The 72,089-nt window shown below is 40.6% G+C and overlaps 1 protein-coding gene across 1 annotated transcript; it reads right to left on the bottom strand.

The window, feature by feature from the left end:
* Positions 1–9,961: 9,961 nt before the first annotated feature.
* Positions 9,962–14,753, bottom strand: LOC133793667 (putative recombination initiation defects 3). Its single transcript, XM_062230969.1, has 12 exons — positions 14,609–14,753; positions 13,887–14,049; positions 13,502–13,658; positions 13,241–13,375; positions 12,866–12,918; positions 12,564–12,758; positions 12,231–12,299; positions 12,083–12,132; positions 11,261–11,453; positions 10,950–11,031; positions 10,623–10,731; positions 9,962–10,213 (listed from the first exon to the last, which is right to left on the bottom strand). The coding sequence occupies exons 1-11, from the start codon at positions 14,707–14,709 to the stop codon at positions 10,625–10,627; spliced, it is 1,305 nt and encodes a 434-aa protein (XP_062086953.1). The 5' UTR covers positions 14,710–14,753; the 3' UTR covers positions 9,962–10,213; positions 10,623–10,624.
* Positions 14,754–72,089: the final 57,336 nt, after the last annotated feature.

The raw sequence follows: 72,089 nt of genomic DNA on the forward strand, positions 1-72,089 counted from the left end.
ATCCATAAACAAGGTACTCAGGATGCTTACGAAATAGGTATTAGTACAATTATGACCATGCATAAACACAGAGGCTCAAGCTCTGAACGATATCTTACTCAGTACATAAAGCATGTCTCAATCACATGTTTCTCATGCATCATATGCAATATATCCAGCAATCCAACATGCATCAAGAATAGCCATGCATGTCATACATAATAATCAACCGACATGCATCAATAATAACCACACATGTCATACTCATTAATCAATCAACATGCATCATAATAACCATGCATGTCAACATAATAATCAACCGACATGCATCAATAATAACCATGCATGTGTCATATACACAGGGTGCAGTTTTCTTACCTCAGATTCGAGTTAGTACCAATATAAGAACGATCCTTGAGAACGATCAACCTTTAAGCCCTTAGCGGTCACCTAATCATAACCAAGTATGAAACACCATCAATAACATGATAATCAAAGGTTTCACACCAATATCTAGCCCCCAAGAGATCAATCCAAACTAATCAAAGTAGTAGGGACAGTCCAGAGGCCCATAGCTAAGTTCCCGGGGTCAAAACGAGCAAACGGGGTGAAAACAGGGCAAGGGCTGCGGCCCTAGCACCTTGGGCCGCGGCCCCCAGGGTTCTCTGAGGCAAGGGCCGCGACGCCCTCCATCAAGGGCCGCGGCGCCCAGCAAGCACAAATTCCTGACACCTGCTTCATCGAACTAGGGCCGCGGCGCACAAGAACAGGGCCGCGGCCCCCAACCCTGGGCCATTCCCAAACGTGTTTCAAGCACTCCAAATCCTCCAAAAACATACCCAAACATTCCCCAATCATCAAATCAAAGTTCCCAAGCTTCCCAATACTCCAAAACCCTCAAAACCCAAAGCTCAAACCGACCAAAAACTCAACAATTAACAAAGTCCAATTCTAAGCTTAGAAACTTTAAAAACTTAAAACTTCAAACTTAGATTACCTTCGATTGGGTTGTTTCTCATCAAATCCTTCGGTTAAGAAGCTTCTAATCTTTCCTAGGATCGCTATGCCTCGACCCTCGCTTGATTCCGACTCCCAGAACTCAAGATTTCCTCAAAAAGGCTCAAACGGTAAAACGGACTGTTTTGAGAGAGAACGAGAAGTTTCTAACGTATGTTCTTATCTGTCAAGCTACTTCAAGCTTAAGTAACCTCAAATTAAACCTAGTGCTTGGGTCCCGAAAACACCCCCGGGGACACTATAGTCCAAACTTCCAGAATTTCACCCTGATCTCAAATATTCCCATTCTATCACCAAATAAACATTTCTATTACCCCAAAATTGACCCCGTTATGATAAAACCGCTAACTCATAATCTAAGATCGTCTCATGCCGAATAGCTCGAATATATCTCCATAATAATGAAATATCATTCACATATTACAATATGCACCCAATTTACAAATATGCCCTCAACAGGCCAAATTACCAAAATGCCCTTATAATTATAAATACACCCATATGCATGCATCTATCATCATATAATAATATAATTCACGTAAACATGCATATAATCATTAAATACAATAATAAACCAATTATGGCCCTCCCGGCCTCCTAATCAAGGTCCTAAACCTTATTAGGAAATTTGGGGCATTACATCCACTGTCACTGATGTTCTTGCATCTGCCCAAATAGCTCTTGACCATTGGATTAAAGCTCAGGATAAAACTTCGTTGTCATCGTTGTGTCTGAATAACATCGGTGATGGCTCTGAGACTTGGACTAAACCTGGTGAAAACACAATCAAGATTAATGTGGATGCAGCGCTTTTTGATAGCGAGAACAAGTACGGCTATGGTTTAGTTGCCCGGAATCATTTTGGTAATCTTGTTGCAGCCCGTGCTGGCAATTATGGTGGCCTTTATGCATCTGAAGTCATTGAGGCTATGGGAATTAAGGAGGCCCTCAGCTGGGTCCAGACTAATAATTGGCGATCTGTTGAGATTGAGACGGACAGCCTTGTTTCTGTACAAGCCATCCGAAGCAACCACTCCATGAGATCCACCTTTGGCCTTCTTATCAAGGACTGCCAAATCCTATTATCTACCCTTCCTAATGTCAAGTTATTTTGGATAAGACGATCAGCAAATCGAGTAGCACATCATGTTGCTAGACATTCTCGGTTTTACCCTGGTTGTAGCATTTCTGAGTTTTCCATTACTGCTGAATTCCAACATCTTTTGTATTCAGAATGCTAATTTAATTCAATGAAGTTGATATTTCATCTAAAAAATATATATATATATATCCTACAATTTTTTTAGAAATTTCAAATAATTTACAATATCGAAAATATTGTTCAAATATGGCTCAAACATTCTATGCGCATAAAAAAATTATTTAAACTTTATTTTTAATAAATTATTCAAAATTTTCTAAAAATTTATAAAATACTTTAAATAACTACAACCCTAAAACCAATTGCGCCTAAAGAGCACCCAGCAATAGTCTTATTTTGTTTTTGGTTAGGTTTTTTTCTTTCATGCCAGAAAAGATATTGGACATAAATAATATTAAATATAACTGAGGAGATGGAATGGCATATAGTAAAGACTAAAGAGGACCACATGAAAATATTCATTAGGTCTATAAAATGTAATCACTTCAACTGACGTCCCATCTACATGCTTAGAGGTACCTTAGAGCAATTTTAACGGTTCATATGCATTGTGCACAAAGCAAAAGATATTTATAGAATTATAGTTTTGACTAAAGAAGCCACTAGTCTCGTCTCGTATGTATAAAATAACTAATAAAATAAAAAATACTTTCTTTTTCCTTATCAAGAAACAAAATCTTCATTTTCAAAGGTTAGATATAAGATAATAGACTTTTTACAAGTTTGGAGTTTCATAAAAAGATTTATTTGGCAAGTTTTGAAATTATTTACTCTTTTGACTTTAAAATGTATATAAAACCTAAACGATTCGTCAATATAGAAACCGACAAAAGACTATGCAATAGAGAGAAATCTTCCATAAATACTTAGTAGAGGTGAATTTTTTCTTATGGTAATCTTATATAGATATAATTAATTATGATATTAAATCATTTGTTAATACTATTGAGTGTATTATTACACTCACTAACATCAGTCACCACAACTACTTCTTTTGTTTCTAGGTATTCTATCTATTTTATTGATGGTAAAGTGTTTTTATTGGTAAATAAAATTTGGTGCTGCTCAAAACTCACGACAAAAATTCTTTAGCTATAGATGCAAATTCGGTCTCATCTCATGATAAGAACACAGTCCAAATTTCAGCACAATATCATAATTTTTAAATAGCACTGTCATCAAACCACAGTTTGTTGGGGGATCAGATTATCATATTAGATCTTATTTTAAATTATATTGTAATACAATTTGGTTTGTACATAATTCTCAAGGTTGGGAGTTATATCAAACTTATCATGTTAATCTCTCACCAAAGTGATGTCACGTTTAGCTGACCCTAAATGCTTCATTTGCGAATAATATTCCGTAACAAACTGAAAACTATATTCCCTTTATAATTTGTTTTTTAAAAAAAAAAAAATTATAAAGAGGTTATTATGGGATGTTGATGTCTAATCCAGAAGATTAGTCGAATATATAATCAACATAATTATGACTTAATTCTCCTAACGTACGTAGTCCTTTTGTCTTGTTGATATAATCAATATTATTTCCCTTTTGTGACCACTTTCTTTAAGCATTGGATGCCCAAGCTCAAAAAGTGGTATTTGGGGCACCCTTGTTCGGGGGCATCCCTCCTCCTCAATCCTTGTCCTATCTCAAAGTAAAAGTTCCATTAATTGCGTAACACTCTAGAAAGTAACGAAATATATATTGTACTAGAGGGCTATGAAATAATATACAAGTATATATAATAGTTACTTTATTATACATACAAGACATATATTCATTATGAGTTGGCCAACATAGAAAATAGTGGAGTCATATACTCGTATGTCGTAGAATAACACAGATCATATCAGATCACTTTATTTATTGATTAAGAGAAAAAGACATTGAAATGGGATCCAACGATTGCATCGTATATTGACAAAAAAATAGTCATCATTGTAGTTCTGATTTTGTGCTAGGAATTTTAGTTGTTATATAAATATATTATATGGAAATGCTTAGGAAAAATAAAAAATGAGGCAGTTTAATGAGTTCTTAATTAAAATTACCTCTTAAATATTTTTAGTTTAATTTTATTTATTTTTATCACAGACAATTTCAAAAATACCCTTAACCACATGGTTCTATTCTAAAAACAATATCTATAGATTATAAAAGTATAATAGATATGATTGAAATAGTGGATATTATACTAGAACTTAAAAATTGTAGATAAAAAAGAAATGACTTACCAAAAAATGGCTACTGGATCTAATTTCTACAAATGTTTATCGTAGTAGTAACTGGAGTTCCTAGATAAAATCCATCTAAGGGTGTTTAGTAGTGGAGTTGGGCTTGACCGGAGTAGAGTTAAGTGAAATTTTTTATTATGAAAATATTAAACTCAAATTTATAAAAAAATTCAATATTATTTTTAAATAAAATTAAAAAGTGAGATATGCTTGAAAATACAAATTTCCAAATCATAAAAAATAAATTTACAAAACATAAATTGCATTATTTCAAAGTCATTATTAAACCACATATCAAACACTCTTAAAAATTTAATGTTTTATTAATTTAGAGTATTGTTATTTGACATCTTATGATGTCTAACACTACATGGTTCCTCACGAATGGTTAGTAATATTTAATATTAATTATTAAATTAAATTATGTGAATCTTAATATTAAATTGCTCCAATATCCATCCATATACCAGTTTTATGTGGTGTTAGACCGCACTGATACTCCTTAGACCATGTCCAATAGGAGATATAAAAATTGTGCTAAATTTAGCATAAAAAGTCCATAAATGTCATATATATATATGGGGCTTCTCATAGGGCTTTCAGTGTTTCTCGACCCGTAAACAGTTTTTGGCGCGACTTTTTTTTATGACCGTGTATATTGTAGCTATTTAGAGCATCAGTGCGATTTTCAGAAAATTCCAAATAGTTTACAGTACCGAAAACTTGGTTCAAATATGTTGTTTCCACGCTCATAAAAAAAATTAGTCACGCGTGCAACAACATGTTTGAACCAAGTTTTCGGTACTGTAAACTATTCATAATTTTCTGAAACTTTGCAGGATGCTCTAAATAGCTACAATATATACGGTCATAAAAAAAATTCGCGCCGAAAACTGTTCACGGGTCGAGAAACACTACCGTAGGACTCTTTTTGAAGCCCCTACATGAGAAATTTCCTATATATATAATATAACTTTTACTATTGTACTCCAATACACATAGATGTAAAAATAATATAAAAAAATCTCTATTTGATAATAATAAATAAGATACCAAAAATAATAAGTAACAATAAAATAAAAAAGTAAATAAAAATAAACATTTAATACCAACAATAAATAAGTTATTAAAAAATATAATAAAACAATAAGTAATAGCAAAAACGGAAATAAAAAATAAATATTTATTGTTATATTTTAATTCAAATTTAAATCAATTTTTAATACACTATTGAAATATGTTATATTTTAACCATACATCCTAAAATTTGCATCTCAATTGGAAATGCTGTTAGCTTTTCTCATTAGTTTATTACGAGTGTTTTCTTGTGAATAAATATTTTACCACTTAATAGATCACCGTTCTTTTGAAAGTCTGATTGGGCGTGCACTTCAAGGGTTAACTTTTACTTGATCCCTCAGAAAATAATAAAGATAACGGGGAGAAAGATAATTAGATAAAGGGATAAATATATGCTAGATTCTTATTGATGGCATATGTCATAATGGCCAAATAATCTTGTTTAAATAATTGAAGATACAACTCGCTCAAAAACCCTTTAATAATAAGACAAGAGAATTAAACACAAGGAATTGTTCAGTAAGCAACATTATGCCAAACTAATGATTGGTTGTTTAGAGTATATTTCCGAAAAGAACCTTCATTATATTATATGCTTTGATTGAGCTAGTATTTGTAAGCACTAAGCAGTCTCTTTAAAAAATCAGATAAATAACTTTAATAATAATAATGTACCTTTAAAGTGAGAAAGGGCAAAAGCAAAAAAGACCATTACGCCAATAGCGTGAAAATAAATAAACAAATAATTAAAAAGTCCATTATAGTCTGCATTTCTATTCCTTGCTTTGGTTTCTAGATAAACAATTATGAATTTTTATAAGATAAAATGCCTTTTATAGGTCCATCTGATTAATTGGTGGTTAGGTGCCACGTATTGAATAAACCAAAGAGGACTGCCGACAGAAATACAAGAAAGAAACCCATAAACCCTCAGCCTGGAAAATAAAATAAATAACTATTTTAACTATTGTGACATATTTAGCTTCAATCCAAATCAAAACTCGAAGCCAACAAGGGCAATTCAAAGTCCAATCATTACTATAATTTTTTGATATTTTTTTCTCCCTTTTAAAAAATATGTTTCCAATTTTATTTCACTGATCTTATGTACTATTTATATGAAAGAAAATCTCCCTTCTGCCAGTGCCATCCACTCATTCACTATTTCATGGGTATCTTGCTTGAGAAATGAAATGGTCTTTAAAAGAGACGTCAAACTCAATGTAGGAAGCCAGAACGTCCTGCTACAGTGCTACCCATTAATTTAACCTAACAAAGGCTCAATAGAAATTTGAAATCATCAAATAAAAAATTATTGTAGACGTTAATATACAATTTCGAAAGATAGAATAGAACCATAAAATTGTGAAAATGGTGCTTTTTAGGGGATTAGAAATAAGATGGTACTAACAGCAGGGGTGGACTGAATGTGGAACGAGTGGGGTCAACTGACCCAAGTGAATTTTTATAAATTACATGTATGTCAATATTTTTGTAATATTTTAAGTATTTTAATAATTAAATGTATTGACCCCACTAAAATATTTACATTTTCTTTTTTAAGATTTTATAGTTCTGTTTGTTTATTTCAAACTTTACTACATGTACTTTGCTTTTAATTCATGAGAATATTATTCATATGTATTTTTGTTAATGGATATATTTTTTTTGACCCCAGTAAAAATATATTCTAAGTCCGCCCCTGACTAACAGTCTGATGTGGTTGAACAAAATACCAAGGAAGTATTTGGAAACAAGTGTGCAATTACTAAAATATATAATTATTAGAGTAGTAATTACACTAAAAGGATATTTGTGGTAAAAATCAACAAGTAATTTTTTTTGCGGCATAAATTATTTCTGTTAATAGTTTGTTGCAACTGTTAGTATTTTTCTATTAAGAGTGATGTGACACATTTTATTGGTTCTAGGTAATTGATGTAGTATTTATATAAGTTAATTAAACATTTTAAAAAAATATGATTTATTATAAAATAGAATAAATTATTTTATTAATATAAAAAAATCAAACTTATTTTTAAGAAAAAAATAAATAAATAGAACTTAGACATTAAAATAATTTAATTTATTTCTATATGATTATTAAATAAGTTTTTTTTTAATATTTGTTGACGTGATTTTTCACTAAAAGTAAATTAAGAAAATAACAAGGTTAAATTAGTATTTGATGATAAACCGATCTAAAAAATACTGGTCTTTTTACGTAGATCAGTAGTTAAAATTCACCTAGTCCACGATATATTATTACTGTTTTTGTCTCTATTTTGACAGAGTTTCGATATTACAGAAAAACATCTTTTTTTTTTGTCAAATATTCTCAGTATTTATAGAGAAATTCCTTGGACAGGTTTGGGTAACCGCGTGAGTCAATCACGAATTTGCATATTTATTACATTTAATATGAAATATTCTCATTTATACTAAGATATGATCTGATCATGAAATAGATAGTCTCCTAATATCTGGGATATTAAATATCATAGGCTGGCCATAAACGACCGTATAAAGTATCCGGGTCTTCGGGGATCCACTGACACGCCATATCTCCAAGTTGCCACAAGCTGGATATACCATTGAGCTCGTACTATGGAGGTCATGCCTTATAAATATTATAAGCTCACGCTTATCAATTTATGTATCCCTAGTTCGTACAACCATCATGAAAACCGTGCTGTCTTTGTGGAGAATACATGAACTCATTAGCTATTTCTTCCATGCATTTATTTGCCTGTTGTACACAATCTAAGTGAAAGACTTGTGCTAAAATTAGAATACACAATATTTTGATAAAGTAATTTAATTTATTTTAGTTTCTATGTTAATTGTTTAGTTTATAATAAATCACATTTTTTTAAGTTTTTAATAATTTAACTTATACAAATGCCACATCAATTACCTAGAGCCAATAAAAATGTGTCACATCACCTCTTAACATAAAAATACTAACTGCTGCAACAAATTATTGACATTAACAGAAGTGATTTATGCCATGAAAAAAAATTACTTCAGGATTTAAATGCAAAAATTGAAACTATTTTGCCGCAAATATGTCTATTTTAAAATACAAATTGTATTTGGATATAAAGTGGTAATTACACAAAAAAAAAATTATATAATAAATACTATTTAAAATTGATAGCAATTAGTAATTACACAGTAATTAAGACTCTAAATTACCTCCAATTATATAATTCATGTGTAATTACATAATCAAACAAGTATGTCAAATTAAGTAATTATTTCGAATTATGTCAAGTTCTAATTACAGGGTGACCTTAGATTTATAGTAAACACTACCTTTATATTGTATTAAATTCTTAAGTCGCATTGGAAAGAATTTAGTATTACCTTTATACATATTAATTATATAGTTCTTACGGGTGTACCTCGTACCATTTCTCTTAATTTTATTTACGAAAACAACGTTTGAGATAGTACAATACATTGCGAGTTCTAAATTGTTCGTTGCTAAACAATATTTAATTTTAATTAAAATAATTCTTTGATCAGACTTCTGATCTCAACAAATGAAAAATGCTGTTTAAAACTTTTATGAAATGTCCCCTCAAGAAAAAAGAAAAAAACCATTTACGTGATGATAAGTTCATCTGGGCTTCAAAGATGGGCCCATTTGATAAGAAAAGAAACACCGTGGCCCATAACTGATTTTTTTTTTTGAGCTTGGTGCAAAATGAACCTTCTATTTTCAGTTTTGTAATAAAATTACGTATTACTAAATATATCTATTTTATTATTATATATATTAGTTTTTTCTAATTAATTTTTACTTTTAAATTGTTTAAATTTTTTTATTTTTTATAAATTATTAAATGATATAACATATCACAAAATATGAAATAATATATCAATAAAACTTACAAAATTATATCTTACCATTAAAATATATATACCATAATACAAAATATATCCTATAATAAAATTGAAATTAAATATCATAAAAAAATAATATAACATGACATAAAAAACATATACATTAATTGGAAAATAATATACCAACAACCCATAAAAAAATTTAAATAAATCAATATAATTTTAAAATAAAAACTAATTAAACAAAATTTATATACATATAACACTGTATTAAATTCATTCGCTCCTAAATAAATAAATAAAATTATAGAAAAAGAAAATTTAAATAATCAACAATGTAAAATGATCATTTTTTTATAATTTAAAAATAATGACATTAGCTTTTTGAGACTATTTGTTTTGAGTTATTTAGTATAATTTCTCTATTTTTTTTTTCTTTTGAACGGCCTAGATTAATGATAGATGCAGAAAAGACTCCTTATTTTTTTTTTCTTGGCTCCCATCATTTCAGTCTTTATTTGGGGGATAGTGGGATGTGGAGCCAATGCTTTTCTTCCTGAGAAAGTTTACCGTGAGATGTGGGGAACATTTTTCAAAATATCTGGACAGAGCAATAGAATTAGGCAACTTAAAACATATCAACATGCATATTATTTAAGGTGGCCACCTTCGGTCACATCTTTGCTTGTACCAATAATGAGCAGTGTTACATGACAGAATTATCTCAATTTCTTTCTCTATTCGTTTAAATCACGAAAAAAAAGTAATAAAATGGAAGAGCTATATCACTTGTGTATGGCAATGAAACGTACCAAAAGGATCCGCTTTTCATTTGCACTGGATGTGAAGAGTCCAGCTCACTTGATGACCCGACTCATACCTACATGCATAGAAAAATGGTTAAATCTGTAAATGAAAATAGAGAAAGTACCAATGAATTGACTCTTAAATTATGTGTTCATGTCTGCAACATGGTAGGAACTACCTATCTTATTATAAAAAGTTCTCTATCCTAAACTATGAGATCCCACCACAAACTAATTAGCATCGACAATATAAACAAAGAAGCTTTATATCCAAATTCTCTTTCCTAACTTTGTTTCTGTTTCCTTTTATTTTTTATATGCATTTGTTTTCTTGCTATATAACTTCCATGTATTTCAAATATGCACATAATAATTCTAACTTGCTAAACATACAACCCTAAACTGAAAGAATCATTTCTGTTGGACAACTTATTAAGTTCTGTAGCAATTCGTCCAGAAGGAAATAAGAAGTCTTTAGTTTACCTTCAATTTATAAGTATTGTATTACAGCATTGTCTCTTTCGCCTCCTTGCTTTCCTTAGAATTCTTTTTGTTTCTTCCTTCACTTCGTCAATCAAACAGCTCCCTAAATCTTTTTTCAAGAAAATGTCAAAACTCTTCTAAGACACAAATATATATTTCTTGTTTTCATATCTGAATACTAACTACCAATGGCAACTTAAACTTCTTCCGATGAATTCCTTGTAAATGTAAGCCTTAATACAATATACAAACTATAAGACAAGAAGAAGACTAGTAATGATCCAATTGAGTACTAGAAAAACTGAAAATTCTTCTTTCGCCAAATACCTGATTCATTCTCTTTAAACAAGCAGGAAAAACCTCTATCAATCTCCTCATCTGATTCAATGATAATTCTGCATTGTCTTTCCTGTAATTGGAATAGACTTGAATTTAGTTTGGTTCAACAAGCAAAAATTTCCATGCATGCAATCCACAAGATACTCTATATTCAAGAATATTAACACAGATGAATACAGCAAACTACACACAGAACTGAACTTGATGCCAGACACACATCTAAACGCGAAAGCCATTCAGTTAATCTAACCAATGAGGGGCATGAACCAAAAAGGAGAGAGAAAAACTTAAAACTTCACCTTATGAATGGAAGAAGCTCCTATTTGTTTGTGCACCTTGTTGGCTGTGGTATTTGTGAAGGTGACTTTTTCGGATTTTACTGATTTCCATCCCCCTGTTTCTATCTTGGGAACTGCTACAATTGTTTGTGCAGAAACCTTAGGAGACGCAGCTGAGCCAAAATCAGTATAATTATTTTTAATCTCTTGAAGCCTGAAAGGGATGAGAGAGCATGAACATAGGTGAGAGGTAGGACATGTCTAAGTTATAGAAAGATGCGAAAATTAGCCAGAAAAGGTCTTGGTTTGGTCAAAAGAAGAAATTTAATTATTTATCCAACAATGAAAATATTATTATTACAAACTTCCCAAATCGGTATTTTGCTGTCCCTCAAATCAATTCAGAGATTAAAGTAAGACTTATATATTGACACTATGATGTCATGATCATACTTAAGGCGAAAGGAGCAAACATAAGAATTCAAGATGCGTTACGTATATGGCCTAGAAAATTAAAATGTGAAGCTCTTTGCACAGGATGGCCAGAGCAAACATAAAAGTTCAAGAAGTGTTACGTATATGGCCTGGAAAGATTAAAATGTGAAGCTCTTTGCACAGGATGGCCACATTTGTATTTTACAGGCTATGTATCACATTACTTTCCTGTTCCTATGTCATCAATGTACATAACACAGAATAGAAAGTAAACAGCAGGTCGTAAAAGATAAGCTTCGAGGAAATCGCCTTATTAATTTTTTCCACCCTCTTATACACCTTGTTATGGGGTTTGAGATTTAAATGAAGTAGGATGCAAAATAATAATCGACGAAAGAAAAATCTTACTTCATAATCTGCTGTAACATTTCTCGTCGAGCGGCACTTCTGGTAGTAACCTGCTAATTTCCAGGAGTTAAAAAGGCTTCCAAGAACAAACCTATCCCGAGTGAATGATTGGAATGAAGTGAGTCAAAACAAAATTTAAGCATAACACCTTATTTGGTGGAGGAATCGGCGCCACTTGGTCTTTCCGGTCAGGTAACACCACGCTGCTAGTCGTTGCCTACAACCCAAATGAAGGGAAAACGAAATCCAACAAGATGAGAAAGACGTAGAATACAGGAAATTCCATTCGATCAATCGGAAAATTTTAAGGGATTCATGTCAGATGGAGCAGAGGGTAAATAATAATAACAGTAGCTCTAGCTGTTTTGCAACCAATTTATAAAATATATTCATATATGCCATATATCAAGAAGACAAATTTGTCGTCCAAAAATTGGAAAGTTTTAATGTTCCAGGACCATAACGTGGGATGTTATGCTACCTGCATTTCCTTGGCGAAAGAATTACGAAACTCATTTTGTGATTTTTGTATAGAAGCTTCTATCTTCTGTGGTAAGGTTGAAAGCACCGAGAAAATCTCTTGAAACTTGTCTTGATATGTATGCTTGTTGACTTGATCGGACGTAGATTTGAAGCCCAGGTCTAGGCTAGCTTTGATATCTTCTTGTCCCTTGATCTAATTTACCATACCTCCTTAATGTAAGAAGTCTACATTCATGAACGCTTGAAACAAGTGGACTTAAAACGTAGAAAGGAAGTATGGCAATTATTTTGCGGGGTTACCATTAACTGCAGCAAGTTATCCTGAACCACCAATTTCTGCCGAATTCCTTCAGCTGAATTTAAATGAAGAAATAAAAATAAAGTATTTGAGCTTATAAACTGCGACAATTTTTTTAAACCGACTGCAAAATGAAATAGTTATTAAATCAGAGTCAAGCCATATCTAATGTAACATGTGTGTGTGTGTAATGAAAAATCGTTTGAAAACAAAATTCAAGCTAGTTCCCTAGTTATTTCCCTTGAAATTTCGTGGCTTTCAGATAACAAGGTTGCAAATGTCTTATGCAGATTGTACACTATTTCAAACACAGTTTTCCCACCCACTCCACCTTAAGCTCCTACCGGTTTTAACAGTTCAGGAAATGATATACTCACTCTCTAGTAAAACTTCCTTTGTCCCTTTGTTAGCTTGCATAACGTCGGTTTGAACAGAATCCAGTATCATTCCAAACCGATTTAGTGAAGTTTCCATCATTCCAATCCGGTGTTCAAGCTCTTCACTAATCTGCACTGCTCGTAAAAGAAAACATCACTTTTTCGTTGATGGTCATACTCATGGATGAAGGACAAAGATTTGATTGACACAGCCTATTATTTTAGATAGACTTGTAGCGCAACTGTCAATTTCACACTTACATCTATGGTCAGAAAGAGAAGAAGAAGTCCATTTACGCGGTAAGCTGGTTGAAGATATTGGCATCTGACTCTCTTCACGAGTATGACTGGTTGGTGGCAAGCAAACTTTCTTTACAGGGTTTTCCCGTTCTTGAGAACTGAATCTATGTGAAGACAACTAAAACCAATAGAAGAGTACAAAGATAAATACAGTACAGCAATTTATTCACACATCAGTAAAACATTATAAACTATTAAACAAATACTTTATGCAGTTTCAAGGTAGTCATAAACAAAAATGAAAGAGAAGGCAATTAAAATATTCATAGAGCTGAAAACTTCTCTCTCTTTTATTTCATTCCATTTTATACACTACAATCAGAAGAACACTGAGAAGAAAATTAACCTGATCGTTTGTCAGAACATCGTCGAGTGAGCTCTGAGAGATCTGAGAAAGCACGCCGTGTTGAGAGTGGGAGGAAAGCCCTCGAGAAAATGATTGCTGTGACGGTTGCGATCGTAGCTGTGATGTTTGGGGTCCATGTGATTGTGTTACAGTATTGGACCTCCTTCATGAAATCAAAATTAACACGAGATAGGTAAAGAAGAATAGCAACAACAAGAGAAAGAAAATTCACTTTTCAAGGTCCAAACAATCAATAGTCAGAATAAAAACCGGAAAACTCATATCTAAGCCATCATTTTCTCCTAATAATGAAGATGCACAAGTCAGTGCCATTTTCTGCACTTGAAAAAATTTAAACGAAGTAATAGTGAACTCATACAAGCCAAATAGTACACGCTCAAAGCAGTTAGAAATTTCACTAGTAAAAAAAATGTAGCGTCACTCCAATTTTGATTTTCTCTACACTTTCCTTCCATTATCTCGGAACCAACATAGCAAGTTCTCACAGAAACCTTGAAAATCGTTCAAAATCGAGTCTATTACGAATTTCGAACTACAAAGAGAGAGGAGCATCAAGCAATAGTTATTTAAAAAGAAAAATACATAAATAACTTCCTTAAACGAAAAAAGACTTTCCCGCTTTTTATCGGGAACTAAAGGAAGCATGACGCAGTTGGGAAAAAGAAATGAGAACTATAAAATTGAAGAAAACAGAAGTGAACCTTGCTTGAGGAGAAGAAAGGGCCGAAATGGAGCTGAGATCGGAAGCATTGTTGATCTTCAATTTCATTGAGCGATTCAGTGAATGAGCTTGATCGGACATGATAAGCCTACGAGTAAAGGACGCTGTAGCCTGTATGTGATATATAGGCGGGAAACCAGGGGTTGAGAAACAAATAGTTATTAAAATTAAAAAATAAAAAATCGACTTCAAGAGGAAAGAAAGAAGGGAAATTTTAAGAAATAAAATGCAATTAATTATTAAAGGAGAGAGAAATACAGTAAGGGAAAAATAATTACGAAAATAACTCTTTTTTTAACAAAAATATTTTTTCATGTATGTAACGACAAATTATCTTAAACTTAAAAAAAAAAAAAAAAAAAAACCTAGAAAAATATATAAGCTGACATTATTCAATTCAACGATAGTATTCAATGAAAATGACAAAGAAGCCAGAAAAACGACACCGATAACAACAAACGGTAACAGTACTAAAAACGCCAATGAAACAAATAAACGACACTAATCTTAGAAACGACAGCAATAATAAAAGACGACAACAATCATCAAAATCGACAGCAATATTTAAAACGACAAAAATAATCGAAAACGACAAACAACATATATAACGACAGGAACCTTAAAACGACAAATTATTGTGGAAAACGACAAAGATCATTTAAAACGATAGCAGCTTAAAAACGACAGCGGTCATCGAAAACGACCGAAACTTGAAAAACGACAACGATCATCGAAAACGAGATGAAACCACCACAATAATCCTACAGCGGCCAATATAATGCTTCCCCCCCCCCCCCTTTTTTTTTTTTTATATTTTCTATCATTGAACTTAAACAATTTTCATTAAAAAAATAATACTTAACAGACATTTTTTTTAATTCACCTTTTCAAACATTCACGAATAAAAAATCTCAAAGATCATTTTGAAGGGAAAAAAAATCAAAACCAAAATCTTCACACCACACGCACAAGTCTATGTTGATCAAAATTTAAATGATCTAAAATGATATATATTTTTTCTTTAATATTATTTTATTTTCTACTACTACTTCTACTACAAGTATAAATTTTTTTTTAATGACATTGGTTACTATTTAAGAGAGAATTGCCAAGGAGTCATACGGAGGTGGCGTATCGATAATGATATAATTTAATATCGAGTTTCACATATTTGAATTTAATAAGTATTATGGGATATAGGAAGTATCATCTCGTGTATGTTGTATACCTTAAATTGTCAAATAACAACACCTTATTTAAAAACATTGTGAGAAGATAATACAACACATCAAAAATTATGTCAAATCAATTACATAAAGAAATATTTTCAATAGTCAGAATTTTTGCTATGTTTATTGAAAATTATTAGTAGAATAATTTTGTTATTATGGCTCTATGAACATCTTCATTTTCCTACCAAATTAAATATATGACAATTTGAGGAATATTATTAGTATATACTAATGGATAATAGAAAAGTGAAAATTAAATCAAATAGTTTAATAATGAAAACTTGGATGTTCAATGTTTGTTTCTTTCGAACGCGACGACATTATGATATTGTCAATAGCCTTCTGTAATGTACACGAAAAACATATAAATAGCTGTATAATATATATCTTTATATTCCCAATAATACAAACAATTGAAAAAAGCCACTGTATAATAAAATACAATAGCTCCATATTCTCATAGTTTACAACTGAACAAATTTAAATTAAAATCAATATATAGGTGTTTTGGAAATATAAAATAAAACCCAAACATAGTGTATGATCTAGTCTATAATTTATTGACCAAAAGCATAAATGTATGTGCTAAATACCTAGTGTAAGGAAACTATCTGCGGAATGATTTTTTTTTTTAAATAAGTAAATAAAATATATTCTTAGGTTGTTCGTCTATATATATACTAGATACAAATAATGTGCAATATGCACGTTTGTTTAGTTTTATTTATAGAATTTATTAATTATTTTTATTAAATTTATATTAATGTCATATAAATTTTTAAATAAATATCATATTTTAATTAAATAATTTATTTATTTTTATTTAAATTTATGTTTGTTATAGTTTTTAAATTTGGGAGTGACAACAAGAGATTATTTATTATATATTTAATGTAATATTAAATATTATACGTAGATTTTAAATTTAAATTTTGTTGATGCGGTTCTTCGCCAACAGATAATTAATAGAATAAGAGAATGAGATTAGTGCTAAGTAATGAACCGTAACAGATGAATAATCTTAAAATAAAATGGTGATACAAATACTTTTTTAGGTGGTTCAAAGGTTAAAATCCTTCTACTCCACCAGCCAATATTATTGCTATATTTCTGGTATTCTCTGCAGGGTATTTCTTTACACAATAGAATTCAACCCTTTGCAACTCCCAGGGTCTCCATATTTATAGGAGAAGACTCCTGGGGGTTGGCAAGGAGGGTCATCCTGTAACGCCCCAAACTCCAGGGACCGTTACGGTGTGCCTTGTAAACAGTGCTAAAATCGCTAATCGAGTCATTTGGCCAAAACGTGTAACTAAGTATGATTAGCAGTTTAGGGTTTAAACATTTTGGTTAAGATGTAACGTTTCACTAGAACGTTTAATATATACATTGGGATCCCGAAAATAAAGTCTCAGAGTTTATTACAGAAAATATTACAACATGCCGTTCTAAGCGGCAAAACAGGGTTTAACCCTAGTTCTACTTTAAACCTCGGCCGTGGCGGACGAGCAGCTGCATATGTACACATCATCACCTAAGCTCTCCAACTCAAGGATGGTCCAGCTTCCTCTTGCCTTTACCTGCACCACGTAGGACCCGTGAGCCAAAGCCCAGCAAGAAAACACAATAAAGCGTGACATAGTCTCAACAACGATAATGATAACCATTCGGGACTATCAGTCCAAGCAAATAGGTGACAATAGCCAAAAGTCACAATAATGAGCATTGCTCCTTCTAGCCATGTGACGATAGGGTCACCAGGGCTTAACTGACAAGTGATCCTTTCATAAGTTTGATTAGGACAGGTGCATGGTGAATGGTCACCAACATAACCTTCCTCCCGACCCTAGAGTCGTGCTATGGACAGCGTCCCTTGGCCATGTGACAAACAGTCACCGGGGTCATATACCTTGGCCATAAACATCTGGTCATAGACTAGGCAAGCGCTTATAGTTCTCATTGACCTTCCGGTCGGTCCAGCATTAATACCCCGTATGAGTCATTCAATGCCGACCTCGATTAGATCTAATCTTTAATCGGCCCGGCGTTCACAACGCACTGCCACTTCTGACCCTTGGGTCGGTAAAACACGACCAGTGCTCAGCCCATGGTGAACTTAACTAATGAGTCATAGCTTCACAGACGGATCTGACACCATTGTCGATTCTGACTAATAAGTCAGCGCCATACACAGGTAAGCCATGCCACCAACATATACCACATGTCCAATATCCAATAACAAGTATTCAGCATGCTTACTCAACAGATATTAGTACAATTAGGACTATGCATTAACATAGAGGTTCAAGCTCTGAACGATATCACACCCAGTATACAAAACATGTCCTAATCACATGTTTCTTATGCATCATATGCAATATATCCAACAATCCAACATGCACCAATAACAGCCATGCATGTCACGTTTAATAGTCAACCAACACGCATCAAGAATAGCCATGCATGTCATACATAATAATCAACCGACATGCATCAATAATAACCACGCATGTCATACTCAGTAATCAACCAACATGCATCATAATAGCCATGCATGTCACATATACACAGGGTGCAGTTTTCTTACCTCAGATCCGAGCTAGAACCAATATAAGAACGACCCTTGAGAACGATCAACCTTTAAGCCCTTAGCGGTCACCTTCGATTGGGTTGTTTCTCGTCAAATCCTTCGGTTAAGAAGCTTCTAATCTTTCCTAGGATTGCTATGCCTCGACCCTCGCTTGATTTCGACTCCTAGAACTCAAGATTTCCTCAAAAATGCTCGAACGGTAAAACGGACTGTTTTGAGAGAGAACGAGAAGTTTCTAACGTACGTTCTTATCTGTCAAGCTACTTCAAGCTTAAGTAACCTCAAATAAAACCTAGTGCTCGGGGTCCCGAAAACACCCCCGGGGATACTATAGTCAAAACTTCCAGAATTTCATCCTGATCTCAAATATTCTCAATCTATCACCAAATAAACATTCCTATTACCCCAAATTTGACCCCGTTATGACAAAACCGCTAATCCATTATATATGACCGTCTCATGTCGAATAGCTCGAATATATCTCCATAATAATAAAATCTCATTCACAAATTACATTATGCACCCAATTTACAAATATGCCCTCAACATGCCAAATTACCAAAATGCCCTCATAACTATAAATACTCCCATATGCATGCATTTAACACCATATAATAATATAATTCACATGAACATGCATATGATTATTAAATAACATAATAGATCAATTATGGCCCTCCCGGCCTCCTAATCAAAGTCCTAAACCTTATTAGGAAATTTGGGCATTACAACTATCCCCCCCTTATAGAAATTTCGTCCTCGAAATTTACTCAACAACTCGGAACCGGAGTTCCACTCACTGGATAAAGATTTCCCTTAAGTCATTTCCTGACTTCAGTATTTCGATAGCCTTACCTTAACCCAAGGTACATTCTACTCAATAGAATCTCATTACTTACGTCACAATCTAAACAGGCTATTCCTTACCGGAATACTTAACCTAACCTTCAGATCCTCACAACTTAACTTATAGGTTCCTTCGGCCCACACCCACTGCATGGAAGCACATAACTCATTGTATACAACTGTCAGTGCTAAGAGCAAAAACGGATTCAGAGTCACCTTATTCAGACCCAACTGCTGAAACAAACTAGGGCTTAACTTGTCTTAATTCCTCACCCCTTTTTCCATGGTGATACTTTAGAGAAGATACATTCTCCTATTTGGAATTCCACATTCTTACTTCCCAGTTCAATAATACTGTTCTGTCTATTCTAAAACATGAGCAACCGAAATTTAAGCTCCAGCAATCTCATAAATCCCCTGAACCACCTCAGGATCCAGACATACTTATATACATCTCCTCACTTATCTTATAAGATGTTCCTCCAATACTAATTGGATAACCCTCTCTCTCTGATTCACCATCGGTCTGAGAGTAATAACTACACCGAGTTCCATTTATTTTCTCATCGCCCTCTAACCCTTCCAAAACTTGGAAGCCACAATAAAGTCATCATCTGATAAGATGAACCTTGAGTTCACGAAAACTCTCTATCCTTCTCACAAGGAGACTCAAACATTGATCAGCCGTACTATTTGCTTATCCCTGCTAATATAACAAACTCACTTGGACTACCAGTCCACAATGACTTGATACCCATTCCATACCGATCCATCAACTTGGGAATCCCACCGCGATGCTCCCTTATTCCCACTATGAAACACCCAAAGGCTGTAATGGCCTTGCTGTTTCCTGATATACTGCCTCAATCTGTTAACAGGTTAAGAGCTTTACACATGTCTTAATGTATCCCTCTTCATCTCAGGCCATCACTATAAAATTTCCATATCAGGTAACCCTTTCACGATGCCTGAATGAAACGAATAAAAGAATAACATGAGATTCATCTACAATCTCTCAGTTAATCTCAATGTCCATCGGACCCCAGATCCGATCTCTAAACCACCATAAGCTCATGTCTGTCACTAGACAACCTTTAGCTAGTCCAGCTAAAGCTTTCCATTCAACCATGTCCATCTGTGGCTCACTTAACCATCTTTCCTTTTATCTTTCTCGAGATAATAATCTCAACCAATAAACTGGCCACCTGACCTACCAGAAACTCTACTCCAGTTCTGAACAGATTCTTTAATCAACATGTTGCCTAGGAAATCACTTTTCTCTATCACTAGGATGTCATAACAATCCTCAAACTAATCCTGGTCTATAAAGACCCAGCACTTTCCTCCCCAAGGCACCTAAAATATCTTTACTATCCATGGACACTCCTGTCCCCAAGGCACTCTTCACTCCTGGCAATTCTCCGCAGAGAAAACACCACTATACCATCGTCCGAGACGATCACAAATCTCGTTTCAAACAAATCCTTGAATGCTCTATTCACCCGATTCACAAACACTTAGCATCAAACCACCTCAAGACATGCTCAGCACTCGCGGTGCTCTAGTCTGATACCAGCACAATCTTTTACATAAATTTCTTTCTCTGATCTCTAACTAGTCTTAACCAGATCCAAGATCCACCTTAAATGATTCCATCTTACTCAGCAACTAATTCTCTAATTCTTATAACCCCACTGAACCATTCGAAACAGTGTTTACATCTGATTCCATCTCTGGTACTAAACCAATCACCATTCCAATCTTCTTTTAATAAAAAGAAGGCCCACACTATAAGGTCACATTTAAAAAAAACCCACAGACTAATCCAGTCTGTCCTGATCTCACTAATACAATCTAGGTGGTATTCACCACACTGGCTAAGAGTTCCATGCACCTCCCTGCACAAACTCCAGCCCTCACATCCGGTACCATAAACATATCAAATCCATGCACAATACCAATTGTCACAAGACTTTCCGCTCACAAGCTCAAGAATTACTACACTTTCCTCGCCATTCAAGACTGCTCTCTAGTTACTAAACCAATCCAAACCCTGGATCAACTATAGTCAGTCATAACCAATTCATGGAGCCAACGATGAGTCATTGCCTTAACTCAACTTATCTCTTAGGTTGCCTCTACCGTATTACTTTCCCATCACAACGTAACCATGTGATCCACATATATACCATCAATATACCTTTCTCTATATATATATATACCAACAAAAGAATAACATGGCGCCAAAGCCAAACAACAATACTCAAAACTCAGAACTAGAAGACTGACTTGTCATCCCCGAGGAACTAGTCTCGGTCTCAGACTCTGATTGCCCTGGAATAAACACTCGAGTTGGAATCGAGCTGTTTATCCCCTTTTGCTCATTCTTCTTCCGCATTGGGCAATTCTTCTTTCGATGTCCAAACATCCTGCATGAGAAACATGCCCTTGCTCGACATACTCCAAGGTGATGCCTCTTGCACCGAGTGCATATCGGATATGTCTTCCGACCTTCCCTATTACGTGATCCAATAAGTGGAGATACCACTATCTGAGCTCCATGCTCTCCAGCACTCTGCTGCCCAACTACTATACTCTCAACAGCAAGAGCCTTCTCTACCACCTAAGCATAGGTAGAGACTTCATACACTGGGGCAACTCTAATGCCCTGAGCTATTCCAGGATTCAACCCCTGAATAAACCTTTCCTTCCGAGCCACATCTGTGGGTACCATGTCTAAGGCAAACTTGGCCAACTCATCAAATTTAGTAACATACTCGATCACTGACGCATTACCCTGAGCAAGACTCAGAAACTCATTCACCTTGGCAGTCTTAGCTGCATCACAATAATACTTCTCATTAAACAGCTGCCTAAATTCTTTCCAGTCCATCACAGCTGTGTCTCGTGTCTGGGATACTACCTCCCACCATGTCCGGGCATCATCCCGCAATACACATGTAGCACAGATCACTCTATCGTGACCCATCAGTCCCATACTATCAAGAATGGAGCTGATCATGCCCATCCATTGCTCAGCCCTGAATGGATCTAGGCCTCCCTCAAAGATTGGAGGATAAAACTTCAGGAATCTTCCACAAAGAAATTCCCATCTGTTCTCAACCCTAGGCTGAGCAGAAACTGATGCCACCCCTGGCATAGGAAAGGAAGAGGTACCACCCAACAGACTCCGTTGTTGCTTCAGATACCTAATCTCTTCTTCTTGCCTCTGCAATCTTAATTGCAAGTCTGTAAGCGTCTGCTGAACATTCAAAGAGGCAGACGAAGAACTGATACCCTGGCTGTAACTCCCAGCCCCTGTATAACTATCACCAGGCCTCATAATCTGCCTTGAATATAAACCTGCTGATTCAATTTGCAGTCAATAACTTGACCCATTAGTCACAATACCCATATAAAGGGCTTTTCCCACGGGATAAACCTTACCACACCACAATCATAAACCACTTGCAGTGTTGCAAACATGCCCATGACATTCATACATACTCATAATCCCTGCTCTTCCAATACTCAAACCATGCTTCTAATCCCGGCATGCAATAACACAATTATATATATTCATGGAGCAGGCAATCATATGATCACAGTCATATATATATATATATATTCACGGAGCATATAATCACATAGTCAAGAGCCAGGCTCTATCGGAATCTCATGCTCCCTAATACAATGTGCAGGTAAACCATTCACATTTTATTTAAAGCAGTTATACACATAGCTGCAGAAATAGTTACCATTCCTTGAGTGAAGCTATCTTCAGTGATGAGTGTACATGCCCAGCTTGTCTTCAGGAACCATAAACCTTGGCTCGCTCTGATACCAAGTTGTAACGCCCCAAACTCCAGGGACCGTTACGGTGTGCCTTGTAAACAGTGCTAAACTCGCTAATCGAGTCATTTGGCCAAAACGTGTAACTAAGTATGATTAGCGGTTTAGGGTTTAAACATTTTGGTTAAGATGTAACGTTTCACTAGAATGTTTAATATATACATTGGGATCCCGAAAATAAAGTCTCAGAGTTTATTACAGAAAATATTACAACAGGCCGTTCTAAGCGACAAAACAGGATTTAACCCTAGTTCCACTTTAAACCTCGGCCGTGGCGGACGAGCAGCTGCATATGTACACATCATCACCTAAGCTCTCCAACTCAAGGATGGTCCAGCTTCCTCTTACCTTTACCTGCACCACGTAGCACCCGTCAGCCAAAGCCCAGCAAGAAAACACAATAAAGCGTGACATAGTCTCAACAACGATAATGATAGCCATTCGGGACTATCAGTCCAAGCAAATAGGTGACAATAGCCAAAAGTCACAATAATGAGCATTGCTCCTTCTAGCCATGTGACGATAGGGTCACCAGGGCTTAACTGACAAGTGATCCTTTCATAAGTTTGATTAGGACAGGTGCATGGTGAATGGTCACCAACATAACCTTCCTCCCGACCCTAGAGTCGTGCTATGGACAGCGTCCCTTGGCCATGTGACAAACAGTCACCAGGGTCATATACCTTGGCCATAAACATCTGGTCATAGACTAGGCAAGCGCTTATAGTTCTCATTGACCTTCCGGTCGGTCCAGCATTAATACCCCATATGAGTCATTCAATGTCGACCTCGATTAGATCTAATCTTTAATCGGCCCGGCGTTCACAACGCACTGCCACTTTTGACCCTTGGATCGGTAAAACACGACCAGTGCTCAGCCCGTGGTGAACTTAACTAATGAGTCATAGCTTCACAAACGGATCTGACACCATTGTCGATTCTGACTAATAAGTCAGCGCCATACACAGGTAAGCCATGCCACCAACATATACCACATGTCCAATATCCAATAACAAGTATTCAGCATGCTTACTCAACAGATATTAGTACAATTAGGACTATGCATTAACACAGAGGTTCAAGCTCTGAACGATATCACACCCAGTATACAAAACATGTCCTAATCACATGTTTCTTATGCATCATATGCAATATATCCAACAATCCAACATGCACCAATAACAGCCATGCATGTCACGTTTAATAGTCAACCAACACGCATCAAGAATAGCCATGCATGTCATACATAATAATCAACCGACATGCATCAATAATAACCACGCATGTCATACTCAGTAATCAACCAACATGCATCATAATAGCCATGCATGTCACATATACACAGGGTGCAGTTTTCTTACCTTAGATTCGAGCTAGAACCAATATAAGAATGACCCTTGAGAACGATCAACCTTTAAGCCCTTAGCGGTCACCTTCGATTGGGTTGTTTCTCGTCAAATCCTTCAGTTAAGAAGCTTCTAATCTTTCCTAGGATCGCTATGCCTTGACTGTAATGCCTCGGATTCCCTATTATGGTTAATGACTGGATTAGTAGGCCGGGAGGGCCATAACTGTTTAATTATGCCATTAAATGTGTTTATGTATGTTTGTGAGAATTATATTATAATATAATGTTAAATGTATGCATGTGAGTCCACATTTGTTTACAGGGGTATTATGGTAATTTGGCCCGTTGAGGGTATAATTGTATACTTGTATGTGTGTTAATAATATATTGTGAGACCACATTATAATGTGGATTGGTTCGAGAATTTCGACATGAGATGATCGGTAAACGTGATTATCGGTTTGGTCATAACAGGTTTGAGCTCGGGGCTCGGGGTGAGTCTCAGGGTGATATTAAAGGCTATCGCGTTACCGGGGATTTTAGGGTAACGGGTTATGAAATATTGGTGTTTGAGGATATTGAGATTAACGGGAATTGGGAAGCGTTAATTATAATTAACGGGTTAAGCTAGAAGTACCAATTTTACCCCTAGAGTAGTTTGAATGGCTTTAGATGTCACAAGGGCATTTTGGTCTTTTTAGGGGAGGATATATATAATGTTAAGTGGCTTAGAAGGCTGTAGAGTAAGCAGGGCAAAAACAGAGGCATTATCTTCTCCCTTCCCGTACAACCTCTTTCATTGTCTTCTTTGGTGTTTTGAGCTCTAGTTGCGGATTCAACCAAGAGGAACTTCAAGGCTGAGTTAGTAGACTAAGTTCTGCTTGTGTGGGAGGTTCAAAACAGGTTTTAAGGTAAGCTTTGATCATTGAACTCAAGCTATGCTCTGTTTTCGTTTGGGATTTTAACTCATGGATTTTGATGTGGGGAGTGAGGATTAAAGGGAGTTTTTATGTTGTTTTGATTGGGGTTTGTTGTAGGTAAGTTAAGGGTGTTGTTTGGGGATTCAATTATGTGTTTGGAAGAGGTTTAGAGAGAGTTTGAAGGTCTAGTTTGAGAGGAAAGAGCTCAGGGAGAAAAGCTGGTTCGTGTGGCCGACTTAGCCATTCTGGGCTGAGCGCCGCGGCCCTTGGCGCCTAGCAGATGGGGAGCTTCCCTGTCAGGGGGGCGCGCCGCGGCGCAGCAGGGAGGGCCGCGGCCCTTGAGGCCAAATTTGCTAGAAAGTGGTTTTTAGCTTGGGGATTCAAACCATAGGCCTCGGGGTTGGACCTAGTACCCGGTTGGGTAGTATTTGATGTCTCGGGGGCTGGGATTTGGTTTGGGAACCCTTGGTTATCATTTTTATTGATGAATCCTATATTTTGGTTATGACCAGGTGACCGTCGAGGAATTTAAAGGTTGATCGTTCTCAGGGGTTGTTCATATAATTATTCTCACTCGAACCAGAGGTAAGAAAACAGTGTATGCATACAGTTGCACCCTGTATAGATATATGGCATGCATGGGTTGATATTTGAGGCATGCTGGTTGATATATGTGGACATGGATTGCATATTAAAAATGCTATTGAACGCTGATTATCTGCTTAAGACACTGACTAGTCAGGGACCGACTCTAAAGTCGTGAATTATGCATTGAATGGCTCTATAGCATTAATGCCAGACCGACCCTAGAGTCGAAGAACTTACAAGCGCTTGCCTGGTCTACGACTAGATGATTATAGCCAAGGTATATGACCCCGGTGACTGTCTGTCACAAGGCTAAGGGACGTTGTCCATAGTTTCGACTCTAGAGTCGTGAGGAAGGTTATGTTGGTGACTAATCACCTTGCACCTGTCCTAAACAAACTTATAAATGAAACACTTATCGATTAAGCCCTGGTGACCATATCGTCACATGGCTAGAGGGAGCGATGCTCATTATTGTGACTTTTGGCTATTGTCACCTATTTGTTGGACTGATAGTCCTGAGGGAATAACTATGATTATTGTTGATATTATATCATGATATATTGTGTTTTCTTGCTGGGCCTCGGCTCATGGGTGCTTTGTGGTGCAGGTAAAGGAAAGGAAAAGCTTGGCCAGCCTTGAGTGGAGAGCTTGGGCGATGTAATGTACATACAGGGCCGCTTGACCGCCACGGTCAAGGAGTTCTCAGAGGGACTAGGGGTTTACCCTATTTTTGCCGCTTAGGCCGGCGGAGATTGTATATATGGAACTGTAGCAACTCTTTTGTAACTTGAACTACTTGTAAACATTTTAAAATGCTCATGAGCAGTTTATTTACTTAATGAAAAGTGCCCTTTCCTTTTTATTGGTTTTTTACCTTAACCTGTTAATGACACTTAGATCACGTTTTTAGCCAAATGACTCGGGTAGCGGGTCAAATTTCTGGTTCACCGTTCTCCGTAACTGTTCTGGGGTAGCCAGGGCGTTACATTGACCCTCACTTGATTTCGACTCCTAGAACTCAAGATTTCCTCAAAAATGCTCGAACGGTAAAACGGAATGTTTTGAGAGAGAACGAGAAGTTTCTAACGTACGTTCTTATCTGTCAAGCTACTTCAAGCTTAAGTAACCTCAAATAAAACCTAGTGCTCGGGGTCCCGAAAACACCCCCGGGGATACTATAGTCAAAACTTCTAGAATTCCATCCTGATCTCAAATATTCCCAATCTATCACCAAATAAACATTCCTATTACCCCAAATTTGACCCCGTTATGACAAAACCGCTAATCCATTATATATGACCGTCTCATGTCGAATAGCTCGAATATATCTCCATAATAATAAAATCTCATTCACAAATTACATTATGCACCCAATTTACAAATATGCCCTCAACAAGCCAAATTACCAAAATGCCCTCATAACTATAAATACTCCCATATGCATGCATTTAACACCATATAATAATATAATTCACATGAACATGCATATGATTATTAAATAGCATAATAGATCAAGTATGGCCCTCCCGGCCTCCTAATCAAAGTCCTAAACCTTATTAGGAAATTTGGGCATTACACATCCCGTGACCCTCTTACCCATCATGTCACTTCTGTGACATTCATGATTAATTCCTAAAACATGACAAATGAAGTGTGGTCTAATCAATAGGTAAGGGGAATAATGGGCCGCACGGCCCAACCCAGTCGTGGGTGCCTGAACACGCACGTTTATGTTGCGTGTCCGAGAATTCAGGGATATATCAGACACGTGATGTCTGATATATGCACGTTTACATTGCATGGTTGACTTTATAAAGGGTCACAACTTCCAACTCAAGCTCGTACCTCGAGTTGGATGTCTTCTTTACCTGCGGTGTCCAAACCTCTGACCCGGCTCCTTAGTACCCTCAGTAAGCCTTTAGTTACCTCGAGCTAAAGAGGTGGGAGCTAGCGATAGCAGCTCCGGGTACGTGGCATCCACGTGGCTGATATAATTATGTCATACCTCAGCTCGCTAATAGCCCGTGGAGAATAAGGGCGTACATTTCCCCCCCAAGCCCCTGCTCCTGGCATATGACGTCACTCGGGGCCACAGTGGGGGCTTTTAGGCTTCCTTGTGGACTCTTCACATTCCGCTCATTACGTAGGCGTCGAGTACGTGGAGCATCGTGGTTGGTGACGGTACGTCTTCCGAGAACCGCATTAAATGGCCTAGTCTATACTCGGCCGTCATTTCGCCTTTCGAGTAGTGATCCTCGTATCCTACATCAAGGCAATCCAACGACCCTCCTCACTTGGCCTCTTACGTATATAAAAAGGGTGGCCACCTTACGCATGGGCCACCTGTTCATTTGGAAATTTTCTTATTTTCTTCTTTCTTCTCAGTCTCAAAAAACCTTTCCTTTCTTCCGGTTACTGTTCCCAGTGTTCCAGAAGTTCAGGCGCGAGATCTCCTTTGAGGCTTTGGCACCAGCAATTTCAGCAGGACTCCAGCCCAGACGACCCTTTCAGCCTCCTCACAATAAAACATTCTGTAAGTTCTCCACTTATGCATGCTTTAAATTTCCTTTACACTGTTGCTTAGGTAAATTGTTTCTGTAGCCCCATGCAATATTCTGCTGGTTTTTGTGGGTATAATAGGCGTAGGTTTTTATTCTAGGGCATCGACCGTAGAAAAAACCATTCAGGAGTACGACTCAAAGGGTACACTTTCTGGGGAAATTTTCAGGGTAGAATTTTTGTATGCTTGTTTGAAAGAACCAGCTTTTAGGGTGCAAAAATCGGGTAGCTTAGGGGACACGCTTCACAGGCGGTTTTGCACTGTTTGCCTACTGAAACTTTCCTTCCAAGGCAAACTTTTTTATTCTGACCCTCCTGACACACGGATTCTGAGTAATCAGGGACCCGTTGGGAGCACAGGCGCGTGTTCATAGAACCGTGTGGTCTCACTCTCCATGGGCTGAGATTACCTCAGTCCGTGTAAAGGAAACACTTTGCATCAGATTCTTTCTTATGCTTGGGTCACCTTTTCTAAATTTTCTTCTTTTGTTCGTTAGGCGACCAGATGGGACCAAAGAAGAACGCCCCTAAGAAGACTGCTGGCAGCTCGTCTTCTTAGCAAGCCAAGGGAAAATAGGTGGTCACGGACCCTCCAATCCCCGTTTTTGGTCTAGCCGTGGAGCAGGAGCTCGAGGTGGGGCCCGACGCTTTCTTCGAGGCCGAGAGGATCGTCTTGAAGATCACCAACCAAGGGAACGTGAATAAGATATTCCTTTCCCACAATATTGAGATTGGGAGGGGCGTCCTAAACGCCCAACCTCCCCTAGAAGGCGAGCGGAGCTGCGCGCCGCTCGATGAGGAATACGCGGCCTGGAGCGACGAGCACTTTAAGGCTGGGGCCTTCCTTCCGCTAGACCAGTACTTCGCGGATTTTCTTAATTATGTGAAGCTAGCTCCTTTCCAGCTCCCCCCTAACTCATATCGTTTGTTAGTGGGGTTGAGATACTTATTCCTGAAGCAGGAATGGGAGGTGCCCACGCCGGCAGACATCCTTTACTTTTTCTGCCTCAAGGCCAGCCCGGAGCAGAGTGGGCGAGGCGACGGGTTCTACTATCTGACCCGTTTTCCAAACACAGATGCGGTCATCGAGCTGCCCAGCCACCCCAACGACTTTAAAGACCAGTTCTTCATGTCCAAGGGGTTTCACAATTGCGAACATCACTATTTCAACCGCCCTCGTAAGTACCCTTTACTCTTAGCTCGTAAGTTGATTATTGATTAGCTTCCTTTATTAGTTCCTGACTTAGAAATAATCATGCAGCCATTTTCACGAAGACGGCCAAGTCTGTGACCCTTGGGGGTCAATACGAGACATTGGCGGGGCTGCCCCCCAGCGAAAAGAACTATCGCCAGCTCATGTCCGACAAGACGATGCTGGCGTGCAAGCTAACCTCCCCAGACCAGACTTTGGCCTTGAGGAGACCACGGGGCCTCCCTCCAGCTCGCGAGATGGCGCCCATCCCCGAGGAGGACGAGGTGCCCCTCGTGCGGTGGAAGCGGGCGCTGGAGGTCGCCCAAGAAACGGACGTGGAGAGGGCCCGGTCCGGAGTAGCAGCCGGTCCCTCCGGGCAAGGTAATCCTTATATGTTTAGGGACTTAGATAAGGCCACTGCAGACCTTTGGTTAGCTAGATTCAATCCTAACCAGCCCGTTCATCGCCATCGAAGTGACCCAGACCGCGACGTAACCTTGCTCCAATGCGTTGACCAGCTCGTGCTGGGACATGACATGAGTTGCCCTAGGGGTACTGTAGTCGTAGATAATACCCTAGCCTTTAGGTCGGTCTTTTTTTAGGAGTACGGGACCAAACTTCGGTCGTGGCCCTCCCTTCGAGAGGGTATAGTAGCTCCGGGTCTTAGGCAGTATGTAGAAGAGTCTAGTCCCGAGCCGAATTCGGACCCAGAGCCTCTTCCAGCCCGCGAAGTCGTTATCTTAGATTCCCCCGCTGCAGCTCTGGGGCCGGTGGTCGTGACCATAGATTCCTCCTCTAGCTCGGAGGGTAGGATCCCTTTCAATATATACTTGAGATCTGTTTTCCCTTTTACTTTTGTTGTTTTGCATAAATATTTTTACTTGTATATTAATACTTTGTCTTTGCTTTATCAGAGGAGATGTCTCTGCCCGAGAGCAGCGATCTGCAAGCTATGTTCCCTAGAGGCAACCCTTCCTCTGGGGTCTCCGGGCCTATGGTGAAAAAGCTTCGGCTGGCGAAGAAGGCCATCAGGAGTACCTCTAAGTCCCCTGCGAAGGGGAAAAATGAGGCTCCGGCAGCTCAGGAGAAAGTGCCTCCACCCCCTCCTGCAATGAAGATGCCTCCGCCTCCCCCGTGAGCTCCCGCCCCTATTCAGGAAACGAAGGTGCCCCCCGGGACCTTGTCAATCACAACCCCCGAGGTGCGCGTCCCGGTGAACCCCCAGGCTCTGGAGAAGATCCCCGATGTCTTTCGGGGGACAGTCTACGAGACGGCGAGCTACACCGTGGACCATTACTACAATGCCGCCGAGAGGGACCTACAAGCGATCGAGACAAGGAGCCCGGAGAACGTGATGGAGTCTTCGCTGGGGATGGCTCTCACGGTAAGTTGGCCTTGCCATTGGTATTCCTTGCTCGTATGCATCACATGTTCGTGTTTTTTTTTCTTCTCTAAGGCAGTTGCCTTACTATCTTTTGGTCTCTCAGGGTGCCTTGGCTCTCCACCGAAGCATATCCCGCTCTAGGGCTCGGCTCGAGGATATGAGGGGCGAGCACTAGACTGCTTTGGCCGCCCTTAAGATTTCCCAAAAGCAGGAACAGGATGCCAAGGATGCCCTGGCAACTGTGCAGGCTGAGCTGGACACATCCCGACCTAAGCTGCAGGAGGCCGAGGCTACCAAGGTCGCCCTAGCCACTGCGAGGATTGAGCTCGAGGAGGCCAGGGCCTCTCAAGTCACACTGGACACTGCGAAAATCGAGGCCGAGGAGGCCAAGTCCACTCTGGTGACGGAGAGGGCAGCCTCCAGCTCCTCCATGGGGGCTATGCTGTACCACTGCTGGGTCTTCAACCCAGATGGTGACTTATCCTTTCTGGGGGCGGACGCATGGACAGCTTCCTGGAGAAGTTCAAAGCTCACCTTCAGCAAGAGGCGCCCTCCGAGACCGGGGAGACTTCCACAGCCGCCGAGCAGGAGGGCGAGGTGGTGACCTCATCGGAGCAGCCTGGCGGGGCCTAGGACTTCTCTTTTATTTTTACCCTTCGAACATTTTTTTTTGTAACTTTGTATGAGGTTTTCTAACCTCGAGACAATTGGTTTTATCAACTTTTTGTTTTTAATTGATTTACCTCTTTTTACCTCTATGCATTTTGGTAATAGTCTTAGTTTTTGTTGGTGCTGTGACTGATATTTTATGCTTTTCTAGGAAAAAACATGTTAATCAATTTTGAACCAACTTCTAAGACAAGTCCTGGTTGCCTCCTGGACATTAATTTAAGAACTTAGTTCGCGTTAATTTTTTATTATATCTCGTGCTTTTCAAGAAAAACACCGATCAATCCATTTGAATTAACTTCTAAGTTTTTAGGACCTAGTTACGTCCAGGACGTTAATTTGAAAACTTAGTTCGCGTTAATTCTTGATTAATATCTTGTGCTTTTTAAGAAAAACATTGATCAATCAATTTGAACTGACTTCTAAGTTTTAGGACCTGGTTACGTCCATGACGTTAATTTGAAAACTTAGTTCGCGTTAATTCTTGATTAATATCTTGTGCTTTTTAATAAAAACACCGATCAATCAATTTGAACTAACTTCTAAGTTTTAGGACCTGGTTACATCCAGGACGTTAATTTGAAAACTTAGTTCGCGTTAATTTTTATCAATATCTCGTGCTTTTTAAGAAAAACACCGATCAATCAATTTGAATTAACTTTTAAGTTTTAGGACCTGGTTATATCCAGGATACGACTTAGTTCGTGTTAATCCTTTATCAATATCTCGTGCTTTTTAAGAAAAACATCGATCAATCGATTTGAATCAACTTCTAAGTCTTTAGGGCGACCTGGTTATATCCAGGATACGACTTAGTTCGTGTTAACCCTCTATCAATATCTCGTTCTTTTTAAGAAAAACATCGATCAATCAATTTGAATCAACTTCTAAGTCTTTAGGGCGACCTGGTTGTATCCAGGCACCATATGCCCCCCAAGTAATTAGGAAAGGGTCTTTCGTGGTTACTTGAGATTACATTCGCAAATATACACAATAATGAAAAAAGATTTAATTCTCATTGCTTAATAAACAAAAAATGGCCTTTCTGAGTAAGCCTTACAAAGGTATCATTGATAATATTTCTTCAAATGGATGGCGTTCCAAGTTCGTGGGACTGCTTCCCCATTAAGTCGAGCTAACTTGTAGGTTCCTTCCTTTATGACCTCGATTACTTGGTACGAACCTTCCCAGTTCGGTCCCAATACTCCATCTTTGGGATCTTTACTGGCTAAAAAGACCCTCCTGAGGACCAGATCGCCAATGCTAAAGGCACGCTTTTTGACCTTTAAGTTGAAATAACGAGTGATTTTTTGCTGATAATGCGCGAGCTGGAGTTGTGAATCTTCTCGTCTTTCATCAATCAGGTCGAGGGATGCGCAAAGCAGTTCATGATTGCGGTCCTGGTCATACGCCTGGACTCTATGCGAGGCTACCTTTACCTCGACAGGAAGGACTGCCTCACTCCCAAAAGCTAGGGAGAAAGGAGTATGACCCATAGGAGTTCGATGCGAGGTCCGGTATGCCCACAGTACCTGGGGGAGCTATTCTGGCCAAACTCCCTTGGCTTCGTCCAGTCTCTTCTTAAGGCTCGCCTTTAGTGTCTTATTGACGGCCTCGACCTGCCCATTTTCCTGGGGATAGACCACGGAGGATAAGCTTTTCACAATGCCGTACCTTTCACAAAATTCGGTGAAGAGGTCGCTGTCGAACTGCGTCCCATTGTCTGATACGATTTTCTTTGGAAGCTCAAACCAGCAGATAATGCTTTTGACCACGAAGTCGAGGACTCTCTTGGAAGTGATTGTTGCCAAGGGTTCTGCCTCAGCCCACTTGGTGAAGTAGTCGATAGCCACCACCGCATAACGTACCCCTCCCTTTCCAGTAGGGAGGGCACCAACCAAGTCGATTCCCCAGACCGCGAATGGCCATGAGGACGAGGTCATCTTCAGCTCGACTGGTGGAGCTCGGGCAACTGTGGAAAATCGCTGGCACTTTTCACATTTCTTGACGTACAAGATCAAGTCCTTCGACAGCGTGGGCCAGAAATATCCTTGCCTCAAGACCTTCAAGGGCAAGCTTTTGCCCCCCAGTGTGATCTCCGCAAAAACCCTCATGCACTTCTTGTAAAATGGTCTTTGCGTCGCCTGGCAGAACACATCGTAGGAGGGGTAGAGAGTGCCCACGCCAGTACAATAGACCATCCACCACCGTATACCTTGGAGCCTGGTAAAGTACCCGCCTTGCGTCATTACGCTCTTCAGGTAACTTTCCTTCAGTGAGATAATCGAGGATGGGGGTCATCCAGGTCGGTCTGGCATCGATCATCTCGACCTCCGCCCCGACTTCTTCTATGCTTGGTTTCTCCAAGAACTCTATCGGTACTAACCCCAAAGTCTCCGTCTCCTCTGAGGTCGCGAGCTTGGCGAGGGCGTCTGCGTTAGCGTTCTATTCCCGAGGTATCTGCTCGATTGAGCCCCGTTCAAATGAAGACAACTCGACTTTCACCTTGGCCAGGTAAGCAGCCGTCTTGGTTCCCCGTGCTTGGTATTCACCTAGCACCTGGTTTACCACGAGCTGGGAATCGCTGAAACACTGAACGGAGTTGGCCTTCAGCTCCCGGGCCACCCTTAGCTCGGCCAGTAAAGCTTCGTATTCAGCCTCATTGATGGAAGCCTTGAATCCGAATCTCAACGCCGAGTGGAATCTATGTGCTTCTGGGGATATCAAAATGATTCCAGCCCCGAAGCCGTTCTCGTTAGATGAGCCATCTACGAAGACCTTCCATGATGCCTGGACTGAGGTGGCTTGGGGCAAATCTTCCACAGGATCTTCTCGGAATCCTGTGCATTCCGCCACAAAATCAGCCAAGGCCTGGCTTTTTATTGCAGTTCGCAGAGTGTACAAAATCTCGAACTGGCTGAGCTCAATATCCCACTTCAACAAACGTCCCGATGCTTCAGGTTTTTGCAAAACCTGCCTTAAAGGTTGATCGGTTATGACATGTATTGAGTGGGATTGGAAATACGGCCTGAGCTTTTGGGAGGCCGTGATGAGACAGAATGCCATCTTTTGCATCAACGGATATCGGGACTCAGCTCCGAGAAGCCTCTTGCTGATGTAATAGACTGGTTTTTGAACCCGATCTTCTTCTCGGACCAACACGGCACTAGCTGCATCTTTTGTGACATCTAGGTAAAGGAAAAGAGGCTCTCCTGCCGTTGGTTTGGACAATACGGGCGGCTCGGCTAGATGTGCTTTCAGGTCGAGGATGGCACATTCGCACTCCTCTGTCCATTCGAACTTCTTATTCCCCCGGAGCAGGTTGTAGAATGGCAGGCACTTGTCGGTGGATTTAGAAATAAACCGATTGAGGGCCGCCACCCTTCCTGTTAGGCCTTGAACGTCCTTTCGCGACTGAGGTGAGGGCAGCTCGAGCAACGATCTGATCTTATCGGGGTCAGCCTCGATTCCTCTGGTGTTGACAATGAAACCCAGGAATTTTCCAGATGCGACCCCGAAAGTGCACTTCTGCGGGTTAAGCCTCATGTCGTATTCTCTTAGTATCTTGAAGCGTTCCTCCAGGTCGGAAAACATGGTTATCGGCAGTTTTCGACTTGACCAGCATGTCGTCAACGTACACTTCCATGTTCTTCCCAATCTGGTTGGCAAACATCCTGTTCACCAATCTCTGGTATGTAGCACCGGCGTTCTTCAGCCCAAACGACATGACCTTGTAACAATAGACGTTAGTTGGGGGGTCATGAAGCTAGTGTGCTCCTGGTCTGCTGGATTCATGGCGATCTGATTATAGCCAGAGTACGCATCCATAAAGGACATGAGCTCGTGCCCCGCCGTGGCGTCTACCAATTGGTCGATCCTTGGCAAGGGAAAACAGTCTTTGGGGCAAGCTTTGTTCAGATCGGAGAAGTCGATGCAGGTCCGCCATTTCTCGTTGGGCTTAGGGACCAGCACAGGATTGGCGACCCAGAACAGGAACTTAGCTTCGCGGATAAAGCCGTACTTTTTGAGTCGGGCTACTTCCTCTTCTAGGGCTTCAGCTCGAGTTGTTCCCAAGCGCTTCTGTTTCTGGGACTTCGCAGGCACGCTCTTATCCAAATGGAGGGTGTGCATGATGACGCTTGGACTGATTCCCACCATGTCCTCATGTGACCATGCGAACACATCCAGGTTCTCCTGCAGGAACTTGATCAGCTCCGCCTTCCTCTTGCCACAGAGGTTTTTCCCGAGTTTAACCATCTGTGAGGGATTCTGTGGATCGATTTTTACCTCCTCGAGCTCTTCGATAGCTTGGAGCTCGGACTTATCCTCGCCTACTCTTGGGTCTATATCATCACTTAGGACGATATTTTCCCCTTCGGTGCTTTGAGGTTTTTCAATCTCAGGATTAGGCAAAGGTTCCTGAGATTCCTCATTTCCATCCTGGACGGTCATTGTTAACTGCCCGGGTTTTAATTTTCCCTTCATGGAAATGCAGTAGCATTCCCTGGCAGCGAGTTGATCACCACGGACCGTGCATATCCCCGTGGAAGAGGGGAATTTCAGCGTGAGGTGGTGGATGGAGGTAACGGCTTCAAAAGCTATAAGTGTGGGTCGACCCAAAATGGCATTGTACGCGGCGGGACAATCGATGACCACAAACGCGAGAAGTTTCGAGACTGTCCAAGGTCCCTCTCCCAAGGTGATCACCAGCTCGATCATTCCTATTGCCGCCGATCCTTCTCCAGAGAATCCATAAAGCATCATGGAGGTTGCCTTCAGCTCGGTGACAGATAAACCCATCTTCTCCAGCGTGGACCGGAATAGTAGGTTTACCGAGCTTCCATTATCTACCAGCACTCTCCTAACCCTCCGATTAGCGAGCTGCACTACTACGACCAAGGGGTCGTTATGAGGGAACTGGACGTGGCAGGCATCTTCTTCAATAAAAATGATTGGTTGCCTTTCCAACCGTTGCTGCTTTGGAAAATGCTGCTTGGGGACGAACACCACTCCATTATGAGCCTTAAGTTCGTTGACGTACCTCTTTTGGGCACCTCTGCTCGTGCCATCAAAATGAGGACCTCCCAAGATTGTGGATATCTCTCCTCCTATCACTGGAGGAGGGACGTCCTGATCTATCTGAGACCCGGGCTGACTGACCGGGACTTTCGGAGCTGGACGGCTTGCGGGAATCCTGTTCCGCGCATACTGAGCCAAGGTCCGGCTCTGATGAGAGTCTCAATCTCATCCTTCAAGTGTCTACAGTCATCGATATTGTGGCCAATGTCGTTGTGGAACCGAAAAAACTTGGAAGGGTCTCGCTTACCCTTCTGGTGCTTTAACGACTGCGGCTTCTTCCAGGGGAGGCGGGCAGAATTTGTTAGGAAGATGTTCTCCCTAGAGTGGGTGAGCTCTGTATAAGTCGCGTAGACCGGCTTAAATTTTTCTACGGACTTATTATTTTTTGGGCCGTGCTGGTTGCCCTCGCTGCTCCCCTTTCTCTTGCCTCCACCAAATTGGTTATTCTGTGTAACAGTCTGGGTTGCTGTCACGACCTCCGTTCCCACTCCAGCGGGCTGCTCAGGGGCCTGGCTGATTCCTGCAGCTGAGGCTTGCGCCTCATCCAGGTTGATCCACCCCTGGGCCCTATTTAGGAATTCATTTACGGTGCTGACTCCCTTCCTTTGTATCTCATTCCAGAGTCCCCCTCCGACGAGGATTCCAGTCCTCAAAGCCATGAGCTTAGAGCTGTCATCTGCGTCTCTGGCCCGAGCAGCGATGTTCGCGAATCTGCTCAAGTAAGCCTTCAGAGGCTCGTCGAGTTGTTGCCTTACGTTGGCCAGGGTGTCGGCCTTGACGCGGGCAGCCTGGGAAGCTCGGAATGCTATCTTGAAGTCCATAGAGAAAGTTTTCCACGAGCTGATTGACTGTTTCTTACTCTGTTTGAACCACTGTCTGGCCGGCCCAGTCAATGTGGAGGGAAATATTAAACACCTTAGCTCGGGTCCAATGTTGTGGGCCATCATTAGGGTGTTGAACATACCCAGGTGATCTGACGGATCTCCATCTTCGTTGAATTTGGACAAGTGCGGCATACGGAAACAGGCCGGATATGCCGTTGCTGCTATGCTGGGGGCAAAGAGCTCGAGTTCGTCCCCAGAATCATATTCGTCATTTTCTTTTTCTGACAGGAGCTTCCTCATCAGCTCCTCCATCTGAGCCAGGCGCTCAAGGGTTTTGTCCTGATTTCCTTGGTTGTTCCGGGGCTGTTCAACAGCTCCGGATCCATCGTACACATTTGGTAGGTTATTATCCCTCCTCTCTTGAGATAGGTTATATGGGATGTTCCTGCTATCGCGTACCTCGGACAGGTCTTCCCTCTGGCGAGCACGGCTGCCGTTGCCCACTGGGTCTCCCCTCTGAGAGTTAAGACGATCTCGGAGGTCGCCCCTCGGGGTGGCTCGAGGACTTTGCGCCGAGCTCAGGCGTTGGTGTAGGTCTCCGCCAGAAAGGTCACTTCGACGGCTTTCGTTCCAATAGCTCCCATTTGAGAAGCTTGGAGCCCACCTCTGGGGATGAGGATTTGGGACTTCTCTGGGCGCCCTGCTACGGTGGGAAGGCCCTGCGGAAGGTGGATTCCTTCTACTGCTCCCATGAGCTGGAATATCTCGGACTGGTTGAGGAGGAGATGGATATCTTATTGGTGAAGGAGGATGCCTGACCGGGGATGCAATCCTGGTCTTGTCAGGGCAGATTAGGTTAGGTCGGGGCCGCTCGGCTATGCCAACCTCCGGGTCCTGCACTCGGCAGTCTGAGCGGGGTGCAGGACGACTGGCCGGGACGGGCTGTCGCTGTCAGCCCTCCCCGGATCTCCTTCGAGAATTCCCTCGAGCCCTCCTTGGCGCACTCGAGGGTGGAAGTGAGCTGGGAGTTGAAGTTCGGACCGATTGGCTGTACTGTTGCTTGGCCCTAGGTAGTTCTTCAAAGGTGGTCTCCCGGTGGTGCGATGTGTGAGTAGAGTTTGACGTCAGGGGTCTGGTTGACCGGCTAGGCCTGGACCGATTACCCCAGCAGGACTTATGAGTCTCGCCTTGCCTCTTTCCGATGTTAGCGTCGATTGTAAGAGGGGGTAGTCAGGCCAACACCTCCTGAATCTGCTGGTTAGCTTTCGCCAGCTGACTACTCAGTTGTGCATTCTCCATCTCCACCGCCGTGTAGAAATCTGGGTTCGGATTAGGTGGCCGGGGAGCCAAACTTCCAGTGTCATCTTGGCCTATTGGCTGCTTGCCCAGCCGCTGTTGAACCTCAGGGTTCTGATCATCGGAGATGGCGGCATGGTGGGCCTTCTGCCCATCACGTTGGTCCGCCTCGTTACCGTGTCTTGAGCGAGTGACCACCATGGTTGGGTATTTGCGATAGCACCAATCTTACAAGCTCTCAATGAAAGCACCAAACTGTTGACGTGGTTCTTCGCCAATAGGTAATTAATAGAATAAGAGAATGAGATTAGTGCTAAGTAGTGAACCGTAACAGATGGATAATCTTAAAATAAAATGATGATACAAATACTTTTTTAGGTGGTTCAAAGGTTAAAATCCTTCTACTCCACTAGCCAATATTATTGCTATATTTCTGGTATTCTCTAAAGGGTATTTCTTTACACAATAGAATCCAACCCTTTGCAACTCCCAGGGTCTCCATATTTATAGGAGAAGACTCCTGGGGGTTGGCAAGGGGGGTCATCCCGTGACCCTCTTACCCATCATGTCACTTCTGTGACATTCATGATTAATTCCTAAAACCTGACAAATGAAGTGTGGTCTAATCAATAGGTCAGGGGGATAATGGGCCGCACGGCCCAACCGAGTCGTGGGTGCCTGAACACGCACGTTTATGCTGCGTGTCCAAGAATTCAGGGATATATCAGACACGTGATGTCTGATATATGCACGTTTACATTGCGTGGTTGACTTTATAAATGGTCACAGCTTCCAACTCAAGCTCGTACCTCGAGCTAGATGTCTTCTTAATCCGCGGTGTCCATACCTTTGACCCGGCTCCTTAGTACCCTCAGTAAGCCTTTTGTTACCTCGAGCTAAAGAGGTGGGAGCTGGCGACAGCAACTCCGGGTACGTGGCATCCACGTGGCTGATATAATTATGTCATACCTCAACTCGCTAATAGCCCGTGGAGAATTAGGGCGTCAAGTTTCTTGCTAGATTTAAAAAAAAAATTAATTTGTTGCTAATTCACAGTAGATTATATTATATGTTTAATATGATATTATTCTAATTAGTGAGTTTAAGTTTAATTAAATTTTATTTAAGTTATAAAACGTATGACTTTATTATTTTTAAATAATTATCATTGTAAAATATCTCAGAAATATTATATTTTAATTTGTTTAATTATTTATTATTTTTAAATAATTATCATTGTAAAATATCTTTAAAATATCTTATTTTAATTTGTTTAATTATTTTTAAATAATTATGATTGTAAAATATCTCAAAAATATCCTATTTTATTTTATTTTATTTAAGTTTAAGTATTTACAAACTACCGTTAAATATAAGAATATTATGTTAAATATAAGAATATTCCGTTAAAGTTAACATTAAAAAAATAAAAACCGTTAAAACCAATAATTTTCGTTACCTACACACTTATTATATAGAAGATATATATAAACCACATACAAATAACGTACAATATGCACATTTGCTTAGTTTTATTTATAAAATTTATTAATTATTTTTATTCAATTTATATTAATATCATATAAATTTCAAATAAATATCATATTTTAATTAAATAATTTATTTATTTTTGTTTAAGTTTATGTTTGTTATAGTTTTTGAATTTGAGAGTGACAACAAAAGATATATATTATATGTTTAATGTAATATTAAATATTATACATGGATTTTAAATTTAAATTTTTTACTAGTATTTAAAAAAAAACAATTTATTGCTAATTGAGAGCAAATTATATTATATGTTTAATATGATATTATCCTAATAGGTGAATTTAAGTTTAATTAAATTTTATTATTTTTAAATAATTATTATTGTAAAATATCTCAATAATATCATATTTTAATTTATTTAAGTTTAAGTATTTACAAACTTTCGAAAATATTCTGTTAAATATAAAAATATTCCATTAAAATTAACATTAAAAAAAATAAAAAATCATTAAAATAAAAAATTTCCATAATCTACATTTATTATATAAAAAATATATATCAAATATTTATACTTATAAAAAATGCACACATACTAAATAAAATAAAAATACACACTATAGATCATCTCAAAAGTTCATTTCTCAACCTTTTATTGTTCGATCCATGAAAAAGTTCAAGATGTGGACATTGGACAAGGAACATATATATTTTAATAAGCCTACGATTATATGTCACTATTTTCCAAAGTAGTTTGAACTCGAATTTAAATTCCAATTTATTATTATTTAGCGTGCATGTACATATCACTAAGAAAATACGAAACATCAAAATAAATTTTTAAAAAATTCGAGGGGGGCAAATAGAAATATGTTCAGCGACAAATCATATTTAATATAACCTACACAATTCAAGCTACATTTTTAAATACGTTGCCAAGATGTAAAACATTATTCCTCCATTAATTTAATACAAAATTAAATAAGATTTAGTCAATGTCTTGTAACGACTGTAGAGCTATCTCAATTATTTCGCAGCGACATAGATGATCAAGAGTATAATTAAAAAAGAATAACTAATCAGTTTGGGTGAGATTTTTGCTCTATTTGTGCACGACTTTATTCCTTGTGAATAATCACTATTGTTGAGCCACTTTTGGGAAAGAAAAAAAAGTTGGAAATAAATATCTTATACTGGGGTTGATTCAAATAGTTTTAAGATTAGGAGGATGCAAAAGAATATTAATTTGGGGCGGTTGAGTAAAACATGAAAAATGTTCTACTAATTTGCTCGTAAATAAATTTTATCTCGTCAAGTTTAATTATGAGCAAAAGAAAAATAGTTTTGTCATTTCGCAGGGAGCAAATGAGTACAAAATAATAAAAAATATTGCTCATTACTAAATATTATCTTATTAAATATATGGGTGTAAAAGTAGGATATAAGAATAAGTCTCCCAAACAATAAATTAATTTTGATTATAGACTTGAGGTAGACATGGCCGGGAACTAGCTAGCTAGTGGCCAATATATTTTGTGTTTAATTATGTTCGGAAGAAAAATTAAAAACTTCATATTAATCAAATAATAAAAAATTATTATACTAATATGACAGCACCAGGCACATGGGATTGGCCGCCTTAATAGCTTTGGATAATAGATGAATCAGCATCCATGAGGAGCCTCGAACTATTGTTAATCCAAATTGTGTCTCCCAATTTTTTGACTTATTAAAAATTCACCATGAATTATTTATATTATTGAAATATGAGATTTTTATCCAATTTCGCTAACGAAATAGTGATATGGTATTTTGGGCGCTGATGTAGTTGTTATCCCCATTTCCTGCATGGGCTCGGGGCCTTCGTCCTGGCCTACTGTCAGGGGCCAGGTTAGCATGCGAGCCCGGCCCAAGACCTCTTGGTATGGAGAGTGCCCATGGGGAAGGGTATGGACCGGGGATTCATGTCTGGGACCATTGGAGGGGTCCGGAATGTCCCTCCGGGTCCGTCCTCCGTGACGATAGTCCGGGCGGCGTACAAGGCGTTCGAACCACCGCGACCTACATGTCCCGATCCCGGACCCCTGGCACTGTCCGGGCCAAGGGTAAACGAAGCGGGAGAAAGGTAAATGGACCTGGACCACCTTGCCCCCGGTTGAGGAGGTCAGGCGTCCAGGATCTTGACGCTGCCTCGCTCCACGTGGGCGTGGTCCCCCACTTTTCACCTACAGAAAAGGTCACCTCGGGATTGCACGTCGATGTGTCAGGACTGCGCAGCCAAGTACTTTGACTGGTCTTGTCTCCTGAATCTGCCTCGTGACTCGAAGTGATCAGACCCAAAGCGCCGTTTTGTCGGGCGAGACATAGTTCTAAGGTCACCCTATTGGGCCTTAGCTGGTTTGGATTTCATATATTTTGTATATTTTTGTATTGGGCCTCCACTAGAAAGACCGCTTATATCCATTTCCCCAATGGGCCTGGATCGGATCCGGCCCAGACCCGGTATTCCCATACGCCTATAAATATAAGCTACAGAATACTGTAAAAGGGTCTCTCCTTCCACAAAAAGGACAGGAATTCTGTCAAAATATAGAGAGAAAACTCCATTGTAAAAGCTTCTTCAAGCTCTAATAATATTGTAACGACCCAAATTCACTAATAAGGCTTAAGGGCCTTGATTAGTGTGCCAGGAGGGCATTACTGGAATAATTGTGATCTAATGAGTTATTATATGTTTAATGATGCTTATATGATAATTGATTATATTATGTGGTAATATGATATGTGATATATGCGAGAACCACATTATGATGTGGATAAATCTGCATCCGGCGACTCGAGGCGATCCTAGGGCTAGATAGCAGGAAAAGTCACAACGGGGCATTATAATTGACTTTGGACAAGTCAGGGGTATTTTAGGTATCGGGTAGTGGTTTAGACTATCGGGTGATGAAAATAAATAATTGGAGATATATTTGAGGTTAGGATGTCTAGGCGGGATTATTGGGGGATTTTACCGTTTTGGCCTCAGGGACGCTTCCGGCACCCCGAGTTTTGGGATTAGTTTAATAAACTAAGGGTATACTTGGAAGACTTCGGAAAATGCTAGATAGAAAAGTGTAAACCGACCTTAACTATCCTTCTCTCTCTCTCTTTTCTCTTGGCTAAGGAAGAACTTCTGAATTTGAGAGGAAATAGCTGGAATTGAGCTGTGTTTTTGGGAATTGAAGGGAATAAATAGGAGGATTAGCTCAGGAACTGATCAAGGTCTGAGCTAGTGCTAAGGTAAGTATTGAATTTTCGTTTCTAAGGTTAGGAATTCAAAGAAAATGGCTGAATTTTAAATATCTGTGGTTTTTGGAATTTAAGGTGGGATTGAGGCTACTTTGAAGATAGGTCAGGGGACTCCTGGAGAATCGATTCTACAGCTGAGGTAAGGTTTAATTTAAAGTTTGATGGTTGAATTTGAGAGTTTGCATGGCTGGTTTTGAGTTCTGTGGGTTTGAAATTTCAGAAATTAGAATTGGGATTTTAGTGAGTCTTAGGCTGGATTTCTGGTTGGATTACGTTGTTTTAATCATTCTAATGTTGTTAATATTAATTGGTTTTGAGTTAGGGGCTTTGGGGTGGCTTAAGGTGAGGTTTAGGGATTGAAAATGGTGGTTTTTTCTGGGTTCGAAGGGTCGAGCCGCGACATGATTCTTGGAGAGCCGCGGCCCTTCGAAATGGTTGCATGCTGAAGAAGAAGGGCGGGCCGCGGCATGGCCCAATCAATGCCGCGGCCCTTACCTGTTTTTGAGCCTTTGGAGGTTCTGTTTGGGGGCCATGTCGCGGCATGGGTGGCCTATGCCGCGGCGCTTAAGGGATTTCGTGATTTTAAGATTTTAGGCTTGGAAATTTAACCTAAGGTGCTCAGGGTTGAGTCTTTTATTATATTTGGTGAAGTTCAATGTTCCGAGTACTAGAACTTGGCTTAGAAACTCATTTAAGGTTGTAATTGTGTCTTTCCTTATGGTTGTGACTAGGTGTCTAGCTAGGAGTCGAGGATCGGATCGCACTCAAGGAGTGTCACCCATAGCTAATTCATCTGAAAGCTAAAGGTAAGAAAACTGCACCCGGTTGTATGTTTGTGATGGGACTAAGTGCTCCCGAGAATTGTATCATGTCAATGATGGTATTACGCCACGGGACATGTAAAAGCGGCCTAAGAGTGCCGTACATGATATTAGCGCACAGGGCGCAGATTGGCCACTGGTAGCCAAAGACAACGGGATAACAGAGGGGGCAGCCTGAGGGCGCCAGCCCTAGTTATCATTTGTAAACTGTAAATGACGTGAATTGATATGCTTATTATTTGAAATACCTGATTATACCGATTGATGACATGGTTGAGATTATGTAGTGCGATGTGAGATATTGACTTGTTGCTAATTGCTTATGCTTTGTTATTATTGTGTTTTCTTGCTGGGCCTTGGTTCACGGGTGCTACGTGGTGCAGGTAAAGGCAAGGGCAAGCTGGACCAAGCCTGAGGTGGAGAGCTCCGAGGTGAAATGTACATAGCCAGTTGTTCGATCGCCATGGTCGAGGAGTGAGTCAGGACAGGGATTACCTAACTGCTCGTTTTGCCTTAGTATGGCTGGTTTATGTATTTGAACCTTGTAACTTTTGTAAACGGCCTTTAAACTAATATTTTTGGGATCCCGTGTTAGTGAACAATGTTTCTTAATGAAAATGTAGCTTTTGAGACCAAAATATCTTAAACCCTAGTTCCTTTACAGTTTCGTAGACACGCTTTCAACTAATAGACTTGACTAGCAAGTCTGGCACTTTACAAACACACAGTGTAACAGTCTTGGCTATCTAGGGCGTTACAAATATAGACTCGTGGACTAAGGCTAGTTTGATAACTCTACAAAATAGAGTTATTTTACTACATTTTATAAGCCAATTGTTGCTTAGTTCTTGAGTTTTAAATTTAATTTATCAATTTTTTAAGTAATTTTGAATTTATTAGTTTTATTTTGATTTTATGTATTTTTATTTATTTTTTGTATTTATTTTGTTTAATTATGTTGTTACTAATTTATGTGTGTTTAATTTCTTTATGTAGGTGTATTTGTTGGGGCAAATGAAATGGTGATAAAATGTTGGTATAAAGAAATGAAGAAAGCAAGCCCAAAATGAAAGGCCCAATCCAATTCTTGACAATGCCATGTCATCAATCCATGTGCTTCTTTCTCCACCATTGGATTTGTAACTATAGGAAAAGATGACAATTTTGAGCATAAATCCATGTGCTTTTTTTTAAGACCAATAGGAGTGTTATCCTTTACCAAAGAATTTATCTATAAATAGGAGTCTCATTTCACCATTTCAAGCACACCTTCTCTTACACCACTTCTTCCATCTCTCTATTCTCTCCATCTTTTTCTTTTCTTAGATTAATTTTTTATGTATTTTTAGAGGAATAATTTGGAGGTTCATCCTCCAAATTTTCCTATTTATGTTGTAATTTTTATTTTGTTTTTTATAGTTATGGGTTTCTAATCCACTTAAAATTATTAAGGTGGAGGATGAACCAAGATATAACTATATAGTGTTTATTTTATGTTGACCTCCCAAAATGAGCAATAAAGTTTATGATTTTTCTTCTTCTAAATATTTCTTTCATCTATAATATCATGCATTTTAGATTGTTAGAACATATTTTACTTGGTTCTTAATTGTGCAAAAACATAGTATTCTTTGATTAAGATGTGTCATTAAATTGTTCACATCCAATGCTTAGAACAAAAATACTATATTTTGCTTTAGAAATAACATTATTTGATTTTTTTGTAGTTTCATTAAATTGATTCACAACTAATGCTTTGAAGTTATACTATTGAAGTGAAGGAAAATCTATATATTTGAATTAAAGAGAGCTTAAAGGAAGTATAATGTTTTGGAAAAGGTAATTAGATTGATTTCAATTATCACTAAAAATTGGGAAGTCAACATATTAATAAATATTATTATTTATATTTTGTGGATTCTAAAATCTTAATAATTTTATAAATAACTATTAAAAACAAATCTTTTTAGTTTATTTATTTTAATTTTTTTTAGTATTTTCTTTCTTTATTTTAAAACAAAACACATCAATCTTTGGAACTAGGTTAGAAATTTATTTCATTTTGGTAAAAATAGTTTTCTCTTTTGATTTAAGTCAACTCCTTTGGGTTCGACCTCGTGCTTACACGAACACTATTCTATAAATATGATTCGTGCGCTTGCGAGTATAAATATTTAAAACATACCCGTTTTGGGTCCATCATAGTTAACGCCCCAACCACGTAAAAACCCCCTGTCAATCTTCTATTTTCATTATTATTATCAGTAAATATTATTCATTAATAGAGTTGCCGAAAATCTCGGTTAACAGTTTGGTACTTTCATTGAGAGCTGAAGGAAGCTAGTGCTAACATCAAGCCTTTACTACGATGGTGAACACACGACACACCACCTTCGACCCTACCAATCCAGAGCAGGGCAACGGAGACCCGTTGCCTTCGCAGCATGATCCTTAGGACCTGCCCGAGGACGTGCCTCCTCAAACATCTCACCAAGACGAGTCGCAGGACTACGAGGGTGGGACAGAGTACGAAGTGGAAAACGAGGAGGAGTATTATGAGGAGAATGAGGGGGAATACCACGACGAAGCTGCGGATCCCAGGACCCCCCGCGACGATCAGCAGGACTTGGAAGTGACCAGATTAAGGCAGCAAGTCATGGATCAGGAAGCCAGGATCGTTGAGCAGGCGGAGGCGCATCGCCGGATGTAAGAGTCTCTCCAGGCCCTGCAGGCGTTCATGGCCGCGCAGGGTCCGGCAGCCAACCCCACAGCTGGCCCACTTCCAGAAACGCAGCCACCCGCTCCCCGGGAGCAAGCCGGGGTCCCCAGAGGTGCCAATCCGGCCCATCCCCCGGAGCCTTTTTCTGAACCGGCTCTAGGCGGCCCGGACAAGGAGCGACGGAAGACCCGGGAGAAGACCACCCCCGTCGAGAAAGCCGGGGCACGTTCACGGCCGCTACCCAGGAAAGAGAAAGTGCGCCCCGTCCCAAGACGGGGTCACCCGATCGATCCGCAGGGGACGCGGCCACGGAATGGACAGCCCCGGCACGCCCTAGGGCCAAACGGGCGGGAAAGGTCTTTGCACCCAAGTGCCTCGGTCAACAAGAATCGCCGAGAACGGTCTCGCCGCGAGGAACGGCACACCCTGTAACGACCCAAATTCGCTAATAAGGCTTAAGGGCCTTGATTAGCGTGCCAGGAGGGCACGATGGGAATTATGTGTGATTTTATGAGTTAAATGCATGGTTATGATTTAAAGCATGTTATTTGACTATTTATTTATCTGAGACGCATGTATATGTGTATTAGTATGCATGTAGGCCATGATTGTGTTTGAATGGCATAATTGTAATTTTAGCCCGCCGAGGGCATATTTGTGATAATTGTATTCCGTGATTTGTACCACGTGAGTGTGGTGTTATTTTGTGATGCACGTGCCGAGACGGTCCTAGAGAGCAATTTAACGTAAGAGTCACAACGGGATTTCTATACCCGGCTCGGGAGGAGCCTAGGGGTACCTCGGGAATTTTATGGTTAAGTTGAGATTTAGCGGGTAATGGTTATTGGAGATTTAGTAACCTGGGTAACCATTAGTTACTGCTGAGAGTAACAAGTTCTAGGTAGAAAATGGTAGAAATGAAATAGAAGTAAAAGGACTTAAGTGCCCTTGAGGTTTAGTTGGGAAAGGATAGGCAAGGAGGGGTAAAATGGTCATTTGGATGGGAAATTGATTTATGGCAGCTGGGTTATAGGGGGTACACGGTTTGGGGCTTGGCATTGATTGGTTTTGATAAAAACTAAAGAGAAGAAAAACCAAAGAGAAGGAAAGTTAGGGCAATGAGAAGAAGAAGAAGAAGAAGAAGAAGAAGAAGAGAAGTGAAGGAGCTGAAATTTGGAGACTTAGGAGATGAATCAAGGGAGCTTGGGATGGGATTCTCTACTTGAGGTAAGGAATTTATACACATTTAAGGCTTGATTATGTTATGGGTTAAGAGATTTGAGCATGGTTTAAGTTTGAACTTTGAGTTTTTAATTTTCTGAAATTGAAATCAAGGATGTGGATTTTGGGGATTTGATTGTGTGTTTGATTGCTTTGATGATGTTTATGGGTTGCTAGATGGGTCATATGAAGTTTGGATTTGATTTTGGGGTTTGGGTATTGGTTTGGTATGAATTGGGAAGGTTTTAGCTCGGAGAAAACGCAGGAGAAAACCCAGAATTCTGGGTCTGCGAAGGCGTGCCGCGACACAGGTTTTTCGTGCCGCGGCAAGGGAGCCTCTGACTGATGGGTGCCGCGGCACAAGGCAAATTTCAGGGCATCATTTTTAGGCAATTTTAGGCCTTTGCTCCGGGGGTTCGGGGGATGTCTCCGGGGTGTTGTTTTAAGGTTTTAGAGGCCCCGGGAGTGTGGGATTGGTCCCGGGAAGTGGTTTTGGGTTGATTAGTAATGAGGGATGTTTCTTGTGTGTTGTGACTAGGTTCTTTCAGAGGCTCGTGCTAGAGGACCGTGCTCGCGGCTTTGGTGCATCAGGAGGCTCGGAATGCAGGTAAGAAAACTATAACACCCGAGGTTAGGGCATGGCCCTAGATTGTATTATGTGCAAATGTTTAAACTTAAATGAATCATGATGTGTGTGAATGATTATTTCGAATGTACTATATGTGTGATTATGATGAAATGAACGGCCGTGGGCCGAGTACGGCGTAGGCCAGGGCGGCCGTGGGCCGAGTACGGCGTAAGCCGGGGCGGCCGTGGGCCGAAAGTAACACCTAGCACATGGGATGCTATAATCAGGGCGGGGCCTGGTGGATACATGTGTTATGCTATATTCAGGGTGGGACCCAAGGGATACATGAGTTATCCTCGCGGTGAGAACCGATACCCCAGGCTTCGGTAAGGCTCTGGGGCGGCTTGGCCGTGTTTGCTTAGTCTAATGATTGACTTGTTTATTGTGGATTATCTGTTATGATAAACTGTATACATTGCATATGTTATGTTCTGCATGAGTTTTCTTGCTGGGCTTCGGGTCACGGGTGCTCTGTGTTGCAGGTAAGGGCAATGACTGAATCAACCAACCATGAGTACGGAGAGCGTGAAGCGGCGCGTACATGTTTGGCCTGCCCGACTGCTTTGGTTGGGGGTTTATTTGAAAATGGCTGTAATAATCTATGATTTTTATGATTTATCAACTGTGAACTCATTTTTAAGATGTAATTAGTTTTCAAACCTTATTTTGGGATCCCAATGTTTAATATTAGGAGTTTTATTGAAACAACGCATTTTTCTAAGATTACAGCCTTAACTTTTAATTAGTCACACTTTCGTTTCAAAACCTCGGTTAGCGAGATCTTTGCACATTGTTTTGTCTTAAAACTCACTAAGTAACGGCTCTAAGGAAGTAGGGCGTTACACGCCCTCAATTCAGGGGACGACACTTCCCGGATAGATTTATGTGATGGACTGAACGCTCGGAAGGAGCGGGCCTGCAAGGAAAAAATCCTCCCTCGAGACGGCGACCTCAGGAACGACATCAACGACAGGAGGAACGAAAGAATCCCCCTGGAAGATAACACGGCCAAGCTGCTCATGGAGTAGATGGCCGCATTAAAAAAGGTCACTGATCGCCTGGTTCGCAAGCAAGAAGGCGCAGACACTGACTCCGACGAAGAGGATAAAGAGCCATGCGTGAGGCACATCCTGGACGCCGTATTACCCAAGGGGTTCAAGATGCCGAGCCTCACTGCCTATACTGGAAATGCCGATCCCAGGGACTATCTGTCCCGGTATAACCGACTCATGACAGTAGCTCATGTCAGCGACGATGGAAAATGCCTCTGCTTCTCAATCACTTTGGGCGGTCCCGCCAAAGAGTGGTGGAAGAGGCTTAAACCGAGGTCCATCCAATCCTGGTCTGGGCTGCAGTCTGCGTTTCGAAAGCAGTTCGTGGCCGCCATGAGAATGGATATGCAAATCAGCGCTCTCGCCAATATTAAGCAACTCCCCGCAGAGACATTGAGAGCCTACATCCAGCGCTTTACTGAAGAAGCCTCCAATACGAAAGTCGACGACGGGCAGCGCCTGGTGGCACTGCAATTTGGGATTCGGGCCGGGTCCCCCCTTTGGGATGACATGCAGCGCAGCAAGGCCGCCACCTTGGAAGAATTCATCAGGAAGGCCTAAGGATTCATTAACTGGGAGGAAGCTCAGATCCAGGCCTTCGGGTGGCCCCCGGCTCCTCAACCTGTCTCTCAGACGGTTCCGGGATATACGGGACAATTCCCGGCGCAGTCCTACGCCGCGCCCCCCATTGCCCCGGGATCGGTCGTCGCGCCCGGAGTCAGCTATACCCCTACGGTATACGGCCCTGCCACTTCGGGGTACGCCCCGTCCCAGTCAACCCACTTCTCCGGTTACGGCGCCGCGCCAGTAGGACACAGCATGGCCCCCGTCGTAGCCCAGCAGTCACAAACGGGAGTGACCGAGGCAAGCGTGAATCCCTCCCGGGGGAAGCGATCAGGCAAAGGCCAGAACCGGCCCGAGCTGGCCAAGAAGGGGAAGAGGGGCTACGAACCCCAATATTCAGAATACACCAACTTGGTGGACACCAGGAAAAAATCGCGCGACATTTCAACTCCAGAGTCAAGAGCCGTAAGTTTGGAACCGGCGATCTAGTCCTGCGAAGAGTCTTCCCTGCTACTCAAGATCCGGAAGTGGGGGTTCTGGGCCCTAATTGGGAGGGGCCATATGAGATCCAACACGAGGTATGCCTCGGAACGTATCGCTTGAAGCGGCTCGATGGTTCAGAAGTCCCGCGAGCCTAGAATGCGGAGCATCTCCGTAAATACTATCAATAGTCAGGGAGCCTTTCCTAGTTTAATATTTTCATTGTAAACAGTGTACGCCTCAGGGCGAATCTCTTTCAAACAATGGAAATGACGTGTGCAAAACGTCATAAAGGGTTATCGTCAAAACTGTGCTAATCTTTCTCAAGTGACCCCAGATCTGTCTCCGCTCACTTGCGGGGGGTATCATCCCAGGTACAAACAAACACCTGGCGGGGCGCAAGCTTAGGCTAGCCCCGACTCGGACCATAGTCCGGGAGACGCAGACCTAAAGGCGGTCTCGCCCCGGACAAACGATGTCCGGGGGTATAAAAAAAAGAGGACCGACCTAAAGGCGGTCCCGCCCCGGACGAACGATGTCCGGGGGTATAAAAAAAAAAGAGGACCGACCTAATGGCGGTCCCGCCCTAGACGAACGATGTCCAGGGGTATAAAAACAGAGGACCGACCTAAAAGCGGTCCCGCCCCGGACGAACGATGTCCGGGGGTATAAAAACGAAGGACCGTGCCCAAGGCCGGTCCAGCCCCAGACGAACAATGCCCGGGGGGTATAAAAAAGGACCGACTTAAAGGCGGTCTCGCCTCGGACGAACAACGTCCGGGGGTATAAAAGAAAGGACCGAGCCCAAGGCCAGTCCCACCCCGGACGAACGACGTCCAGGGGTATAAAAGAAAGGACCGAGCCCAAGGCCGGTCCCACCCCGGACGAACGACGTCCAGGGGTATAAAAGAGGACCGACCTAAAGGCGGTACCGCCCCGGACGAACGATGTCCGGGGGCAAAAGAGGACCGACCTAAAGGCGGTCCCGCCCCGGACGAACGATGTCTGGGGGTATAAAAAAAAGAGGACCAACCTAAAGGCGGTCCCGCCTCGGACGAACGATGTCCGGGGTATAAAAAAAAGGAGGACCGACCAAATGGTGGTCCCGCCCCGGACGAACAATGTCCGGGGGTATAAAAACGAAGGACCGTGCCCAAGGCCGGTCCAGCCCCGGACGAACGATGTCCGGGGGTATAAAAGAGGACCGACCTAAAGGCGGTTCAGCCCCGGACGAATGACGTCCGGGGGTATAAAAGAAAGGTCCGAGCCCAAGGCTGGTCCCACCCCGGACGAACAACGTCCGGGGGTATAAAAGAAAGGACCGAGCCCAAGGCCGGTCCTACCCCGGACGAACGACGTCTGGGAATACAAAAAAATACGAGCCCAAGGCGGTCCCACCACGGATGAACGACGTCCGGGGATATAATAAAGAGGACGGAACTCAGGGCCTATCTGATCCGGACAAATTAACCTCTAGGATATAAAAGCATCCGGCTAGCCCCAGGGCAAAGCCAGGGCCTAAAACTGATAAAAGGAGAACGGAACTCCATGTTAACCCAAGCCCCGAGGGCCTTGGATAGGGTGCCAGGATTATAAACTTGGAAAGTTAATTCGTTTGGTCTAGTCCAGGCCGTTGGAACCGGAACTAAACCCCTGCAATCAGTTAATCGCGGCAACAAAACGAAATTTCTACTGAACAATGGAAGGAAGCTTTCGTAAAAACCAAAGAAAGTAGCAGTGTTTTAAATTTAATTACAAGCCAAAAACACTAATAAAAGTACAAGGCCGGGGGTCGACCCTACAGCGCATCCGCCCGGAGGTCCGCATCCTCCCTCTCCTTGGCCTCGTACTCGGCCCGCTTTGACTCAGGATCAGGGAAGACAAGGAGGTTCATACTCTTATCCTTGCACCAGGCCATGTAGATGGCCTCATCAAAGGTGACATCCAGTAAGCCCTCGGCCTCCTCCTTTTCGTGACGGGTCGTTTCATGCGTCACCTTCTCCTGAAGCAGAGAGTCACCCAGTTCGCAGACTCGGGCTTTCAAGGCCAGGATCTCCTCCTTATCTAGGGCGGATTGTGCTGCGACCGTCTCTAAGAGCGTCGCCCATTCATCGGCATCCTTTGTCTTACGAGACAGCTCCTCTTCCAACCCGACCTTGGTGCGGCCGAGCTCCTCGCGCTCCGTCTGCACGCGGGCCTCCTCCGCCTGGAGGCGGGCCGTCTCCCGGCCAAGGATCTCTTTGGCGGCCTCCCTCTGATTCACGGCCGCCTCCAACTCTAGCTTGGCCGTCTCCATCTTTATGGCAAGCTCGGCCACCAGGTCGGCACTCCGTTGGGACAACAGATCAACCTGGAGTAAAGAAAAGTTAGAAAATAAAACCATCGTCAACAAGTGAGAGAACGAGTATAAAAGAAGTAAAAATTACCGCGGTGGCCTGGTGGCGGCGAGCCTGGGAGATGAACAGCACGTCCGGGTTGGCTATCGTGGCGTACCTCTTCAGCTGAAGGTTAGACATGGTGTTCCCAACTTGGTCCAGCAGATCAGCCGCCAGGGGGGCTGTGTCCTGGCCGAGCTTCGGGCGGAAGCCTGCTTCGGCGACTAGCCGGTCCACGATCGGCTGGGGAGCGCTAAACTCGGCGGGACGATTCGAGAATTTGACCTGGCGACGAATCGTCAGGGCCTTGTAAGTGTCGTCCCTCCAGCAACGGCCGTTTTCCCAGGTCTGGTTGATCAGCCGGGACTGCTCATCCTGCAAGGGTAAACGAAGCGGGACAAAGGTAAATGGACCCGGACCACCTCGCCCCCGGTTGAGGAGGCCAGGCGTCCAGGATCCTGACGCTGCCTCGCTCCACGTGGGCGTTGTCCCCCACTTTTCACCTGCAGAAAAGGCCACCTTGAGATTGCACGCCAATGTGTCAGGACTACGTAGCCAAGTACTCTGACTGGTCTTTGTCTCCTGAATCTGCCTCGTGACTTGAAGTGATCAGACCCAAAGCGCCGTTTTGTCGGGCGAGACATAGTTCTAAGGTCACCCTATTGGGCCTTAGCTGGTTTGGATTTCATGTATTTTGTATATCTTTGTATTGGGCCTCCACTAGAAAGGCCGCTTATATCCATTTCCCCGATGGGCCTGGATCAGATCCGGCCCAGACCCGGTATTCCCATACGCCTATAAATATAAGCTACAGAACACTGTAAAAGGGTCTCTCCTTCCACAAAAAGGACAGGAACTCTGTCAAAATATAGAGAGAAAACTCCATTGTAAAAGCTTCTTCAAGCTCTAATAATATAGACTCGTGGACTAAGGCTAGTTAACGCCCCAACCACGTAAAAACCCCCTGTCAATCTTCTATTTTCATTATTATTATCAGTAAATATTACTCATTAATAGAGTTGCCGAAAATCTCGATTAACAGTAGTATTAGCACATCAATACCTCGTTTGTAATTTAAATAATAAATATGATTCTTGCCCCCAGAACTATTATTAATACTAAATTGTACTGCCGAATTGTAAAAATTTAAAATTAAACAATCTTTTGAATATTAAAAAAAATCATTAAACTAAAAATCAATTAAAATTAAAAAAAAAATGGTGACAAAAATTAGCTTAGGTATTGGGCAAGCATCTGAGTGATCTTGAAGTTTGCTGGATAGCAACATCATTGACATGCTAGACTCATGCAGGTTTTCCGACGACATTCAACTTTGGGTTTTTTCATTATGTTGTTAATATCATATTAAAATGTGTATGAATTTTAGATATTAAAATTTTTATTTGTTTATGTTGTGATAGTTTTTTTTTTTGTTGTTGAGTTTTTTGTTGTGATAAATTGATGAATGTTGTTGAGATTGTATTTGTTAGTGCAAAAATGAGGAAAAGTGAAAGAAAATAAGAAAAAGTGAAAAAAAATAGAGAAAATTTTAATATAATTTTTTTTATCTATTTGATTTTTTAATTTTGTATGATTTAATTTAATTTAAATAGATTTTTAGTTTAATATTTTTTATCTTTTCTATTTAATATTCAAAATATTGTTTAAATTTTAAAATTTTGAATTCGAGAGGCATGATTTGGTAGTGTTAATAGTTCGGGGGTAAAATCCTATTTATTATTTAAATTATGCACGTGGCAATGTCATATTAATAAGTAAAGAGTTACGTCAGCATGTCGTTAGCCACATTAAACAAAATTGGATGAAAGTCCTATTTTACAACACTGTAAATAGTTCGGAAGAAATTTTTGAAAGGTTCGAAAAAATTAGGGGGTACAATAATGTATAGGTCATAGATTGAGGGCAAAACCCTAAATAGCTTATTTTTAAAGAGAAATGAATTATTATTCAATGGTTAGAGATGTACAAATAATCTTCAAGAAGTCTTATAGATCTTACAAAGTTGATGATCTAAATAGAGATCAACCAAGTGGATTACAATGAAGAAGCAAATAAATCCATGAACAAAGTCACCCTAACAATGATAAATATTGACATAACAACAACAAAGAGATATTAACATGACTCTCACTTAGATATGTTGAACATTAATTGTTATATTATTTATATAATATAATATTTAGATTAAATAATGTGATAAAGTGTGTCACATATTGTAACATAATATATATGAGAGTTACAATTTTTGAATAGTGTGAATATCCAAATGTGTAACATACTTAGGGTTACAAAATTAGTTACAAATTTGTAAATCTCAAATATTACCCAATGATGTGTTGATTATATGTTACACATTTTGAGTTTGAATTTCACAAATTTATAAGTGATATTATTGTTGGAGATGTGAATTTAACTCTCATAATATGTATGGAAGTTACGAAATCAAGTGAGAATAAGTTTGGAAAATTGGGTAGCTAAAATGCACTGTGGCTGCGGCCACTGATTGTCCCAGGCTGCAGCCTGAGGGACAGAAGTCAATGGCCGCAGCCTGGAGTGCTGACAACCTTTTTTAACTTCGGTTTTATCCAATTTTGAACATTTCCAACAACCAAGTAACTCACAAATCTTTATTTTAACTTCATAAGCATCCAATTAAACATTGGTAACAACTATGGGGGTTGGTGAAATTTAAAAGTTAAATTGTGTCTCAAAACTCTATAAATAGGAGTCTATTGCTTACTTGTTAAGAGACACAAATTTCTATCCATTGTAACACTTGGATAGAAATTCACATAGAGGTTTATTTATTTCAGATAGTTATTTCCAATTGTGAGAGCTCCTCTAGTGCTTGAGATTGATGTAATAAGTTTTTGGACAAAAGTTATAAACCTTGTTCAAGTTGGTCATCTCTAATACTCTTCACTTTAGTGGTGTGAGTGATAGAGTTGTTTCTATTCTTGTTCTTACTTTTATCTTATTCTTTTACTTCTTTGGTTTCATCTTCTCACTTTAATATTTAGTTGTATTTTTTTGCTATATAGTTGTACTTCCATTTATACATTTTATTCTACTTTCTTTAGTTTATTTGTATCATTTTGTTATAGAGTTAGTCTCTTCATCTACATTTTTCCATATTTACGTATATTTTTTTTGTAATAGAGTTGTATCTTATTTAATTTTTATCTTTTGTATTTTTTTACTTAAAATTATAATAGTTTTTCTCTGTGACACTAACTTGCCTTTTAAAAATTTTACAATCAAGCCACAAAGCTCCAACTCAAATTGGTGTTGGGGAAAGATCCAACAAAACTACCTTGCCCAAAGTTCTCATCATTGTGCACCTTACTTGGAAAAGAAAATACTAAATTTTTATTTTTATTTTATTTCTTTGATTATTTTATAATGTGTTAACCGAACAAATTTACAAGTACCCACAGTGGCAAATATATATTCTAACTATAAAATAAATAAATAAGAAAACACTGTTATTTAACAGTTTACTTAAATATTAGGAAGTAAATAATGTCAATGTATATTAAAAAAACTAAATACTACTTTTTATAAAAGACAAAAAAAACTAAATTTAAGTAAGACCTGAAAATTTTATTCAATTCAAAGTGAATGATCAAGTCCAACATAATAAACCTTCCTATAAGTTAAATCACTATCCCACTTAATACAACTATTTGCTCACAATAAATATAATTGTCTAAATTGAACGGGAAAATGAAAAAGAAAAGGGTCAAATAAAATATTAATAATTTTTTTGAGCAGAAATAAAATATTAATATTAATTTAATGTGAAATTAGCATATTAAATATTACTACTCTTCAAGACGCCAAATTAAAAATACTCAGCACTTGGAAAATTCTGTTCAATATTGGTGATATACAGTACTTACATTGTTCGTTTGAAAATTTGTTGTAATGCCTCAAATTTCTTAATAAGGTTTAAGATCTTGATTAAGAGGTCGGGAGGGCCATAATCGACTTATTATATTATTAAATGATTATATGCATGTTTAGGAGTATTAAATATGCATGTGAACCAATTTCTGATTAATTAGGTGATTTTCATATTTTGGTCATTTCTGGTATATTTGGCATATATATGATATGTGTGTGGTACTTTATTATTATTTGGTTATGCCAGGGTTACTCAGCACAAGACGATCTTAGGAGGTAAGTTAGTGGGAAAGTCACAACAGGATTTATTCTTGACTCGGAGTGAGTCAAGGGGTATTTAGAGCATTACCGGGTTATTGGGTAATGAGAACAAGAATTTGATGATAAATTGGGAGTTAGTAAGATCATAGGGAAATTCTGGAGATTTTGACTATTTTGTTCTCGGGGGTGTTTTCGGGACCCCAAGCGTTAGGGTTTGTTTGAGGCTACTTAAGCTTGAAGTAATCTTTAAAGGAATAAAAGAACGTTATGTACGTTCTCCCTCCCTCAAAGTTCAATTTTCGTCTCCCGATCGCATTTTCGAAGGAAACTTGAGTTCTAGGACTCGGATTCAAGCAATGATCGAGGCATAGCGATTCTAAGGAAGATTAGAAGCTTATTAGTTGGAGAATTTAGTTGGAAAATAACTCAACCAGAGGTAATCCAAGTTTTAAGTTCTAAGTTTTTAAAGTTTTAAGCTTGAATTGGATTTTTGTGTTTTAATGAGTTTTTTGGTGATTTGAAACTTGAGTTTTAATGGTTTTGGATGATTAGGATGTTTGGGAACTATGATTTTATGATTTGGGGATGTTTGGATAGGTTGTTGGAAGGTTTTAAAATGGAGAAAACGAAGAAAAATGGCTGGTTCGTGGTTGGGCCGCGGCTTGGCTTGTTGAAGCAGGTGGAGGTTGCTGATAAGCCTAAGGGTCGCGGCGCTTGACGCCATTTTTGGCCAAATTGATGTTTTAAGCATGGGAACTTAACTCTAAGGGCCTTGGATTAATCCTACTACCTAGTTGAGTGGGATTCAATGTCCCGGAGGCTTAGGTTGGGTTTGGAAGTATTTATTTACTCATTTTGATGAGGTTTTATATTATGGTTGTGACTAGGTTATCACTAGGGGCTTGGAATCAGGATCGTGCTTGTGACTCATTTATTGGTAACCTGTGCTTGGACCAAATATAAGAAAACTGCACCCTGTGTATATATGACATGCATGGTTATTCTTGATGCATGTTGGATGGTTAAATGTGACATGCATGGTTATTGTTGAGGCATGCCAAGTGATTAAATGTGACGCATGTGATGCACGAGAAACATGTGATTAGGGTACGCTATGAATATTGATTATGAGATTGATCAGAGCTTGAGTCTCTGTAATTGTGCATGATTATAATTATGCTTTTGATTACTGAGTGAGCATGCCAAATGCCTTATATTTGAATATTCGACATATGATATATGTATGTGTATTACCTAAATGAGGAAGCACTGACTTATTAATCAGGGATTGGCAATGGTGTCAATATCAATTGTGAAGTTGTGACTCATTAGTCAAGTTCGGCAGTGGTATTGAGCACTGATCACATGGGATTGACTTATAAGTCAAGTACGGCCTTAGCGTGTTTAATGCAAGGCGATAAAAGATTAGATCTAATCTATATCTACATTGAATGACTCAAATGAGCATTAATGCCAGACCGACCTCAAGGTCGATGAAAATTAAAAGTGCTTGTCTAGTCTAAGGGCTAGTTAGTTAGAGCCAGAGCCAAAGCCCGAAAGGCTAAGGTGACCTACATGTCACATGGCTAAGAGGGTATGGGACCTCCAGAGCGTGACTCATTAGTCACCTATACAGGGTATGACTCATTAGTCATCCACATAGAGATGAACTTATTGGTCATCTATACAGAGTGTGGCTTATAAGTCACCTATACAGAGTGTGACTCATTAGTCACCTAGACAGAGATGGACTCATTAGTCATCTACACAGGGTATGACTTATTAGTCATCTATACAGAGTGTGACTCATTAGTCACCTATGTGGGGTGTGACTCATTAGTCACCCACTCCGAGATTGACTTACGAGTCATCTATTCAGGAAGCAGGTCCTCAGAGAGTGACTCATTAGTCTTCTATTCAGATGCAGGACCCCATAATCATTTATTTGAACTTATTTGCATGCATGACGGAAGCTATTATTGCTAGGCATGCACATTACGATTCGATGACATGTTATTACTGTTCATGAGCATTGAAATTCCGTTTTTTTATGATTACCAACTTAATTATTCAAATTAAATAATTAATTGATGAACTGTTATGGAAATGTTTAAATGGACACAGAGACTGTTTGAATAGAAACCAGATGTGTTTAAACAGTTTATCACCAGAAGATAAAAACGAACATAAGGTAAAGAACACACGAAATTATACGTGGTATTAGCAATCTTTGTAGATTGCTACTAGTCCACGGGGCCACGCCCAGAGAATGAAATTTATTAGAAGAATATCTAAACGATTACAAAACCAAATTGACTTATACAAATAAAGACTCCATCTTGAATTTGTTGCAACTATTGTAACCTAAACTCCTAATCAAATTTCTGAATTGCTAAGATCTTGAACTCCCTTCAAGGCATAACACTTGCACTTTTCCTCCCGAAAAGTGACTCACGAACAAGACTTCTTCCGAAGTTTGATGAACAATGTCTAAGTGTGTTCAACCTGCACAATTAACACAAAGAAAACAATACAAAATTACACTGTAATAAACCACTAAGAACTTGCTGGACTCAAGTTCTTCACATAATAAAAAAGTCTCTCTAAAACTTGAAAAATATTTGGAAAATAATACCCCAAGAGAGATGATCAAAAACCAACGACCTAAGGATGATTATATACTTTTTAGAATCCCTTTAGGTCGTGGAAAACAAATCAGAAATCAATCAGCCAATAAATGGAAAATCTTCCAAAACAGGAAAGTCAGAATCTGTTCAAACAGACTGGCAATCCGTTCAAACAGATTCATTGAACCTGGACAATTTTTTAAACCCAGTTTTCCTAAATAAATAAGGAAACAATATATACATTATCTCTGCAAGCTGTACACGATTTCTGGACAAATAAATCAGATCAAAAATAAAAATAAATACCAATAATTTCCATTTCAAGAAAAGAAATTCTTTTATATGAAATTATATACTTATTTTATTAACATATATTTAATAATCTGATTATAGAAAACATATCACAAACAAAACTGGAAACTACCCATTTCAAAAATTCTCCTTTAATTAATTTTGTCAAAATTGTCAAATATGCCAATAAAGGATTTTACAATCTCCCCCTTTGGCAATTTGATAGACAAAATTAATTCAAAAACCTGCAATACAAATGTTAGTTACAAGTAAAGAAAAAACTCCCCCTGCAAATATGTATTAACTTATAACAAACATTTAAATAAACTAGAATTAACTCCCCCTCAAAATAAGAAGGTCCATCGTTAAACAAAAACAACAAACAAGACAAGTTTTTGGAAGTATCTACTCTCCCCCTTTGTGTCTTTCAAAGAAGCCAAAGAACCATAAAACATAAAACAAAAGAGAGTATCAATGTTCAATAAAAAAACTAAATAAAACTAAACGACTGGATCTTTGGATAGAGTTTGAACAGCATCCAATACAGAACGTTGCAGTCCTTCAATGGACATCACTCGAGCAGCCAAAGAATCAACAGAGGCTCGAACAACAGCTATTTCTGTAGCAACAAGTCCTGAATCAGTGGGAATAGAGGAGGATGCATGAGGAATGTCATCCAAGGCAAACTTCAGAGATTGGGGCTTGACTTTCTTGGTTGATGGAGCATCAGTGGCTTCAGTAGAAAGAGCAGAGGCTTTGTAGGAAGTAGCAGTAGTGGGAGCCACCAAGACTTCTTGATCACGTTGGAGATCTTTTTTCTGCATACTCAACACTTTATAAATAACTTGAGGAAAAGGAAGATTCAAGTTTTTCCTATTACCTTTTCGAAACCCAATGATTTGATCATGAATAACCATAACCAAATTTATACCAATACCGGTCCCCACCTTGTACAAAAACGAAGCCATGTCAAAAGAGATAGTTGCGGTGTGAGAAGTTGGCTTCCAATTTGTTGAGGCAAACTTATGGAGGACAGCATAAGTGTAGGTGAGATTAGAGACCGAGATGACTGTATTAGATGGCCATACCATTTTTTGCCCTACTAATTCAGTGATAACCGTATCCTTGTCAAGAGTGGCAAGATCATCATCATCCTCGACATCAAGAGGAAGATGCAAAGCATGGGCAATGTCTTGAGGGGAAAAAGAGAACCAAATTCCCCTAACAAACACTTTATAATACAGAGGAGATTTAGGTTCAATAATTTCATTAGTAAGATTGTCATAGAATTCCTTGACTATTCTATCCACAAAACCAGTAAATTTAACCAAAGAACCTGTCCATTTTCAATCTTGAAGCATTGATAGTACACCATAAGGCCGATGATCACTCAAGACATAATTTCTCTCAATGATAAATTTCCTTAGAGCATAGAGAACCATATCACAAGAATTATCATTATAACAAAAAGTTGAAGAATAATGTTTGAAATTTACACCTGAACGTTTTGGAGAAGGTGTAGGATCAGAAATAGGTCTCTTCCCTTTAGCCTTGGATGACAAAGGAGATGCAATTGGCTCTGAGTCAGAGTCGGCTTCTTGTTCAGAGGGGACAATGTCTTTGTGACACTCCACGTCACTATGGCTGCTTTCTGGAATGACGACTGGCCCTACAAACCAACACGAGTCTTTTCAGCGTGCTTTGTCCTCACTCACATGCTTCCTAGGAAAACTTCCCAGGAGGTCACCCATCCCTAGATTACCCCAGGTCAAGCACGCTTAACTTTGGAGTTCTCAAGTGATGGGCTACCGAAAAAAAGATGCATCTTATTGATATAGGTAGTACCCATTAATCCATTTAAGCCCTCTTCAACTGTGTAGTCCCATACCTACACAGTCTTAGAATCATCACACTTGACCTTCCCCAGGTAGTGTGGGATTGCACAGCTTACCCGGTCTATCCCCTTATGGATCACGGGATTCTGACTGTCACAGTCTTCTTGTTCTGGCTCATCAGACTCAGCCTCTGATTCTGCATTGTCAGGAACCGTTTCATCAGATAAGGTGGTATCACGGGTTGCTTCAGATTCAGACTTTTCTTCCTCAGGGTCAGATTCGGAGGAAGACAGAGAAGGGGGATGAGCCTTCAATCTTTTCTTGGTAGCAGTCAAGGGGGAAGAAGACGTGTCCAACCCCAATTTCCTTTTGGGAGCCACATAATTTTTCTTGGACTGGCTCGGCTTCAAAGGCAGTTTGAGTAACCCAGCAGCAGCAGCTTTGGAAGAAGATGAAACAGATTTTGATTTTGCCCTAGCCGTCAGAGACGAATCAATCAGAAGAGGAGATGGGTTCTTGGCTCGAGAGGGCACCACCACTTCAGATGGTGGTGCAACATCAAAAATGTCAGCTGTGATATCTGGAAACACCATGGGGTGTTCATTAGAGAGGGAGAACACCTTCTTGCGTGCCTTGGATTTGCAAGTTTTTCCAACATATGTGGCAGATGCTAGAACAGATGGAGGCGTCGTTAACACAGATGGAGGAGGCGATGGAGATGGCACCTTTTGGGATTGAGAAGCAGCGATTTTCTTAGAGGAAGCTCCATGAGTTTTCACCATTTTCCTTCTCTGAAAAGTAGCAAACACTTACAAAAAAAATGAGAGAAAAAAACTAGAAGAAGAAGATGTGACTTAGAGAGATCGTGGGTGAGAAGAAAAAGGGTAATGACAAGCTTTTTAAGGACAAAACTGCTATATTATTTTAAATAATATAATGTTAGATTAAATAATGTGACATAATGTGATTTATCACACCTTGTAACATATTATTGAGAGTCACAAAATTGGACACATGTATGTGCCCAAATGTGACATATTTTGGAGTTACAAACAAATATTACCCAATAATGTGTAGATTTGATATTACACATTTTGATTTGAATTTCTTAAAGATATATGTGAAATATAGTTGTTAGAGATGTGATTTTAACTCCTATAATGTGTATGGAAGTTACAAAATCAAGTGGGAATGGATTTGGAATGTTTTGGCAAATTTGGAAAATTGGTTGCTGAAAAAACGACTTAGGCCGCTGCCTATGTTTTTCAGGCCGTGGCCCAAGAGGCAAAAAACACATCGTAGGCCGCGGCTCGTGTTTTTCAGGCCTCGGCCTGAGCGGCTGACAGCATTTTCTAACTTCGGTAACTCCCAAATCTCCCAAATTTTGAACGTTTTCAACAGCCAAGTAACTCCCAAATCTCTATTTTAATTCCATAAAACATCCAATTAATCATTGGTAACAGCCATGGGGGTTGGTGGAATTTGAAATTCAAAGGGTGTCTCAAAACTCTATAAATAGGAGCCTAATGCTCACCTGTAAGACACATCATTTTTCATCCACAAAGCACTTGGCTGAAAAATACACCAAAAGGCTTGATAATTCCAGAGAGCTATTTCCTAGAGAGATCCCTTAGTGCTTAGAGAATAGAGGGAAATAAGCTTTTGGACAAAGGTCTTGAACCTTGTTCAAGTTGATGATCCCCACTACTCTACACTTTGGTTGTGTGAGAGTTTGTTTGTGTTTTCATTCTTTTGTTCTTCTTGTTCTTCTTATTTACTTGTATTGTTATAGTATTGAGTTTGTAATCTTCTTCTTCTACATCTTTTTATTTACTTGTATTTTGAGCAATTGAGTTGTAATACTTTGTTGACGCCGTTTTTCGTCAACAGTGAAAGAAGAGCACGTAAACGATAACTAAAAATGGCCAATTCAAATAAAACAATATAAACACACGATTTTTACGTGGTTCAGCAGTTAAATCTGCCTAGTCCACGAGTCTTTGTTATTAAACTCAAGATTATCTCCAGGAATTCTTCAAGAATGAATTCTCCAGAGTTTTCTCTCAAGGATCAGAATTTCGGTCCTTTACAATGGTGCGTGGCTCCTCTATTAATAGAGAAGGCTAAAGAATACTATCCCACATATTTTGGGTAGTTACTCTTTTTGTATAAATAAAATTAATGGCTTTAAATGCCTATAATCAGATATACAAGGAAACGTCCCCTCAAGACTAGGAGACGTATGATATCAAATAATATCCCATGATTCTAGGGGATTTACAATAATAAATGAGGATTACATCTCATATTTATAACACTTGCAGATATTCAAGGTGGTTATCACGTATCTCTAAGGTTTTTAGCCTCTCAGGTCTCCCATCATCTATCGAGCTAGGAATATCTCCCAAGGCCACACGGCTTTCGAGATCATACGTGCGTCGAGCTCGGGACCCCAGATCCGAAGTCGTCCCTGAGGATGAGTGTGTTCCCGGAGCTATCTTCCGAGATCATGAATACTTCGAGGTCACCATACTCGAGGTCGTCTATATCCTGCAAGCTCGACATACAATCCTGGAGCATGTTTCCAACCTTATGAGTCCACTGATTTGCGAATCCAACTTTCGAGATCATAATTAACATAGCCCGAAATCTGGGTATAACATCTTGCCCCCTCAAAAGTATTTGTTCGAATCCTAAGAGAAGGAAACTTTTGAACTACTTTCTTTGAGAACTGTACCGTCATACACTCTTGAAAATGGACACGCGTCAATTTGGCATTGCTCATTGTTGGTACTTGAGTACCTTGGAAACACGCCCACGATCGTCCGTCTGACACCTTTTCGGCGCTATCTTGTCATTGATCCCTGACCATTGGATTTTGCAAGTATTTTGTTCAACGTTCCAGATTAATCCTTTTTTCCCACCTATATATATAAGACCCTACTCTTCGTCTTCATTTTCACCTTCGCTTACCAAGAGCAAGAAAAAAGGAAAAAAGAAACCAGAGACCTCCTCACAAAAAGTTTTCATTCCGCGCATGTTTTCTCGGCCAAAGAAACAAAGAAATTCTGGTATGTTCGAGTCAGTGAGTTCCTATTTGCAACCTCTTCTCCAATCAACAATCTCTCTGCAGTCGCCATTATTGTGTAAGTAAGCAATCTCTGTTTCCCATTTTGTCAGTTTTTTTTTTCAAACTGTTCTTGCTGTGTATGTGTATATACTAGTTTACGTCCTTAGCATAATGAGATAGGAGGTTTGGATCCGATAGGCTCAGATGCTTTTTAGACTCCCGTACCGGATTTACATCACTGGCTCACACCCAGTTTTCATATTTGAGTGAGGTTCCAATTTTTCTGGGTTTTGAAATTTTTAGGCAACGTTTCTTGTACACTAAGTTTTCGGATAAAAACATGGGCCTTGATAAATGCACGAAACCCAAAGACGCCTTTCCTGGCTAACCGCCACTCTTCTTTCCCTTGAATTTCGGGATTTTCAAAGAATTATCCACGCTCCTTTTATTTTTCGTGGAATACACCCCCCTGACTCCTCAATAAGGGTCTTAATATTTAGTCTGTCTCGTTCCTAAATCTCCGAGCTCATTCCATCGAGCTCGTGATTCTTGTATGCATGGCCCTCACCATTTTTTCTTTCTCGTTAGATGTCACAGAATCTGGAAAGACGGTGGGGGTCATCGTAGGCAATCCCTTACGAGCCAAAATCTCTGAGCCCAGAATCGCTGTTCGCCCGGAATCAACGTCGGATAAGAGAATACGAGCTTGCGCGCGAGCAAGAAGACATTCGAGCTCATTACCGCCATCAGATAGACGAAGTCATCGAGGGGAAGAGGAGAGTTCTTCGGGAGGCCATCTATCCAGAATCTAATTCAGGCCCTAGGCCGATTCCATTCGATCCTACTTTAAAGGTTATTGTCGCATACCCCCCCGGAGAGCTCAAATTTTCATTAATGGGGGAACCTTCCTCCTCACAGCCGAGGAGAGAGATGTTTGAGGCCGAGCTCTACTGGAGCACGGTTACCACAACCAGTCAAATATCTGAAATCCTGGCTTTTCATGGCCTTGGTTTGTCAGGCACCTTGAAGTGTCGAGCTCCGACTGGTCAAGAACGGAGCTGCTTCCCCCCTGGCGGCCGTGACGCCACAGTGAAATATGCGGCATGGAGCCAAGAACATATGAGGGCGGGAGCACTGCTGCCTTTGAAGTCTTTTTTCAAAGACTTTACTGATTTCGTTGGGTTGGCTCCGTTCCAACTCAACACCAATTCATACAGGGTGCTGTCTGCCCTGAGGTCCTTGTACCACGAGCTGGGGTGGGAAGGACCTTCACCTTAAGAGATTTTATATCTCTTTTGTTTAAAGAGTAACCCCTCCCGAGCTCGGGGAGGGGATGGATTTTACTACCTCTCGAGCTACCCCAAGGAGACGAAGGTTTTTGGGGATCTTCCCAACCACCCGCCTGATTTCAAAAGAGCCTTCTTCTGGACAGATGGCCTGTCCCCGTCTCGACATTATTCGTTCAGGCGGATTCGTAAGTATTCTCATTACCTTTATTTCTGTGCTCGAGACTTTAGTTCATAAATCCCTATTTAGTTGAAATGTGTTTCGCCTTTCAGCTAATTTTCAGCGTCCCACCCCTGATGAAGCAACGAAGGGGCACAGAGAGGCCTTGCTCCAACTCCCTTATGGCAGGAGGTCTCTCTCGTTCCTATTACATGAGGGCAAGCTCCGAGCTTGTGGGCTGTTGGGAAAGGGCCAGTCAACCTATGACTGGTCCAATAAAAAATATGAACACTGGGAGGAGGTGCCACTGCCCACAGGCGCCCTTCCCTCGAGGAGAGAAACGAGGCCGCCACTTCCAGTTCGCCCAAGGAGCCCGCTGTCTGGGAATGAGGCTAATGATGAAGCCTCGAGCTCGGATTCGGATGAAGGTAAAGTCCTTCCTACCTCGAGAATGTGGTCCCCGACCTTACTAAAACACAGGCCCAATAGGTTAGTCTCGTGCCCACAGGAAAAATACCACTTCTACATATGGAGTTGGGTAGATGACTGTGTCCATAGGTTTGATAGTGGGCTCGGGAAATACGACACCATGTACACCACGGACGAGATGTGGAATGGGATAGCCATTTAGTATGGGACCAATGATTATAGGGACCTCTCGAGGTTATCACCCACATATAGGGAAGGCACTCCCCCCGCCTCCTCCGAAGACGGGGGAATTTCATGGTCCCCAAGTTCGAGCTCGGGGGAAAGTTCCAGTTAGGTTTTTTCTTTACCTGGTTTCCCTCTCTTCTCAAACTTATTATTATTGTCTAACTCATTGTAACTGTGCAGGTGCCATGAATCCCGACCTCGACGCTGTGCTCTTTAGCGATGGGGGAGCTGGTGCCCAGAGGAGCAAACGTCCGAGGATACCAGGGAGGTCTGACCGACCGTCCAAAGTACCCAGACGCCGCGAGACGACCCCCACGGCCAAGACTACTGTGAACACAGCCACGGAACCGACTATCCAGGTTGATGCGTATGGCACGACCGTGCCCACCTCGCTTCCTCCGATTGAAACTCAAATAGCAGTTGTTCGGCCCCCGAAGAAACCTTCTACCTCCAAGGTTCAGCTGCCGACGGCCCGAACTCATATTGAGGAGTTCGTGCTCGATGGCGCCGCTGGGACAGAAGGGGCTGTGCTCAGCTCGGATGTCCTTTCTCGAGTGGGTCAGAGCTTTTCTGGCTTCGGCGCCGAGCACTGGGACCTCGTGCGCAAGGCCTCGGATTGCAATACTCTTTACGACAAGAGTATCGAGCTTACTGCTGCGGTAACCTTCGTAACTCTCTTTTAAATGTTTGTACCTCAGCCCGCGATCTAATTCGTTCTTTGCGTTTTAGGCCCTTGTCGTTTCGGCACAGCTCAACTATAAGCTGACCAACGAGGTCCAAACGAGCATGTCTCTGGCCCAGAAATCGAAGGATCTCGAGCTTAAGATGGCTGACGAGCTCAAGGACTCAAAGTATGAACTTGATAAAATGAAGACCCGTCTCGAGGAGCTGGAAAAGTCGAATGCCGAGCTCGAGAAGGCCAATGCCAAGCTCGAAGAGGAGAAATCTGTCACCTTCGACTTCATGGAGAGCAAGAAGGCCCGCCTCCTGGACGAGTATAAGGAGCAGAAGGAGAAAGCGGTCGACCAGGCCATGTACAAGCTTTGGGCTGATAATGCCGACCTCGATACCAGCTTCCTGGGCCCTCTTGAGGCCACATATGTTGAGCGGTGGAATGCCCGTCTCGAGGCCAGTGAAGCTGCTCGAGAAGCGGCTCAGAAGGACTCCAGCTGGTATGGTCCTTCCCAGTTCGGCCCGAGCACTCCAGCTACCGGATCTCGGGTTGCTAAGAATACGCGCCTCAACACCAGATCTCCCATTCCGAACTTTCGATCTCGAACCCTCTTGTTGAAATATCTGATAGTGCGTTGCTGGTAATCGGCATTTCTCAGCTGAGCCTCTTCTCTTTTTTCTTCGATCAAGTCTAGGGTTTCTTCGAGCTGAGTGTGATTTGAATTCTGATCGTAAATTTGAGTTCGGATCGTTGGGATTTCGACCTTGATAGGCAACATTGCCTCGCAGCCGTATGCTAGAGAGAACGGGGTATGTCCTGTTGATGTCCGAGCTGTGGTCCTATACCCCCAAAGGACTTGAGTCAATTCCTCGGGGCATCGCCCCTTTGCTTCCTCCAACTTTTTCTTTAGTGAACTCTTGAGAGTTTTGTTAACGGCTTCGACCTGACCATTCGCTTGAGGGTGAGCCACTGATGAAAAACTCTTTATTATCCCGTTCTTTTCACAAAAGCTGGTGAACAAATCGCAATCGAACTGGGTTCCGTTATCGGATACGATCTTCCTCGGTACTCCGTATCGGCATACGATGTTCTTTACCACGAAATCAAGGATCTTTTTCGAGGTTATGGTCACCAATGGTTCAGCCTCCGTCCATTTTGTGAAGTAATCCACGGCGACTACAGCCTTTGCCAGTCGGGAGAGAGCCTATGAACATGGTCAGCTCGGATGGTGGGGCTCGGGGTATCGTGGCGAATCTCTGGCATTTGTCGCATTTCTTCACATAATCGAAAGAATCTGTTTTAATGGTTGGCCAGAAATATCCCTGGCGTATTATCTTCTTGGATAGGCTATGCCCCCCGGTGTGATCTCCGCAGAATCCTTCATGGATCTCTTTAATGATTTTCTTAGCTTCAGTAGGGGTTACGCACCTGAGTAACGGCATGGAATATCCCCTTCGGTATAGCCTACCATCCATAATTGTGTAACGGGGAAGTTGATACATCAACTTTCGAGCTTGGCACCGATCTTTTGGAAGAACTCCGTTTTCGAGATAATCAACTATGGGGGTCATCCAGGTCGGCTCCGTTTTGATCATACACACATCTTTCTCTTCTGGCTCGTTAATGCTAGATGTTCTACGGGCACAACATTTAGTTCTTCGTTTTCGAGGGACGTGGCGAGTCGAGCTAAGGCATCTGCATTCGAGTTCTGCTCGCGGGGAACCTGTTCGATTCTATAAAATTCGAAGCACTCTAACGCGGATTTTTCCTTTTCCAAATAAGCTGCCATTCTCGTGCCGCGAGCCTGATATTCTCCCAAGATTTGATTAACCACGAGCTGGGAGTCACTGTAGCAATGTATAGCTTTAGCTTTTGAGCTCGTTAGCTATACGAAGTCCCGCGAGTAAAGCCTCGTATTCGGCCTCGTTATTCGATGCTTTAAAATCAAATCTTAGGGCGGAATGAAATCTGCTTCCTGCGGGGGTAACCAAAATGACCTCTACCCCTGCTCCATTTTCATTTGACGAACCGTCGACGTAAAGTTTCCACAGCTTGTGGGCCATGGTTATTACCTCGTCGTCGGCTATACCCGTGCATTCCACTATAAAGTCTGCCAATGCCTGTGCTTTAATGGTCGTTCTCGGGTGGTAGGTGATCTCGAACTGTCTGAGCTCAACAGCCCATTTAAGAAGTCGACTTGAAGCTTCTGGTTTAGATATGACTTGTCTAAGTGGTTGATCAGTCTGCACATGGATGGGATGTGCCTGAAAGTAGGGGCGGAGCTTCCGAGATGAATGAATTAGACTGAGCGCGAGTTTTTCCATCAATGGATATCTTGACCCTGCCCCCAGTAATTTTTTACTAATGTAGTAAACGGGTCTCTGCACCCCCTCTTCTTCTCGGACGAGCATTGCGCTTATTGCGTGTTCGGTAGTTGAAAGGTATAGGTACAGTATTTCTCCCGTTTCAGGTTTTGACAGGATGGGTGGTTCCGCAAGGTGCTTTTTGAGCTCCTGAAAGGCCAGCTCGCATTCCTCCGTCCATTCAAACTTTTTACCTCCTCTCAATAAGTTGAAAAATGGAAGACCACGATCTGTAGATTTCGAGATAAATCTGCTTAGGGCCGCCATCCTGCCAGTCAGACTTTAGACATCCTTATGCCTTCGAGGTGAGGGCATATCAATTAGGGCCTTGATCTTGTCGGGGTTAGCCTTGATTCCACGAGAGTTTACAATAAATCCCAGAAACTTTCCCGAAGATACCCAAAAAGTGCACTACTGAGGATTTAGCTTCATGTTATATTTCTTGAGCACGCCGAAGCACTCTTCGAGGTCATCAACATGGTTCTTGTTAAGTTGAGACTTGACAAGCATGTCATCAACATAAACCTCCATGTTGTTCCCAATTTGTTCCGAAAATATCATGTTTACGAGCCGCTGGTATGTGGCTCCAGCATTCTTGAGCCCGAATGGCATGACATTATAACAATATAACCCTTTATCCGTGATGAAGCTCGTATGTTCTTGGTCGGGGGCATGCATGGGAATCTGGATATATCCAGAATAGGCATCCATGAATGACATTAGGCCATGCCCCGCTGTGGCATCCACAAGCTGGTCAATCCTTGGTAACGGAAAACAATCTTTTGGGCAAGCTTTGTTGAGGTCTGAGTAGTCAATACAGGTTCTCCACGTCCCATTGGGCTTTGGGACCAACATCGGATTGGCTACCCAGTCAGGGTAAAACGCGTCCCTAATGAAATGGTTTGCCTTTAACCTGTCAACTTCCTCCTTTAATGCTTTCTTCCTGTTTTCGTCCAGCTGCCTTTGCTTTTGTTGCTTCGGGGGGAAGCTCTTATCTATGTTTAGAGCATGGCTTGCTACATTCGGGCTTATCCCCACCATGTCTGAGTGTGACCATGCAAAGACATCCTGGTTCTTCTTCAAGAAGCAAATTAATTGCTATTTTGTCTCATCTGGGAGGTGTTTCCCGACCTTCACCTTTCTCGAGGGTTCAGCTTCCTCGAGCTGAATTTCTTCGAGCTCCTCTAGAGGTTCGAGGTCAACTTTCTCCTCAATCCTCGGATCAATCTCCTCGTCGATTTCTAAGACCGTTCCATCTTTATTGTGTATGATAACGAGAGCCTGAGCGCTCGT

The sequence above is a fragment of the Humulus lupulus genome, chromosome 8, assembly GCF_963169125.1.
Source record: "Humulus lupulus chromosome 8, drHumLupu1.1, whole genome shotgun sequence".
Lineage (NCBI taxonomy): Eukaryota > Viridiplantae > Streptophyta > Magnoliopsida > Rosales > Cannabaceae > Humulus > Humulus lupulus.

What these genes read in the sequence shown, in the direction of transcription:
- LOC133793667 (XM_062230969.1), bottom strand. Translation starts at nt 14,709, where the DNA reads ATGTCCGATCAAGCTCATTCACTGAATCGCTCAATGAAATTGAAGATC. An exon ending in TTCTCTTTCTGACCATAGAT is followed by an intron (nt 13,376 to 13,501) that starts GTAAGTGTGAAA and finishes TTTTACGAGCAG; the next exon opens with TGCAGATTAGTGAAGAGCTT. An exon ending in CGATTCCTCCACCAAATAAG is followed by an intron (nt 12,133 to 12,230) that starts GTGTTATGCTTA and finishes GGAAATTAGCAG; the next exon opens with GTTACTACCAGAAGTGCCGC.